Consider the following 60,948-nt stretch of genomic DNA (forward strand, 5'->3'; position numbering starts at 1 on the left):
AACCCAATTTCCATGTTTTGTGTAAGAACGGTAATGTTCTTACACTCCATGTGGTTGCTGGCACCAAATATCATCTTGTGTCATGTGGTGGGTGGCACGAAGTGTCGTTTGCTTTGTTAAGGTATGTCCAGCTAAGTACTGTAATTATCTTGCCTATTGTGCAGCATAGCCACTACATTGTTTTACAAAGGGTGGTAAAAGAATAGACCCTCGGCTCCCGTAGCTCAAACGAACAAAAAGAAGCAAATCACTCAATTATTTCCTATAATTTGTTACAATGCAAAGTTCAATAACTAAGAACTATCGTCATTTGTGGAATTTCCCATTCTAAAAGTATCTAATGAGCGACATTTTTAGAATCACAGATCCAATAATCGTGCAAACAATAGACAAGAGAGTCAGGCTTCAATGTCGCAACATCTTTTGGCACATATCAACGTCTCAAGCTGTGTCCAAAATAATGTGGGCATGACTACTTTTTAGATTAAAAAACTGAAACGAAACTAAAGCAATAAACAAAATTTTGCTCAAATTGCCGCTATTTCCGTGCCTTCATTCTTTAGTGAGGTCTAGTGATAGCAACTTCATTAAAACACGAATAGGCCTGCAGATTATTCTGTGTGTCTTTGGCAGGAAACTTAAAGGCCCACCTGAAAGTGGTCACGGAGGTTGGCATACTGTCTTCCCGTCCACTAAATCTAAACCTTCAACCACCGGGCGCAAGCCTGGACACGACAAACAAATTGGGTCCCTTCCGATCTAATCACGCGCTGATTGCATGCCAAAGAAATTCTGACCTGAGCTTAAGCAATGCTGGAGTGCCTGAATCTAAGAAATGCTGTTGTTTTTATGTCTAAGTAGTGCTAGCGTTTAATGACATCTTTTGCTTTGTTTGGCAGCATGTGTTTTGTAAAAAGTTAAAAAAAATTCCAAATTGGAAAACTGGTTATTTTCATGCTGTAGATAAAAATTCTTGCCCTTTACTGTGTTGTCCTTCAAAGTGGCCTGATGCAAGGAGCGTATAGTATAATGCATTTCAATTGCAACTCATTTCTATTGACTATTTCTGATAGGTCTGAGTTAAATTTCAAGTGAAGTCTTATCAAAAATTTCAAATGGGATAGCAAAGACACTCTGTGCTTATAGCAACAAAGCCAAAGAAATCTATGTCACATATGCCAAAAAAATTGTGCATTTGAGGCCGAAAACCATTACTGTTGTATAAAAATATTAAGTTACTACAGAAATAATTCACCACTAAAAATACATTGTTGCAATGTCTTATTGAATATTTAATTTTTCAGACAAAATCACAATCTACTTACCCGGCGTCGATTGTGATTTTGTGGCAAGAATTTGGAAATTCAGCAGCAGACAGATTGCTATTAGATTCCTTGAAGTAATCCAGCCTAGTGACGTTTTGATACAGTCCATACTGGAATGCAACAATACAACCTGCAATTCATGAACTGATGTAAATGTTTCATCTTTTTAGACCAAAAAAACTGTGTCAGCCGATGATGTCACAAAAGGTTTGTTCATAAACAGGGACACTGCATTATGACAATTAAGGCCGCTTCGTTAGCTCAGTGGTTACGCGCCCGGCTCAAGAGCACGCTGCGCTGGTTCGACTCTCGGAGTGTGCGCTTGAGCAACGTATTTCAGGACTGTTCTCCATTCAGCGGCACCTAGTGAATGGAATAATTCCCTGCAACAAGATTTCAACAATCGGAAACTTCACTTTGTCAATCTCGGTAACTGGCCCTACATCTAAAGCCTCTACAAGTATGCGAAACTACCAGGAATAACTTATCAAGGCTTTGTCAGTCCGAGGATACAGATTCAAAACCAACCAACCTACGTTAGGCTATATCAATGCACTTTGGCCTATCTACGATACACATGAGAAAGTGGATCTATTGTAATCGCGTAGGCTACTTGGAACCCCCTCTGTGCTGTTGCACCGAAACTAGTAACGTTGACAGAGGACAGGTCCAGGGCATACTTTAAGACCAGGGGCCGAAATGATTTTAGGGAGCGTAAACTTTCCAAAAAACCTGGGAACTTGAAGAAACCGCCACGTATTCTTTGAATATAGTGCATTTTTCTTAGAAGGGCCCAAAATATCTTCTCAACAGCCCTGATTGAAACTGTCTGCTGCATTGTTAGCATTTATATCTCAAATTTTTTAATGCAATATCGGGTTATTTTCACATCCCATTGCAAACTTGCTTCCAACCAAGCACTTTATAAAGGCTCTAAACTACTTTCACTCATTCAAAATAGCTTTAAAGGTACGTTTGGTGAAATAGCAATAATTTCTAGCGCAGTGTATAAGTCAGTGAGCAAACAAGCCAAATCCGACGTGGTCCCGTGTCTTATCTGAAATCCTTAAAGTAGTTTATGTGATTTTGCTCTTTCTAGCAAAATCGAGCATATTTACATAAATTCAACATTTGCAGACGCCTAATCAATATAATCTGGGTCTGGTCACATTTTTTTATGCAAATTAATAACTTTGAAGCAAAGTTTATGAAAGGTGGTGACCCAAATCTTGCATTTAGTCTGCTAGAGGAGTTGTGTGCCTCCTATACCTCGCACGCGCCAGTTGTGTCAAATTGCTTCAAATTGAAAAAAAAATTCTCAAAACACCTGAAAATGATCCAAGCTTTATGCTTGGAAACTTCTTGGCCATGCTGCTCTATCAGACATGAAACGTTATTTTCCTCATGGAAGTCAATGGGCGTTATTCAGAAGAAACAAGGCTGGCCTAGTGTCAGCTGTCAGGGGCTTATGTTCCATGAGTTTAAGGTAGACTATGCTCCTCATAATATGTTTGACAAACTTATATTAGTGTGCAATTTTCATATCACTCAATAACATCCATCACACACAAATAAAAAAATGTTCGCTATAAAGATTCTTTCAAAGTAGGGCTATACCTGATATGCCAATACAACACGAATTTTTGTAATCTTTTACTCTGCACTGATTACTGGGTGTTCAAACTGCACTCAATTATTCACTAGGGTATAAAGGTAGATTGCATATGGAATGTGATACCGGTAGAAAAACGTGAAGTTCCGCTTTTGTATTGCGCGTATGTCAGACAACAAATTTAAGAAAGCAGAAATCGGCGCAACGCTTGTCTTTTGAGTTCGATGACAATTAGATAAAATGAACCACATTTAAAAAAAAAGAATTTGTTTAGTATAAGGCAACAAGTTAGCATTTTCATTCGCGTAGAGTTGCATGAATGAAATGCCACTCGTCTGCAACCAAATGTCGTGAATTCGTATTTATATATCTGTTTATTGTGGTAAGGAAAACTGATAGACTGATTTTTTACTTTCACAATAAGTCAACTCGTATCGATCCTCACTATCCTCTAACTTTCAGCTATAATTGAACAAGTGTTTTGATGCCTCAAGCCAGTGACTGAAGCCGACGAGTCGATTCCATTGTTCACTGTTGGTAAAACTACGTTTCTGTTTGCAGTTTCAGTTTGTGCAAGTTGTAGCCTAATGAAGATGTTGGTTTAGCTGGTTTGAATTGTGTTGTAGTTCACTGTTTTAAAGTGTGGTTATTTATTTTGCAGATTTGCGTTTAAGTTCGAATCATGACTACAACAAACTTTTTCTGTAAAATATTGTTCAGATAAAATAAGAACTAAGCTACAATTTTTCTACCAATTCAAACAAAGTAAAAAAACCTTATTTTTGTTATTCAAAATGAGATTATTCTAGCATCTCAAATAAAATAGTCAAAAAAAAAACTAACACTTGAATAAATCTTTCTCTCAATTTTTATCCCAGTCAGACCGCTACCATCTCGACCTGGAATCGAACCCGCACCAACTGTATCAATGACGTATTCTGAACTGTGAAATTATGCTACTTTGCCTCATTCCAGGTATCAAGATATCGATATCACTGAATATGGGGTAAGCAAAGAGCTGAAGGGTTGTAATTTGATTCTTGCTGAACACATACATCAATGTTTCTGAACTAAGCTATAGCAAAACCATTCGTACTAGCATTTGGCGAAACTGCAAAAGTTGAATTAATGAATTTCAATCCTCTGATAAAATTCTTTCAATTAAAAAAACTTAGAGAAATTTATGAAATAGATATTTTTATAATCTTTTATTTCAACTTTTGTTTGCACTAATTTTGCAGTTTTCTTATATTCAGGTCTTTCAATTATAAAATGTAAAACTTTTTAAAGTCACTAATAAACTAAAAATCAACGCTATTTTAAAAACGCTTATTTATTTTATGACGTCTGATTATGAAATTAAAGAATAACTGACGATTCCATCAAAGCTACAAGCGCAAAATTAGTTTTTTTCTATAAAATTGAACACTCGCAACTAAAGATCGTTGTACTGTTTTGTCGAATATTTAATTTCAATTTCTTGTGATGTATTGCGGTTTTATGCAAGTGCAGCATGTAGGCTACTATGCTAACAATTCTACTCTTCACCAAAAGACGAAACATTCGTTTCTCTCAGATCACAGTTCGAACTCATGAGATGGCTTCAGAAATGAGCAAATAACGATGATTATTGCGTCACAGACAACCGGAAACGTATTAATTTCTTTTCACCAGAACTCGTGACAAGCAAATGCTTCTTCATTTCGGTCAGTAGATCTCGGCTTGAGCCTGTCATGCAACGTGCCACCGGATTGTGCAAAAATATCAAGAAAGACTTTCTGGCCCTACGTGTTCGGTTTTGCTTCTGTGGTGAATCAGACAAGAATGGAATTTCTTACCGTCATCCAAGATTTTCGTACCGTCTTTTGTCGGTCACAAACGTTTCTTCATGAATCAAGATGGCGTGATAAAGCAAAAGCGCTAAAACAAGAACGGTACAATAATAGAAACTATTGTGAGTTTCTGCAGGAATGCAACGTGAAATAGTGAAAAAATGTTCTAATTTTATCAGTTTTTGTCCCTATATGGTCATAAAAGCATTTAAATATATCAGTCACATGTCTCTTTAAAACCCTTGTAGTTATTTTAATGTCTTTTTCAATACATTCGTTAGAAAAATTAGTACTTTCTAAATATGAATTGTGTTGTTTGAGTATTTTATAATTCATCAAATAAGCAATATCTTGCTATGGTAGATAAATGCTACGTCACCAAATTTTAAGAGCTGTTAGAAGAAATATAAAAAAAATTGATAAATGTCAACGAGAAATTTAATTTCTAACTTCAAATCACATTCTGCGTTATCAAATCAGTTTTTTTCCTGGCGAAAAATATCAAAATCATTGAAAGTCTACTCTTTGCCAAGACAGTTGATTGTTGGCAATATCATAGGAGGCCACTCATTTTCTGGAACAAGTTTATGGAGATTTGATAAATTCGACAAAAATTGACAAAATGAAAAAAAAATTATTCTCAAAACCATAAAAAAATATAAACTGACCAAGAGAGAAATAAAACTTTACAAATTTAATAATTTCGATGACATCAATCTTTAGTGACACTTAATGGTCAAGTATTGTTTAGTTTTGGTTTGAAATCTAGAGCGTAAGGTAAGGTGATCCAAGCATCTGGGGATGAGAAGATAAGGTTCTTATTATACTAAGCCTTCGGCACTAACGAGAGTAGGGTGGATAATTTCTTTCTCTCGGCCACTTTTGTTTATTTGTTTGTTTGTTTATCTTTATCCTGCATTGCGGGAAAGCGGACTTGAGCGCTATGCATCGCTGTACGCCTTCCGACGTACACCTGACCCACGCTGCAGCCGACGGCAATGTCTGTTTCCGGTTGTCTACTCTATTTATGACTTAAATTTGGTACTACCCATTACTCGAAATCGATCACTGGGTAGAGGCAATTATCGTAAAGTTTCTTGCCCAGAGAAACAACAGCAAGTGCGGGTGGCTGGAGTCGAACATGCAGGCTCTCGACTGCGAGCCCAACGCGCTAACCACTCGGCTATTGCTGCCGACCAGCTATTGCTGCCGACCACTTTTCCTTCAGTAATTATGCTCACCCAATGTATTACACCCTGGGTAGAAGTGAGCGGTGTTTTTCGAGAACCAGCTTGAGCCGGGAGTCAACCTGGATTGCATGATTGAAAAGCAAGCGTCTCATCTGCCGCGCCATCCCACCGAAGTTTTTGATTGATTGAATCTTTATCCTCGGACTGGGAAAGCTTCTTGCAGAGCTTAATCCTGGCAGTTTTGCATGCTTGTAGAGGCTTTTGAATCACTGACGCAGGCCCGGTCACCGAGATTGACAGAGTGAAGTTTCCGATTGTTGAAGTCTTGTTGCCGGGAAATTATTCCATCCATTAGATGATTTTTTTGATTAAATCGCCTTAGCTAATTTCAGTGTTTTTAATTGACGTGAAATATTGTTATTTTATTGTTGTGTGTTTGAAAGTAAGCTACTTTGCGTCTCTTCAAGCAGTTAACCTAAAACCAAACATAAAACGCATAGTTCGTACAAAAACGTGATTCTGAGTCCAGCAGCGGAAACAGTCACGCGAGAGCACGGTATCAAAGAATGTCTTTATTTGTGTTGTAACAATCGGAAGGCGTCGGCTGCTGATTGATTGACCACATTCGATGAACAAGGGGGACGCGTAGTTTCAAAGCGAGGAGTCCCTAAATTGTGAATTCTACCAAATTAAAACTCGTGTCGTGTCTTGCATGATCGAGTATTGAATACGTCTGTTGAACGATCAAAAGGTTGTAGGTTTGAAACTCGTCGAGATTTAAAAACAAATTCATTAAATGAAATGGAGTTCAGGTATTGATAGGATGACCAGCGACAAGACAGAGCCGCAACGGTTTTGTAAAAGCAACATTTTATTCGTACAATTTTGGTAAAGAGGTGATTTCTTGAACCATAAACAAATAAAACCTAACAACCTCATGGCATTTAACATAATACAATAACATGAAAGTAAATTAAAAATTACAAGCGTTTTCGGCCATACTCATGTTAACTCTTATCAAGCAACATACTAACTGATGTTCTACACAAATTGAAATTGCAAAACTGATTTGCATAGGCCTGCCCTACACAAAATCAAAAAAAGAAAGAAACGCGAATGAAACGGCCAGGCAGAGGAGAGGCAAAATAACATGACGCTTAATTGCGCAAAGAAAAAACACACATCAATTACGCAAAACTAAGTGCAGACAATTAGCAGATAGAAAGCGCCAGCAAAGAACAACTACCTATTGAGGCGATGATTGCAGGATTTTATGAGCAAAGCCTCGTGGATTTTAGTATCAAATTCGGTGAAGCATTTACGCACAATTCTGAAAGACTCCAGGGATGGTTTGTTGTATAAACAAGTTTGGCAATCGAGCATATTATGATCTTTAACGGCACTTTTTCTGTTGAGAGCAGTTAAATCTAAATGTTCTCTCACTCTTGTGGCCAAATGTCACGTGGACATACCAATGTATGCACAGTTCAGAACAAGTGAGCTTGTACACGACATTTACACGTACACGACCTAATAAGTCCTAAGGTATGGAATAATTCCCCGGCAACAACATTTTAACAATCGGAAATCTTCACTCTGTCAATCTCAATAACTGGCCCTGCGTCAAAAGCCTCTACAAGTCAGCTATGAGAAACTACCAGGAATAACTTTGTCAGTCCCAGGATAAAGATTCAAAACCAACCAATCAGCAATCGAAGTTCTCTTCTTGGAAGCACACACCTTTCAAAATTTAATCGAACAGTATATCGTCGGTATCATCAGCTGTCGCAATTCAATATTCAAAGCGCATTTAACTTTGCTCTGCAAAGGTTTTATAAACCTAATATATTGTTCAAGTAATTGAGCAGAAACTTATTAGCCTAAACGCTTCCTTTAAAACTCCTGTGGTTGCCCCAATTCATCAAGGGTAAGTAACAGTGAGTCACTTCTACGATCGGGTTTGCTCCGGTATGACAAGCTTCGCTTCGCATATCTCTACCCCTTCACTAACAGATAAAATAGCTAAATAGAACTCCCGTTCTTTCCGACCCGTGACACGACCGTGACACTTTCAGACACGTGACAGTGAAGCATCTTCAATATTTTCTCACGCTTATTGGTGTTCACCAGAACAAGATATTTAAAAGAGTTGACTTTACAGCATGCCTCCCCATTCAGTCCGCCCCGATAGCTCAATTGGTTAGCGCGTCACTTCTGGAACGAAGAAGCTTCAAGATCAAGCGGCGCTGGTTCGACTCTCGGGATGTGCGCTTGAGCAACCCACGTTAAGGACTGCTCTCCATTCAGCGGCACCTACTGGGTGGAATTGTTCCCCGACAACAACACTTCAACAATCGGAAACTTCACTCTGTCAATCTCGGTGACCGGACCTGCGTCAGTTATTCAAAGCCTCTACAAGTATGCGAAACTGCCAGGATTAAGCTCTGCAAGAAGCTTTCCAAGTCCGAGGATAAAGATTCAATCAATCAATCAATCAATCAATCAAAAACCATTATGAGTTTAGCAAAAGCGTACTTAAATATTCGTAACAAAGAAATTGGGCTGGGTCCAGTTATGGCAAGACATGGTCAAATCTTACTCGACAAACCGCTGTAGACTAAATGCATATAGGCTAGCTACGCAGACGACCTCGACACAGAGAAAGCAGCGAGAAACCATTCTGTGTGGGCGAGTGTAGCCTAGTCTACTTATTCCGATAGTAAACTATTGATTTTTGGGGAGAAATCACTCACCCAAAAACTTATTTTGACCGTCCAAAAATATATTTTAGCAACATTGTATTACGTGTTCAATGACGTTTCATAGATGTTTGGTTGCATTCAGCAGCGATATCTTTAAACAAACTTTATTTCAAATGCTAAAATATTTCCTCAAGTCCCCAATAGTCGCTTTTGCCTCACTAAAATTTTCTTTCTAGTTACGTCACGGTGTATAATTGTTATTACATCGTTTTTATGCTTTTCGGCAATAAAAATAAAGTGAATGATTTAAATCCTGTGATTTGGAAGATGAAATTTTATTAAGAACAACGCTACGAACGGGATTCATAATGATAGTTCCGTATCCAGCAGGAAGTACAGTTTCTCAAGATCATCAATCTGCAAAATCTTTATGGAAATTTAGAAGGCATTGGCAGGCGCAGCTATGGTTAGTCTTTCCCAAAAAATTTATCTGGTCTTTCCGAAAAAATGGTTATTAATGCTATTAGGCTACGTTTTAATGACATTCTATTACATGTTGAATGACGTTTCGTAAATGCTTGGCTGCATTCAGTAGCTATATTTTCAAACAAACTTTTTAATATTTGAAATACTATTTTTTCTAGCTGCGTCACTAAGGCTACCAATTGGAAAAAGTCCAATAAAGTGACGTCGTCGTCTGAACGCTCTCGGATTGGCGCAAGCGTGATGAAGATGCGAGGATTTCGCAAGCAGCGAATTGTTTTAAAATCCCTGGTGGTAATAGCCCAAGGCTTCCAAAAGTATAGGTCACGGCCAGAAGGCGTAATTTTAGGGTTGCAAAACAAATTAAGATTGGGTCTGCTCTACACCATAGGAGTGACATAGAAAATTATTTCCTTAACTAAGGTCAAACAATAACAAAAGTTTGACAAGCTCTACGCAGCCTAGTCACCTCGAACAGCCTGCAAAAGAGAACAAATTTGGTTTGACCTCTTCGAGTAGCCTAATGGTTCTTGCAGAATTTTATAACGAACGAAAATAAAACAAAATCTGTCACCTCTCAAGAACATGTAGCTCTACACAAGATGAAAATTACATGACTAACATACTTGTTATTTTTTCAAATAAAATACCTAAAAAGACATTGGAGCTGCAGGCAGAGGCTAACTGTTTCGATGCTAGGGATCTCTTCAATATAATGACATGATAGAAAAGATTTGGTTTGCTTTAGCTCTTTGCATGAGATTGTAGTTTTCGAGGATGAAAACTAGTCTATGCTATTCTCCTTCCTAAGCTGCATCACAGTGTAGTTTTTCCTGTCCAACATTAGGGTTACAAATCAGAACCAATACAGTGCGCCGGCATTTTCGCGATTCGTCGATTGTGGTGCGTCTTGTTGATACAATACCGCTATATTGCGACATAAAAACATGGTGACATCACAAAAACAAGATTTTCGTTTTGATGGTCAAAAAAAACGGGGTCTATTGCTATTACAATGTGGCAAGAACGGGGACGGCCTTGCAAGGGCCAGGGATAAAACAACGGTTTTCACTGATAGCGCAGGTGTTATCTGGTTTTGTTGAGAATCACTTTTCTTTATCAACCACTCCTCCTGCATCAGACCTCTTAAACACAACTCCACACATCTCTACTGTTCTTCTTCAATTTATTCTTGTTAAAATGATTATTAACCTCTTCGACAGGAATCGCATCAAGATGAAGCGAAAAAAATAGATGATGTCATAGTTCTTTTCACAGTCACGTGGTGATACAGAAAATAAGTCTGTTCTTGATAAAACGAAAAGCTTGATAATAATAACAGCATCTATATATCGCCACATCCACAGTGCAAACTATATTCCAGGGCGATCATAGCGATGGTGATAGGTTTAGTTGATTTGGTTTTGAATCTTTATCCTCGGACTGACAAAGCCTTGATTGGTTATTACTGGTAGTTTCGCATACTTGTAGAGGATTTTGACGCAGTGCCGGTTACCGAGATTGACAGAGTGAAGTTTTCCGATACCGATAGTTGAAGTGTTGTTGCGGGGAATTATTCCATTCACTAGGTGCCGCTGAATGGAGAAGTTGCCCAAGCGCACACCCCGAGAGTCGAACCAGCGCCGCGTGATCTTGATCCGGGCGCGTAACCACTGAGCTAACGGGGAAAAATAAGACATTCAGTTATAATGTTCAGTGAAATAGTTAGGTTAATGTTTTCAAGAGAGTTTTATATTCATTTAAATTTTCAGCTTCTTTTACACAAATCGGTAAACGATTCCAGCAACGAGCGAGTTTTGAATTCATTTATTTATCTGATGATAGATAGAAACAAATATAACTCTTTCCAGATTATGCGTAATGAAGAAAATGTGCAATATGTACAAAGTTTGTAAACAATTATCTACTGCTATAACATTCGTAAATCCGACCCTAGCTTAAGTAGAGTAAGGAGGTGGGTCACTAGTACGGTGTTGAGGCGAGATCATTGCCTCTTCTTCCTTGGTTTGAACAGCTTCGGCGTTTTGAAGAGGTGGGGGATGATGTGACCCACCAGCTGGGTTAAAAGGGGACGATGACGGAGCAATTGGGGCTTGTTGCACAACTTGAGTGGTGGGTTGGTAGCTTTGAACGATGTAACCTTGATTTGTCCCGGGAACACCTGAAATGAAAATTTTTATTTGACAAATTTACCAACATAGGCCAGCATGCAGTGAGTCATTTCACAACATTTTTGATCGTGGTTGAAGATTTAAATTGTGGGCAGGTTGGTTGGTTTAGAATCTTTATCCTCGGACTGACAAAGCCTTTGATAGGTTATTCCTGCCAGTTTCGCATTCTGGGAATGGCTTTGAATCACTGACGCAGGGTCGGTTGCGAGATTGACAGAGTGAAGTCTCCGGTTGTTGTTGAAGTGTTCTATTCACTGAATGCTGTTGAATGGAGAGCAGTCCTTGAAATGCGTTGCTCAAGCGCACACCCGGAGAGTTGAACTAGCGCCGCTTGATCTTGAGGTATCTTCTTGTACAAAGTCGCGCGCTTAACTGCTGAGCTAATGGGGCGGACAGAACATGAAAGCAAGGAAGTCAATCTTAGTTTCCACCTATAGCATTATGTTTCATACTCCAAGTGATCTCTAAAGAAAGAAAAGTTAATTTCTGTATAATAGATCGAGTACCTCGCAGTTTGTCACTACTTCATCCGGCACTGCACCAACAACGTGCCTACCTAATTTTACAAATGATAAAGCGGACTGTAAGATTGAGGTCGTCGTCGTCGTCGTGTGAGCGTCTGGGGCAGAGGGTCTATCCTTATACCACCCCAGATTCACGATGTTTCCGGACTACACTGGAAGGTTACTAGAGAGCAGCCAGTCAGTCTTTGGTTTCATCATCCATGACACGCAGACCTTCCACTCCGTTAGGTGGCTTGAAGATGGAGCAGTCATTTATGATGTGGTCTGCGGTCTGTTCCTCGGCACCACATTCACAGGAGGAGGAAGAGGCCATTCCCCATTGGTGCATGGTTGAGCAGAAAAGCCCGACGCCCGTACGGAGACGGTTGAGGCGCACCCATGCCTGTCTTGGTAGTGTTAGACCGATGGGGGTGTGTCGGCGTCGGGGATGAACGAATAGAGTCTGGTGGCGGTTGACTTCCGTTCAGAACTCCATTTATGGTCCTCCCAAGCAGCTGCAGTGATGTCTTGTACATCAGCTTCGTTGATAAGCGGCTGGCACGGATGTGCGGCTGGTAAGTTGAGCGGCTGGCACGAATGGGTGTCTTGATTTCAGTCGACGGGGTGCTCGTTTGGGAAAGCAGAGATCTTGTGGTGGAGAAGGTGGTTAGGCTCCAGTGCCCGTCGACCGAGGGACAAGATTAAGGTAACATTCATATACTGATGTTATGATGGGCATGCCTATGCTCTCTTGGGTATGGGAGTTTTAAGAGATTAAAGGAAGGTGAACATGTATCCATATAATCTTTCCAAGCATCGCCAGGAGAAATACCGTTTAAAGTAAAATTACGTCTGGCAGCCCTGGCACTCACCTTGCATCGTCACAGCCTGGGAGGGGTTGTTTGTGATGTATACGACTTGAGTTTGAGGCATCTCGTTGCACTGAATGAAAATAATCTTTAGTGACTTTTAGTGACTGTTTAAAACTGTTAAAGCCACACGACGCAAACTAACCAGGTTTGGCAGCGAAAACGCAAAAACCTCAAGTTGCAATGATTCAAATAGCAACAGATTTTTTTTTTTATTATCTTTATCCTGCATTGCGGGAATATAGCAACAGAATTAACTGTCACTTCAGAACCATAGTTTACTCAGCACCACCTGGCGAATGGCATCGTTGATTTGGTTTTGAATCTTTATCCTCGGACTGACAAAACCTTTTGATTTCTGGCACCTTCACATACTTGTAGAGGCTTTTAACGCAGGGCCGGTTACTGACATTAGCAGAGTGAAGTTTCAATAGTTGTTTGAAGTTTTGTTGTTTGTGAGCTTTTCCATCCACTAACTGCCGCTGAATGGAGAGCCGTCCTGAAATGCGTTGCTCAAGCGCACATCCCGAGAGTCGAACCAGCGCTGTTTGATCTCGAGTTGCGTGCTTAACTACTGAGCTAACAGCAAAGGCTTTTTTCATAGCATCTTCATTTACCACAAGCTTGTCAACTTTGAGAACTAGTTCTGAGTCAACACGAAAACTTTGCAGTCCTTGTAACTTTTACAAGCACACGATGCATTAATTTTTTCAGCCATTTTTGTTGAGATATTCCAGACTTTAGGGTTGCATTGATAACAGCATAAATATAACAATTTAAAACTCTAAACTTTATCTTAAAAGGGTTATTTTTATTGCAAAGAATTGATTTCTCTTTTTTGAAGCTTGTTTTTGCTTGAAGCTTGTTACCATACAAATAATGGACATGACTTTGGCACTTGTGCTGGAAATCCCAAAAGCGTCTGGCAACACTAGTTATTGAGACTGTCATTTTTTAAATGGAAAATTAAAAGGTTTGCAGTGATTTGAGATTCAGTGATCACACTTAGCCCTTTGAGGTAATGTGGCACGCATGTGTGCCACAAAATTAACTGTGATTTTATGTATTTTATTTTATGTGATTTTATATATCTGAATTAATTTCTTGAGACAGGCCTAAAAATTGTTTTGCCTATTTTAGCAATTGCTTCACAGGCATGTTTGGAACTTATTTTTATTAGTGTATAATTCTTAATTCATCATAATATTTATTCAGAGTACACTTTAGAGTGTCTAGGACACCATTTTACCATTACTTAAGTTGGAAACTAAGGTTTATTGGTTGTGAGGCTAACTATTTGTGTGTGGCACACATATGTGCCATTGTACTTCAAGGGTAAAAATTGCTACACAAGTTTTTGTGAACCTTTGTGAGAAAGTCTGGTAATGTTTGCAATGTGTGAAGAAAATGTGTTTAGTATAGTAATTCAAAATGAAAACATATTGCAAAGTAACCTGATATTGAGCTTATTTTCATGTTTTATTAGTGCAAACTAAGTATTTTCAAAATAATAATATGGCTAAAAGGCAAAAAGTTTTCTATTTGAGTGAAGTCGCTGTCAATCGTGTGTTATTTGTGGACTGCAGGATGCCCTTTCCAAAAGAAATGTTTTCAGTACTGGCACAGTGAGATCCAATAAGAAGCATTTGCCAAAATCACAAGTCCCTGCTGACAAGAGCATGAAGAGAGGGGATATTGCTTGTTTTCAAGCAGAAAATCTTGTATACTTTGTGAAGTGGATGGACAACAAGCCATCAACTTTGTATCAAACTTTTTGACAGCTATTCCATTGGGTGAAGTGAAAAGAAGAAAAAAGGAATCAAGCTCGAAACAATCTGTTGCCTGTCCAGATGTTGTGTAGCATTACAATCAGCACATGGGTGGCGTAGGTATAATGGATAAAAAAAAAGTGACGAATCAATTTGATCACAAGTCCAGCATCAAATACTACCTGCGAACTGTGTTTGACCAAATGGACATTGCTGTAAATAATGCATTTGCTATTTACAACAAACTATGTGATGAAAATCCTGATATATGAGCTTGACTCTAAAACATTTCGACGACTTGTTGCTAGAAGTATGATTGGAACATTTGCAAACAGGAAACGAGCAGTCGCATGTATCATGACCTCCAAAAGAATTTGCTCCATGGCATCAGTTGATATGAACCATACAATGGAAAAGATGGAAGACAGGAGAAAGCGATGCAAGTTGTGCACTACCCGGAAAACATACAATCGAACCAACAACCATCGGACCAACAACCAATGTTTGGAATGTTGTAATCATCTATGCTAGTATGTGAAAGACAGAGACTGTTTCAATGCATACCACAAATCTTTGTAGTACAGTATGCATGTTGTATGATGTGATTTTAAAACCAATGAACAATTTTTATCAATATCTCAGGAATTGCATCCTAAATTTATCATCATTTTACATTGATTCAGGTGGCTATAGATCCTCTAATGATTTGTACACCTTTATTTCAATCTGCAGTGATTGTTTTTACCTGAGAATAATGTATTTGCTATGTCCATTCTCTTACTTTATGTTAGTGAACCAGATGGTTCAAGGTCTTGAAGTCAGTTTCCTAGGTCGCTACAATGCATGGTAATAATATTTGCATAGAACTTGAAAGTTGCTTAATTTTTAATCAGTCAAATGTTGTGTTGAGTGTTCTTGCTAGTTTCCAAAATTATACTTTGCAGACTTCATTTGGATTCCACACCTTTTATCTGTGTTTTCAGTGTCTTTGTGATGCGTTGTTTGTCTATTTCATTGTTTGTGATTAAATCAATGTGATCTGCAAAACCTTGCATTGGCTATCAGGCTGCTGTTGAAAACCATATAACAATTCTACCTTTTCTATTGCCATTTTGGCAACACAGGCTGGTGCTAAGAAAATACACAAAATCTTTACCCTTGAGGCACAATGGCACACATGCGTGCCATACATTATTTCTCTTACTACACATAATTTTTTTTTAATTTCTTCAAAAGTCCTCTTAAACAACACCACTAACCATAATAATACAATGGTTGACTGAAAATTTATATAAAGTAAACTAAAAATTCAAAATCGAAATTCCATTGTCCTACAGCTCGCTCGTTGGCAAGGCCAGTGTATATAATCGCAATCATCATCATCATAATCCATCGTCGGTTTGTTCCCCACTAGTGGGGGTGGCCAATGATTTTAATATAGCCCAGCTCGTTATCTATGACGAGGTCAGTGTGGCATTATCCATCGCAGATTTGTGTTGCTCTCAGAGTTTTATGAAGCAGACAGTGTGTGATTCATTATTCTATTATGTTCTATCATAGCCTATGCCCATGTTTTGTAAGCTGGTCTTAATTTAATTTCCTGCAAGACCTCGTATGATTCATTTCGATTTCGAAGCTGCTGTTCAATCATGCTGTTTATTGGTTCAGCTAATGTAAAATTTGTAATGTCTGATGCTGCAATGTACGATGCCTGACGTCAGGAAGCACCTTGACTGGTTAACCGCGGTAGCCACTTTAACAAGTCGAAATTCTGCCACTGCGAATGACTACAATGCAACCGCCAACCAATCAGAACATGTTATAAGAGGCTACTGTCCAATTGTGACCCTTCTAGCACTTATCCGGAGAGTTAATGCTTGTTTTGAACTTTATTTGGTAATTAGAGAAGAAAAAGAGCAATAGCAGTGGTGGGAATCGAACCCGCATTAATGAAATGACTACTTTCTAGCCCTAACCCCTAAGCCAACCAGCTGACAAAAAATCCATCACTTAATTTGCTTTTTATTATCGTCTTTTCGCCATTTTTTACGTCACTTAAACCGTAGCTTATGATTGGTTGGCGGTTTCATTCTAGTCATTTTTAGTGGCAGAATTTCGACTTGTTAAAGTGGCTACCGTTAACCGCAAGGTTGTTCGGTGCTGCCAGACCTTTCTATTGCTATGTTTCGATTCTTATGCAATTGTGTTTCTTTTTCTCGACTCGTATTAGGAAGGCAAATAAAACATCTTTCTCTCTCAGCGCAGCCATATAGAGGAACAGCCGAACAAAAAACAAACGTAAAACCTTCGACATAACAAAATGGTATGTTTGTTGATTTTTCCCTAAGTCATCAAAACCTACCCGACAACATCCGGGATTAGAGCAGCAGCAAAAAGATGCGCTCACAATCAACAAGATGAATGAAGCTATAGACGCCACGTCAACCAACACGAGAAAGGTGATATTGATCTCCTGCAAAGGAAAACAATTTGACATCTTGCCTTCAAGCCAAAGTCAGCTTTAAAACAAAACTTCGAAACTATGTGGTCGCAATAAATTGTTTACAAAAATAGGCAGAAGCGGGTCCAGCAAGCGGCCTTAGCAGAGACGATTTCAGCAAAACACAATGAGATGTCGGTTTGCATTCAACCTTGTAAATACATCGTGACTAAAGTTACTTTTCTGTGTTTTAAGGAAAGCGATCGCCCCAGTCAGTTTGGATTTCAACGCCCAGCTTAAATTTAGTTTTCGCTTGATTTTACTAGCAAGGTCACAATGCTATCGTTCCTCTTAAGCTTTTTTAGCTAAGGTACAGCACTTTAAGTCCAGCCTAGACCTACTCTAGTACTCTACAAAACATGACAAAGCTATACAGTGCGTACAAAATAGGATAAGCTTATAAAAATCAGAAGATATGACTGAATGCATTATGACGTAGAAGATTTTTGTGAGTCATATTGGAGTGGGTGTCTTGTTGGTAAATGTTGAATGACCAAGCGAAACAATGCGTAGGTTGGAAAGCCAGTCACAGCAACCAAACGATATGGCAAACAGCCGCAACCAGACTTGGACTAGATAATTCTCGTTGTCTAATTCGATAAATTAGAGCAAAATGTCGGTAATTCCAATCTAATTCGGTAAAAACTTGTTTGCTCTAATTGTAGTTATCCAATCTCCAGTTTTGCTACAAATTTTAGTTTGTCCAACAATATTTTGGGCAAATAGAAGGCTACTGCGCTCTTATCAACGTTATACAAAGAAAATGCAATAAACCGATGAAGATTAAAGTGTCATTCCATCCTTTGAGCAGCAAAGTCATGAAAAATTCGATTAATACATCAATTCACTACCTTTACAATGCATATTATGACTAAGTGGTTTTGGCGCTGTGATAGTGGAATGACACTTTGATCTCCGAGTTGCTACATTGGCGTTTTTATCCAACTAATAAAAGATATGTGACAACTGCGTCCAACTAATTCTAATCTAGTTTAAATTCTACTCTAATTTGTGAAAACTTGGATAGCTCTAATTCTAATCCTAGTCTAATTTTTGTAAAAGCTGAAATTACTCTAATTCTAATCTAATTTCAAAAGACTACAAAAATTATAGTTGTCCAAGTTTGGCCGCAACATACATGTCATATTTTGGAGTTTGGGCCATATACCCAGAGCGGTGGGATGGCGCAGCGGGTAAGACGCTTTTCCCAAGCATGCAAGCCTGGTTCGACTCCCGGCTGCCGAGAGAAAGAAATTGGCCACCCTACTCTAGTTAGTGCCGAAGGCTTAGTGTAATGAGAACTTTATCTTCTCATCCCCCGTAACTTAGATTCAAGTATAAGACTCTATGCTCAGAAACTAATAGCAGCAGTCCAGTCAACTCACCGAGAAATGGAGAAAAGATGTAGCAACAGCAAATGAAAACTGATGAGCTGAAACCACTGCTCCGAAGATAGAAAACCCCATGTGGGTGTTTATCTGAAATTTTAAGAGAAAACAATTCAACCTATGGATATACAGTCTCAGTAGATCAAGATATGATAAAAACATTTAAAAAGGGCTTGACTGTAAACATACCATGTTTTCAAAGTAACTTTTACTACAACAAAGTAATAAATGAACAAAAATTATGACAATACAGTATTTGCCCATTGGAAATCGTAACGAGGTTCACTAAATTCATCCTTTCTAGCCTATGAGATGGTAGCAGTCTTGTTATTTCAGACAGGCGCTGCACTCATTGGACTGTGTTGGTTGGTTTTAAATCTTTATCCTCGGACTGACAAAACCTTGATTGGTTATTCCTGGTAGTTTCGGATACTTGTAGAGACTCTTGAAGTAGGGCTAGTTACCAAGATTGGCAGAGTGAAGTTTCCGATTGTTGAAGTGTTGTTGCCGGGAAATTATTCCATTCACAGGTGCCGCTGAATGGAGAACAGTCCTGAAATGCGTTGCTCAAGCGCACACCCCGAGAGTCGAACCAGTGCCGCGTGATCTTGAGCCGGGCGCGTAACCACTGAGCTAACGAGGCGACTGTGTTGTTATCAAGCCCTGTGAGATTGGCATTTCATTTTCGAGGTAGTAAATGAGACAGTGATGGATGGCGCGTTGTGCGGTTTCAGAATGTGATCAGAGTCCCTCCCCCCAGGAGCAGACGCTCCTTGGGAAAAGTGGAAAACATTAAATCGACTCCGAACCGGTGTTGGACGCACTAAGTCTGCAATGGTGGAGTGGGGCTACGCCACGGGCCCAGTTGCATGTATCTGTGGCACCGAGCCCCAAACAGCGGACCACCTTCTTGTTTGCCCTCGGCTTGCCACCCGGTGCAGTAGGTGGGACCTGTCAGTATAACTCCGTTGCGGAAGAATGTGTCAATCTGTGGTGTATCAACGAACTTTAGAAGACTCGATAGAAGAAGAAGAATGTGATCGATTTACAAGTTTACAAATATTATTCGGTTTCCCATTGTCCAAAGGTTAGATCAGATTCAGATAACAAGCCAAGACACTCTTTCAAATTGAACCCAGGATGGCGGAAGGTAATATATCTTCTAAAGCTCTTTAAAACAAAATAAAAAAGTATTTTGCTTCATTTCGAAACTTAAAGCAATTTTATTTTGTTATTATTCGAAACTGACCGCCCCAAAAGCTCACTTGGTTAGTGCCCTTTACAAAGAAACTTCAAGATCAAGCGGCGCTGGATTGACTCTCGGAGTATACGCTTGAGCACGACAGCTCTCCATTAAGCGGTACCTGGGAGATAGAATAGTTGACAGACAACATTTCAACCATCAGAAACTTCTTTCTGTCAAACTCAGTTACCGGGCTTGCATTAATGGTTTGAATCCTATACAAGTATCACAGAAACTTTCTCAGTCTGAGAATGAATATTTCCACAATTAATCATTTGACAAACATACAACACAAACATATTTCGAAATAACCGTTTTGTTTCATTTTGATACAGAATTTGTTGACTTGATTCGTTTCACGTTTCAACATACAAAAAGATTTAGAACAGCCTTAATACAAGTTTCTTTTCGTCGTGTAATGCCTAACTTTTGAGACTTCACTACCACTCACCAAGCACATGTTGGATTTGGCTCCTCCTGCCGGAACGCCAATACCACCAGCGATGACCACCTGTGGCGAAAACAAGAAACTTCAAACGCGTTGAACGTGAGTGGTTAGTCGGCACTTTAACATGAAGATATCCAATTCAACCGCGAAGCTACTACGCAATCTTGATGACGTCATGAAGTGCTCTTTTTTTCTTCTGTAATTATTACCAAACAAAGTTCTGGCTGAATGCTGGAATGGTCACAATTGGACGGTAGCCACCTAAACGATGTTCTGATTCACACATCACGGATAACCTAACATCTGATTGGTTTGTGGTTGAATTGGATATCTTCATGTTAAAGTGCCTACCCAGCATCTGATTGTTTTTTTGGTACCGCAACCGGAACGATTAGTGTTGCCAGACGTAAAAAAATAAATTTTATCACCGCTTTAAAAATTCTTCAATACAACTCGCATTTTTCGAGCCATATTTTTACTGAGGTGTGTCTTTGAAAAGAAATCTTAACGTATTTCAGAATGCGATTTTTTTGTTGAGCTGATTATGATCTTCAACAAAAAAAGTTTTCGTCCTTTTGAAAGCCGGTTTCCCTGTTTTCCAGGCGAGACTTGGTCTTTCGTCTTTGCTTACCTGAAACTTCTAAATTACTTTAACCATAGGTTTCTTACACAGGTCTTGTACTTGTACACACTGATCTGACGAAACGTTGGCTCCAAGTCCTTCTTTTCGGCTGACCACAAACTTTCTGCTTCATACGAACGACGACTGGTCTTGTAACTTTCTCAAATTTGGGACAAAATTATTTATTTGGCAACACTTAAAACAACTACAACACTTGAAACTTTTTCACCACTTTTACTTTCGAAATGCAAACGTTAGAAGATTGTATTCCAAAAATAGAATGCAGCAGTTGCAAATGGTGATGTACATTGTACACTGTGCGGAATGCAGCAGAGCCAGTATGCTGATAGTAAAAATCAAGGAAGTGGAATACTTCACAGACATCGGCATTTCAACGATCGAAAGCCTCACTGTGTCAAACCCGGCGACTGAATCTGTGCCAGTGGCTTAAAGCCTCTACAAGTAAGAGAAATTGTCGGGATGAAGCTCTTAAAGAATTTTCTCAGTCCGAAGATAAAGATTCAAAACAATTAACCAAGAAACAAAAAAGGTAAGGACTACCTTAGGTGTCTCACGGAAACAATTATGAGGCGTAAACTTAGTATAATTTAGTAGAAAGAAATCAATATATCAAGGACGCCTACGTTTTCTGGCATTAGGTTTGATAGAACCTGCTACGTGCAGAAGGTATCCGGGAATCAGGATGCACATTTACAAAAGATTCACTATTTAGTGTTCTAACTCAAAAATTGGCGATTTAGAAGCTGTATTGTTTTATTACATCGTTTCACTTGTAAAATTGCTTTACGTCTTCGCGAGTAAAAAAAGAGTTTGCAGGTTCGCTCGCTGTCTCGCAAGCTGGTAGTGTTAGTTAGTCAATTAATCGAAGCTGACTGATATTGTGCTCGCGTAACTTAGGCTACCGTATGTCACAGATCATACACGTAGAATTGAAATATTGTAAATGAAAGCGCACATAAAATAACTATCAATAGAAAATAAGTTAGTTTAATTAGGTTAGCATTCAATAGTGTAGTCAATATAAAAGTTAGTGGTTAGCAGGTTAGTGCAAACGTGCACAAAATAAGTAGACCTAGCTAATTAATGACGATAATTTTTCTTTTCAAATAGGCTAGCCTGCTAGTTAGCCTGCAGAACGCAAAGCTGCAAAAGTGCGCTGTTTTGCAGTTTGTGTGCCTGTCTTCAAGCCATCTTAAAACGTCGCCCCTAACGTAAATCGATGCGGCTTCTGATTGGTCAGTTTTCGAGATAAGACACCAAATAGAGACTTTTTTTAAATGTGCACTCGGGGTCCATAGATTGGAAAAGTTTAAGTAACAGTGAGAAGATGTAAAAAAATGTGGGTTACTTACAAAAATACCGCCCCACATTCCTTCACCGAACAACGGGAAATACAAACGTCTACCATTGTTTGCAATAATCCCAGTCACTGTGGCACCCGCAAGAATACTGATCAATCCGAGGACGATTTCAGCAATCTGTGAACGCAAATATATTTAAAATCATAAATCTTTTTGACATCGTTTCAAGTTTAATTTTTAATGACATAAAATTTTTGCCTAAAAAATTGCAAATTCTAAAACAAAAATGTTTTGCAGTACTGTAGTAAAGAAAGTATTAACGCATTGGTTACTTTAGTTTTCGATATTAGAAACGATTTTTCTAGACAAAGGTTTTAACGCAATAAAAAATACGCTGAAAACAATAAAGCATATGTACTAATATATATAAGCTGTATTTCAGAAATAGATTGCAGATGAACCAAACAAAAATACCCGATACATCATAGCAATGTCATTCTACTGTAAAAAGGCTATGCAATATGTATTCTAAATCGTGTTAATTTGTTTGCGACAAATAATAAGGTGCATGACTAAATAGTAATTTTTGAAATCAAAAAAATTCACAGGAGGCAGAGCAAAACATATCAAAATAACAATGCGTGTTTTGTACAGCGCTGGATTTGCGTTGCTCTTATCGCTTTACGCAGACAATGTCAGCGAAAAGAATCACAAAAGGGTCATATTATTAATCTAGATACGATTGTAAACATCGCAAATGTTGCAAAAGTAAAATGCTTCTGTTGGTCCTAACAGAGTACTCACAGCAAGTCCACGGATGACTTTTTTGAAATTCTTATCTTTGGCTTGCAAGCGATTGGAGGTTGGCATGGCAACTGAAGCCTGTGGTGCCGTCGTCATGGCAACCATGCACTGAGGCTGCACGCTCGTCATTTTTATTGTTAATCCAATTACAATATTTGTTATGAGTCACAATGCTCTTCTTAACGCTGCATCAAATGTTTATATAATTAACTTGCAGCTTGGAACGCAATGAAAATTTTCTTGCAAGAAGTAATAACTTGATAATAATAATAATATGATTTATTTGTTATTATCATGTTATTAATGTTGATATTATTGTTGTTTAAATAGAACGGTGAAAGTCTTAATGAAAACACTAGTCTCTCCTCGTGAACCATACGAGTGCGGCACTGAGAAACAAACTTCTGATCACACGACTGCATCATCCTTCGTCCATCAAATAGAGAAGGATCGCGCGATTTAAACAATGGCGAAAAATTAATTGCTTTCTGGTTACGTCGCAGTGTTGACCTAGCAAAACTCGACAATCTGGGAAGGATGATAGATTCTTCGCCACAGTCAGTCAAAACAAAAAAGAAATCTACAGCCAGTGGCGTATGCAAGGGTCATTACGTGGGGTTATTGAGCCATGCTCCCTTTCTTTCAAAACACTCATAAAGGTTACCTTAAAAGTTGCGCAGGTTCTAAGATATTAAAGTGTTGCTCAGTGGCGCCGGAAGCGGGGGGGCAGGGGGGGCGAATGCCCCCTGCCCTCAAATTTTTTGCAGATGGAGGGGCAGGGGGGGGCAATGGTGCCCTTTTAAAGTCATGTAAGCTACTGCACATTTTGCAATATAACAATTTCTGCTATTCGCTTTTAGCCTAATTATAATCTTTCATTTTTGCCTCAAAATAATACTTACGGCACAAAATTTTGCAACACAGTACAGGCCTTAAAACTTGTTTTTTTTTTCGGCAGCCATCGTGGCCTACCGGGAGCTCCTTCTCGGCGGCCAAATCTGCGTGCTTGGAGGCCAAAATACAAAATAAAAATAACGATAGCACAAGTAAATGGAATTAAACTTGCAACAATGCTAAAATGATGACTTAGCGTTGTTGAAGTCTGAGCCTGGGCGACGTCCTACAATAGAATCGCTGCACCACGCAATAACTGCTTTATCGGGATTGTAATCCAGTACTATTCAAACGACACTCGCACGAGTGTCTCCAATGTAGCTGATTTTATAAAAGTTCGCTACTCCCCTAGAATTCTTTTTAGCAACGAAAAACAACGTTCGACATGTGTTGACGATGACGGCAAGGTAATAAAATAAGTATTTCAATGATTAAAACATTACTTGTAGGCTTTAACTGCCCTTTATCAGAACTGACGATGCACTAGCAAGTGCGAAATTATTTTTCTGTTACATCTACTGACATCTGATCCTGTTGCCTTAGCAATTGAGGTTTTAGCTATTTCAATGATGTACATTACTAAAAAACATTACTAAAAGAAGCATAATTTTTGCAAAATATGATCAAAAAATGTTTTCACCATTGATGTCAACTAACTTTGTTCTCCTTTTTAACAACGGTTCAATGTCCGACAACATCGAATCGACATAAAAACGACAATATTGCCAGCCGATGTAAATTAGCAATTCGGATTAAGACTTTATAAATAAACGTCGGGAATTACAAACAAGACTTACAGCGCTGGCGATCGCAGATGGATATTCCATCAATAACAAATATTCCCCACACAATGCAACAGTGGCGATTATGACGCGCTGACCTAACTTTGCGTCACTCTTTGATACTGCATGCTTTCGACAGTTAATCCACGATCATTGTATTGCGAAATTAAATAATTGGCTAGGAGAGACCGGCGGCCAAACTTGGCCGATTGAGGAGGTAGCACCGGCGGTTCATTCAAGCACTACTTAGCGGCCATGGCCGCAGGCTGCTTTAAGGCTTGACAGTAGGTTACATCATTATAAAATAGCATGATGCCCTTCTTTGTATACCGGACACTTGTAGGCTATCATTACTCAATACACAGTGAGCTGATAGATTAGCATTATCGCTATGTCTTATCTTAAAACTTGAAAAAAAATTGGCCTTTTAGTAAACAAAAGTGCCCTTTTTTCGTAATCTTGCCCCCCCAGTCAAAAATCGTTCCGGCGCCCCTGGTGTTGCTCCTTGTCAAAATCAAGTTAAATCGGCTGCTTCCACCGTTACAAATTGCGTCATAATGACCTACGTACGTCATAACTCTTCATTCTGCATAGAAGAATTTTCGGTTCGATATTTAAGCCTCGAAGCAAAATACACGAAATGTTGAAGATGAAATTTTCGCTGAAATTATATTTATATCTAAATGAAGTGTAATTTCGTTTCAACTAAATTCGGTTAAACAAAATTTATTTCTAATTGTGCTTTAATTTCTAGTTCTTAAATTGTGTCCAAAATGTGCGTTAAAGCTGTTTGAATAAAGTTCATAAAAGCTTTCCAGATGGTAAAATCCGTCATTTTTACATTGATTTAACGTCTGCAGATTGCGGAAAGTGAAAAAAATTGAGAACCACTTCACTAAGTTTCTTGACCACGAGACTGTGAGACTTAAACATTTTTACATTGATTTAACGTCCTGCAGACGTTACGTCTGCAGACTGCGGAAAGTGAAAAAATTGAGAACCACTTCACTAAGTGCTTCGATTGTCCTAAAATTCTCAACGTATATTTACGCTCCAAAATTTTGGAGCGTAAATATACGTTGAGAATTTTTTGTGCATTTACTTTTTTTTCAAGCTCAATAAGTACAATGGAAAACTTTTTTTCGCTGAAATGGAGAGAAATAAAAACAAATCTGGAGCTGACTAGCTGAGCGTATCTACTTGAAAACCGCGTGTTTTGGCAGTACTTCAATGCAGAAAGAACACAATCGTATTTAGTTGCTTTAGCGATAAAAAGATGACTGGTTGTTTCAACTTGTTCATTCCTTTGTTTAAATTGCTTGGTTCGCTTGCTTTGCTAAAATCACTGTTTCGCATGTTATAAAGTTCTGTTACGCCTGAAGGCTTTACGAACTGGGTTAATTGTAAGGATGTTGCTTTCTTGCAAGTTGCAAGACAGCGCTTTTTCCATTGTTCTTTTGCTCCTTAAGCCTAGAATAGTATACGTCATTTGTTTCGTATATTCATTCATTTTATTTTTCGTCATTAGCGCGTCAGGGACGAAACAGATATTACTAACTACAGAAGTCGATATAGACCTACCAGCACATCAATGAACTGGAAAAGGTGGCAAAATCTTGAAAGGTTTAAAATGTGCTTGAATAGTAAATCATGTAGTAGGCTATATGTCTGATAGCTAGCACGGCCACAAAACCCAAAAAATAAAACAAAAACAGAGAAGCACACTTTGGGCCTACTCTCTTCTAGTGGATTTGGCCTCTGCGGCTGGCATCGTTTCGTTTCGATTCCGACAATGTGCAATGAATTCAATACAAATTATCAAGACAAAATCTAAACTGAATTTCCTTTTCCCCGTTTTTTGTTTAATATCGACTGAAGGAAACGCACTCCCTCGCTCATTTTTCAACCCTCACCCTTCGAAAACACTTTTTTGTGTTTTGACAAAACACTGTCCTTGAGTTAATTTTCACTTCTTCTTCTTCGTCGTATGAGCTGTTCTTCCGTACTATATGTTTGGGCATGATGTCATCAGCCACTCGACAGTCTCGTCATCCAGGGCCTTCAGTCCAAGCGTTTCATGTGGTGGTTGATGGATTGGGCAGTCATGGACGACATGGTCTACTGTCTGGTCTGTGGCGCCACACTCGCATCCCGGTGAGGGAGCCAGGCCCCATCTGCACATGTCTGAACGAAAGCGACCGACGCCGGTTCGTAGGCGGTTAAGCCGGACCCACGCAAGTCTTGCGAGGGACATTCCCGTAGGGTGGGGATCGACGTCGGGTAGGAAATCACGGAGTCGGGAGGTGTTATTTAGCCACTCCATATTCCATGTGTTTCACTTCAACAGTATGTACAGTAACGTAGTCTACGAGTTGCTGTTTTTCTTCTCAAGAGCTATCCTACCAAACTAAAGTACCAAATACCATCAACTTATAACAACAATGCTCATATCACACCAACCAGCGTTTTAGCTGACTGCCCAGCTTGCGGTTGCGAGTGCACTGAAGGACTAAAGTAAGCAATAACAAGTGCCGACAGAAAAAAGACATGCTTTAGAAAAGGTGCCTACAAAATTCTTGAGAGGCAAAGGTTTTTGCAGTTAAAGACTTGTAAGTTATTTGCTGTCTGAAGATAATAATTTTTTTTCAATTTGTAGTTTGGATTTATCTTCTTAACATATTAATCATGTAGTTGAATGAATGAGTTTCGCTTTTAGCAGCATGATCGTTGCTTACTTCACAGTGTAGACTCAAACGATCTGTTATAGCCTGATGCTGCGGGTTCTTTTTGGCAATATCAAATTACACTAGCTTTCGGAACACAGTTCCCTAGTCATGTGCTATGACGAATGGTGTTGAAGTCAGTGAGTGGTTCTTTAAAGTGGCTTTTTGGTTTAGCTTGAGGCTGCCGGCTGTTGAGTTTCTGTGCTGTTAGGCGTTATTGCTGTGAGGTTTTGTTGGATCAGTTGATTAGTAGATTAGGTGACGTAGTTCTTCCCTTATTTGGTGGCCACTTGCACAAGAGGCCTTATTTTTACAAAAACTCAAAAAGCCAACAAAATGTTTAGACTAGCACTAAAAAATGCAACCAGCCATAATGCCATATCATTGACGTAGCCTGACAAAATTCATGACCAATTTAACAAGTTTAAAATATACTGCATTTTTAAACTGCTAACTGAAAAAGCATCTTTCAAATTCAACTCAACACCTTTTAAATTTTCTCACTGCGTATGATTTCAACTCGCGTTTAAAGCCCGGGAAGAACTACGTCACCTAATCTACTAATCAACTGATCCAACAAAACCTCACAGCAATAACGCCTAACAGCACAGAAACTCAACAGCCGGCAGCCTCAAGCTAAACCAAAGAGCCACTTTAAAGAACCACTCACTGACTTCAACACCATTCGTCATAGCACATGACTAGGGAACTGTGTTCCGAAAGCTACTGTAATTTGATATTGCCAAAAAGAACCCGCAGCATCAGGCTATAACAGATCGTTTGAATCTACACTGTGAAATATTAATCCTGTTTGATCAGCTGTGGCCTCTCATATGAACTCCCTCCATTTAGCTCTGTTTTTTGTTTTTGCAAGTAGCCTACTTCTGGCATAACCTACTTTTTATTTCAGTAACTTGCTTGATAATGTCAAAATATTTCACTTTTGTCATCCTTTTGTTCAATTATTGGATTGAATCTGCTTTTGGCTGTACCAAGCTGACAAATCTATAATTTAAGATTAATTTTATTTCGGTCAAATTTGCTGAAGTTTTCATTTTGTTTCAGTGTTCAATAAATCTGTCATTCACATTTTTCGCTTACACTGTTTTCAAGACTTCTATTCTACTTAGGCTACTTCTACTTCATTTAGCTATATTGGGTTTGCAGCTCGACCAGAATTTAACACAAGCAGCTGAACTAAGCTTATGTAACTGGCAACTTCGCAGTAAGAGCCTGAAGCGAAGGAAGTGAAGTGATCGATGCTCGATGGAAATCCCAGACATGACGTCATAAAGCTATTACAGTCGCGTGAACAAATGTTATTCCTTTGCACAGCAGGTTGCAGCAGTTATCAGCTGGATCTGCAACAGCACACGAAATTTGACCGAAATGAAATTAATGTAAATTATAGGTTTGTCAGCTAAGTACAGCCAAAAGCAGATTCAATCCACTCTTACACTGTCATGGACTATTACGACATAGCCTATTGTTTCGAATCATGGCTTACTTAATTTTTCATAGCCATGTTTCGAATCCAACCACAGATCTCTAAAGATTTATATTTAGTAGGATAGTGGAGTGACTAATTGTCACAATACGAAGACAGTGCAAAGGCGGTTGTTGACTATGATAATAATAGCCTACATAATTAGTTAAGTCAAGTGTCAGTTGTCCAATCGTGCTTCCTGTTTAACATCAGAATGAGGTGCTGACATACAAGCTTTAATGACGTACAAGCAATGAGTCGCATTTTATTACATTTTCATTCGTCTTAGGCTACGTTTTAGAGTTTTGCCCAGCTGACATGTCATAAAGGCACAGTATGACTATAGATCTGCTGGATAAAACTACCTTGACTTGAGATTTTCACCAATTGATCACATAAGCTTCAAGATCAAGCGGCGCTGGTTCGACTCTCGGGGTGTGCGCTTGAGCAACGCACGTTAAGGACTGCTCTCCATTCAGCTGCATCTAATGGATGGAATAGTTCCCCGGCAACAAGACTTCAACAATCGGAAACTTCACTCTGTCAATCTCGGTGACCGGGCCTGCGTCAGTGATTCAAAGCCTCTACAAGTATGCGAAACTGCCAGGATTAAGCTCTGCAAGAAGCTTTCCCAGTCCGAGGATAAAGATTCAATCAATCAATCAATCAATCAAAAAGAATAAAACCAAAATTAAAGAAGGAAAAGGCCAAAAATATTTTGAAGAATTATGCGGGAGTGTGGTCATGAGACAAGATAGTGAGCGGACAACATAACATAAAATAAACGTAAGCTAATACAAATTCAACAAAAAAGATGCCCCTCCAGCGAATAATTGTTTGTTGAGCCTGGGGTTGTGCTGCTTTATTTGGAGTGCCTCATGAATTTTAGTTTTAAACTCTGATTGACAGTTGCGAATTATCTTGAATGAATCTAATGTAAATTTGATGTTGGAACAAATACTGCAGTCATAAATGTGGTCTTTGATTGCACAGTGTTTATTGATGTCTGTTAAATTTAGGTGTTCCGTTGCTCTTGTTACCAAGTGTCTTGTGGACATACCTATGTAGTATGTAAATCAAATATAGTTATTACTATCTGAAGCCTTTACAAATTGTTTCACCTAACGGATCATCAGAAGGTCTCGATTTAATTCGCTCTGCTTTGCCTTTTTGCTTGGCATTGAGCACTTTTTGTAGTATTAATAGTTTTCATTGTTTTATGTAGTATGTATGTGTCATGTTCGTGTCGCACGAACAAGTGAATTTGTAGACAATGTTGGAACGAAGAGACTGCGAAACGGGAGATTTCAGGGAAAAATATCTACTGATTTTAAAGGTTTTGTACAGAGGAACAATGTCGATATCAAATTTACACTTAAAGAGTTTAGATAGTTTTTTAGCGTATACGAGAGATTCCTTTCCTAGGAAAGGTATGGATATAGAGTTCTGGAAATTTATGACGTCAGTATTCGGTGAAGATACTGAATTGAAACGTTGTAAAACCTTATCCAAAAACTGCCCGGGATATCCATTCGCACATAACATGGATTTAATTTTGGCGATTTCATTCATGTAGTGATATTTGTCTGAGCAGATAGAACGAGCACGATTAAGCAAACCTAACACCAACCCAAATTTCCATTTTATAGGACACACTGCGTTGAAATTTAATAATAATCCAGTGTTACTAGGTTTTCGCCAAACCCATGTGTCAAAAGTACCTTCGTTAATCTTTAGTTCAACATCCAAGAATGGTATAGTTTCTCTAGCTTTTTCCACTGTGAATTTTATGTTGGGAATTTAGCTGGAGGGGCATCTTTTTTGTTGAATTTGTATTAGCTTACGTTTATTTTATGTTATGTTGTCCGCTCACTATCTTGTCTCATGACCACACTCCCGCATAATTATGACAGATTGCTACCACCTTTTGTATTTTGAAGAATATTCTTCGATTTTATGTTATACGCTTTTCGATTTATACATTAAGGTATCTAGATCTAGAAAGTGCAAGTCAAATTAAAAGTGCGTGTTGATCGTTGTGTTCTGCTCTATGGTTAATTTTTTGTCGTATCCAAGCTCACGCCTGGTGATTGAAGACTTAGATTAAGTGGACGGGAAGGCAAGGAAGCCAATGTTCGTGTCCACCTTCAGGCATGCCTTTAAGTGCCCTGCCAAGTGCCAAACCAAAGACACAGCCGCAAGCTCTTGAGGTCAGTGCTGGATTTAACTGATGGTGGGCCCAGGGCACTTTTAAATTATGAGGCCCCCCGTGTAAAAAAATTTTTGCGCGATAAACCACATTTACGTCTATAGCCTAGTAGCATTAATCCAGCACTGCACAGCATTTTACAGAAAGTTCAAAGGCTGAAAGAAAAAAAAAAAATCACAAAATCACATTTTTTCCATGTAGGGGGCCCTTCATAAGTCGGGGGGCCCGGAGCACCTGCACCCTCTGCCCCCATCTAAATCCGGGCCTGCTTGAGGTGTCGTGCCAGTGATCTAACCATCCAGCTATGACTGAATCATACACAGAGCTGTTCAGAAGGTAATTTGAGCACGTAACAATGAAATACTGGGGACTCACTCCACACGAAACATCTTTCAAGAAAACTATAGAACTCCAAATATAGGCGATGCTTTTTCTAAGCTTCTAAATTCAACCTGCGTAGGTCCAAAATTACTCCCTGTCGCCCAGGGACGTAGGCAACAAATTTTCGGGGAGAACAAATGAGTATTTTGCACATGTGAGTGAGCCTGCAAAAGAATCATCAAAGACAAATCACCCGGGGGAGGGAGATTCTGGGAGGCCTCCACTATAAAATTCTGAAAAAATACTTTAGAATTGCGCATTTTGAGAGTAAGTTCAGCCTAAATCAAAGTAAAACTTTGTCAAATGATGTTGTAACAGAGTTTGAAATGTTGATTTAAAATATTTTGAGTTAAGGGTAATTACCCCCTTTGCCTCCCTGACTATAACCCTGCAGACGCCACCTCTTTTTTACGCTACTGCTTATACAGGGCTGTTAAAAACAAGACATATTCTAGAAATTGTCACAAACGATGTTTTACTTTGTCTTGATATCGTTAGACGAAGCTTCAAATTAGTTTTTTGATTTAGAATTTTCTTTTCTTTAAAAATCTTTCCAGACCATTTCCAGACAATTTCCTAAGATGGAACTGCCCGTGCGATTTTCTTATCAAAAATTCAAATCTAGTACAAATCTTCTTCTTCAACAGATTAACCATATTTGATCAGCTGCGGACTTCCTTATGAACTTCCTCCATTTTGTTCTGTCTTTTGTTTTTGTTAGTGCTTCTGGCATACTTTTCATTCTCGTAATTTGCTTGATATTGTCAAGATATTTCATTTTTTGTCGTCCTTTTGTTCGTTTGCCTTGCACCAGTCAATATTAAATTTTCCAACGAGTTGTTCTTACTATTTGTCAGAAATATCTTAATTTTCTGTGGCTAAAATCATCGTAGAAATAGCCGAACTTTGATTTGGGCAGAATAGTCAACTTTTTCCCATGAAACGAGATTCTGTAGCAGGACAGGTCATTCGAAACAACATAAAACTCAAATTGCAGTAAAGAAATTTGTCGTCGAAAGTAAATTTCATTTTGTTTCGGAAAGTTTATAAAGCGATATTTTGGCAATTGCCCTTCCCCAATGTTGTGTTGTCCGCCGATGAGATTGTTCTTGCACGTCACTTCCTCTGCCTGTTACATCACTGAGAGGAGTCAGGTCATGTGTTTGTGTGTCGTGTGCATGCTTCGTTACCGTTGTGACATCACAAAGTCAAAAGTCCGGAAAGGAAAAATAATAGAGCTGCCAGTTTGTTTGATTTATTTATTTATTTCAAGGATTCCAGTGTGAACGTCACAAATACGCAACAATGGCCGAAGATACGGAACAACAACAAAACTTGACTGTTTGGAAAGTTGAGCATTGGATGAAAAGTGCATAGCCTACAATTTTTTCTTTTGTGATTGACATACATATTGAAAAACGAAGCAGATTATGTTAATATCAAGACCAAGTGAAAAATTATAAATTAGCAAAGATCAATAACAAATTGAAAGGAACAAATTCACAATTTTCTATAATGAAATTTATGATCAAAAGTGGAAAAAACTAACTGGAAAAGGTGATCTGGTACTATGACACTTCCTCAAATGGGCGATCTACTTAACACAGAAAGCAATTACTAAGAAAACTAATCAATAGCTTTTTTTCTCAAGTCTAAACCTTAAACCATTTGACCAGGTTAACACTCACAATAGTATTTCAAAAAAAATTTTTAATATAATTTATGTTGTGGAACCGGTTTTCTTCCAATAGGATTCATCAGCACAACTGAATCGAAACGAAAAAGTTACAGAAGATTACTATCAACACAACTAGCCCGAAAAAACGCAAATTTACATATTGAATAAATAAAAGTCACTGAATGTTCAAAACCTTCATTTCTTTACTTTTTTCTTTTTCGTTTCTTTTTTTTTCTTCATAGTTTTGCTAAATTTAAATTTTAGTTAATTAAACGTTTGCTTTGATTTGTTTTCTTAATAATGAAATTTATTAATTAGCCTATGTTTCAGTGTAAGCTTAACCCACATTTTTTTTTTAGTACCACAGTATTTCATGGGCTGATCAAGATATTAGCATCATCGCGCAGTCTATTTGATTTTCAACAAAACTAGCAAAAGATTTCGCAGAAACAAGCCAATTGCGCTCGTAAAATATCAAGTTTTATCTGGCAACACTTCCAACAGGATATACGTGACTGGTGACTAATGAGCTGTTAATAACAATTCCAATCAAAAGGGAATTTTTTCAGGGCTTTGTATAAAACAAAATTTATCCAAAGCTTTATCGAAACAGTTATTTCAAATTCACAGGTTGCTCTTGTATTATGTGAAAATGTTTATCAATATCAGTTAATGAAAAAATGTTTACGAACTGTGGTAGAAAATCAGTTTGCAGTTTTAGCTTTCCCTGTTGAAATTCAAACTAAATAGAGATCAACACACAGATTTAAGAAGCAACATTTGTTATCGTTTCAACGTCTAGCAACGTTGAAACGATGTAAAAAAAAGGTAACTGTTGCTCGTGGAGAAAAAGAGGATAAGCCACTTGAAATTAAATTATGAAAGTTTTGGAAGGGCACTTAGAATTTCTATGCAGGATTGTATTGTATTTGTTGTAGTTTACTACTTATCGAAATGAATGGGGTTTTTGCGCCAGTTGCATGCTTTTGACTGTTATTGAAATTAGTTGTCAGAAGTAATACGTCATCAACCAGTGACGTGCACTGATTTTTAAACTTACAATTCTGTTGCATTCAGCATGTCTTGCAATTCGCGTTTTATGGCTTTTACATTTTCTATATGTCTGATATGTTGGCACGTATATTTACGCTGTGTGTTTCAATCAATCAATCAATCAATCAATCAATCAATCAATCAATCAATCAATTAATCAATCAATCAGTGGTTTATAATAAAAACAAGCTCTTTTAGCTTGATGGTGCATCTTCAAAAAAAATCTTTTGATTTGTCACAAGCGAAATCTTTGTATACCACAAAATAGAAATTTAGAAAACGATTTTCAACTAGGTTAGGTTGTTACACCTCAGTTGTCGATAAAAGCGTGTTCTTCTGAAAAAGTGTTGCCAGATATTTTTAAATTTCAAGCAGAAATGCTATTTTAAATTATTGGTCATAGTCACCCAAAGCCGATCTATTCAAAACCAGCCCCAAATTTGAAGTTATCAAATGTAATTTCAAAAGGCATTAGAAGTTATTGACCATTCAAATTGTAACTAAAACTATTTGTTTTTTGTTCAGGTAATATTTCTACTTTTTTAGAAAACTCTTCTTTATGTATTCGCAAATGTCCAGTATGGAACCACAAAGTGGTGTTCCCATGACGACCGTTCAGCTACCTTCTTCTGTGGTGCCACCAAGTGTTGAAAACCATCACACGAATGATATCAAAACAAAATCTGTCATACGGAAACTAGCGGTAAGTTTCATTTGATATAAACAGGGAGATTTTTGGGCAGAGTGTTCAAAATAAAATTCTTACTGAGAGACTTCATTTAGTTTGGAATTTTGCGCCGAAGCGAAATGTCATCACTAAAGAAAGGTTTTGGGATTTAAATAATATAATAGGGTTTAACTCTTTTATCGGCATGCAGCACTGCACGAAGGAACAAACTGGTGTCCATGTCATTCTTGTATGTTACATTGACAAAACATCAAATGCATGGTAGACTTAAAGCAGCATTGGAGAAAGTTATCTTGACCTGGTTTTCCATCATTTGCCCTAAAATTTGAACAATTTGTCTCATCCGAAAGAAGAAAATTTCTCTCAATGTCTTTTAAATTGTATCTGAAATAACAAATTAAACCGACCACTTATTGTTTATAGTTATCCCATAATAGGTCCTGTCCTGTAATTATCCGAGGTATAGCCAGCAAATTCTATTTCAAAACTTACATGCAGCCCATGATATCTATTCCAGATAAGTGAACTTGTACTTGGACTAGTGAGCATGATTTGTGGGGCGATACTGACCGGCCTGGTGTACTCCCTGCCACGTCGGGAAGGGATCTTTGGTTCTTTTGACTTTGGAGAGGGAATGTGGGGTGGGGTTTGGGTAAGTCTAACTCGAAACAATTTTTTCTTTTGATTAGAGGTCATGAGTTGTGTGCTAAATTGCTAAATGCTGGACTTAACTAATAAATTATTTTTATTTCAGGCCAAATTAGTCCATATAATTTTGGTTATTAATCTACTCGGCTGTGTCTTTGCACTGACACTATCTGCTGTGCGCAGCGCTAAGAGAAACGCATATCTGTGATGAATACAGCGATGCCATACAAAAACATATTATCATCATTATAATTAAACTATTATTAATCTAACGGCTACCTCATAATACTGAGAAGATGTTAAATGCAAATTTTAACTTCACCTTTTTCTTAGATAAAAATAGCTGGTCAAAATATTTTAACTGACACTCAGTTGTGACGTTGACACATAATTGTGACGTCGATTACTTTTAGGTCGTGGTGGCCGGCTCCATTGGTATTGCTGCAGGTGGAAGAAAATCTGGTTCTTGTTTGGTAAGTTTAGAAAATTTTTCTGCTTTTCATTGTCTTCGTTTTGCCCGAAGAAATTGATTCAGGTCTCGTTGGTTACGACGTAGTTACTACATTGGTATAGTCTTTCCGTTATTGCGATGTTTTGCTGAAATATTTAAGCTGATGTCTTTCGCTATGTTTTTACTCAGAGCCAGGCCCGGATTTAGGGGGGGGCAGAGGGGGCAGTTGCCCCGGGCCCCCCGACTTTTGAAGGGCCCCCTTATGTGGAAAAAAATGTGATTTTGTGTTATTTTATTCCTTTTGACCTTTAAAGTTTCTGCAAAATGCTGTGCAGTACTGGACTGATGCTACTGTAGACGTAGAGATGGTTTTACGCGCCGTAGGCGCAAAAAATTTTTTTGCACGGGGGCCCCCCGATCTAAAAGTGCCCCGGGCCCCCCATCAGCTAAATCCGGCCCTGCTCAGAGCTGTTTGATTATATTTTTCCTATGGTCATCGTCGCGGCCACGAGTGGTCAACTGGTCATCTGCTATTTTTTGCTTTTTGGAACTTAATTTTTAATAAGTTTTAACCGATTACTCTGTTATATTCTATTTGGTCGCTTGACATGTCACCTAGGTTTTGCTATTAGTCAAGTCTTCGTAGATATTTTCAAATTATTTATCCATGTAAACAATGAAAGACAAAAGTGTAAAATATGAATTTTATCTGATACATTGCTCAAGTTCTTTTGCAAAGTGGCAACGAAACAACTTGGTCTTTTCGTCAGTTGCCACTCTCCATTCAGTACAAACTAATGCGATGAAAAATCATCGAACTGTCGTTAACCTTTCAGAAAAATAACTTGAAAGTTTGTTTTTTGAATGCAGCAAAAATTTAGATTAATCTATTTGCATTCAGTTAAAGTAGTAGTCACAAATTTTATTGGATTGATATGTGAAAAGCTTCGCGGATTCCTCAATGCTGGTTGAAGGTGTTCGGAATGTCAAGCAAAGGTTTTCACTTAACTCGACATATTACTCCGTTTCAGATAAATAGCCACATGGGATTCGCCATTACCGCAGCTGTCTTTTCGTTTATTCAACTTGGAGTTGTCATTTTCACGGCGCTCTTTCAATTTACAGTAAGATTATTCTGCTGTTTAGTAAATTTGTAAACTTAGTAGTATTCGTCTTAGCCTGCTGATTTTAAATTACCTTCTTTGTCTTGATTTATACACAAACTCTTGATAAATAGTTTTAAAACTACTTAGTCCTATAGGCGTACTTTTAAAGCAACGTTTTTTACGAATTAACTCTCTTTGCAAAAGTACGCAAACGCATTTACTAGAGCAGTGGTTCTTAACCTTTTGCTTTGTCGGCACCACCTTGAAATTACTAATCAGTTCTCGCACCCCCTCCTAGGATTGACTGAAAGGTAATAGTCGCCGACAGTTCGAAATTTTTATTGAAACCTGGTAAAACAACTTTGCTTCTTAAGTCATATTATAACAAACCTTGATAATTCAGCATCCCCGCACCACCTAGGCACAGATCTCGCGCCCCTGCTGGTTAAGAACCCCGCAGCCTGCACCGCAGAGCAAAAGTAGGCTACACTAGAGTACGTATGCAAAATTTTCAAATGCGGTAACCCAATCATACATATGCAGTTGCACATGAAGACGTACATTGTAAGTCAGGTTTGAGTTTTCTAGGGTTGTGGAGGCCCCATGAAGTGAAATAATCGCAGAGCTCTGATCAAACCACGTGACCAGCTTGTTACATCGCACTGAGTTTTTACAATTCTCAAAATATTTATTCTTAAATCGGGAAAGCCTTTTCATCCTGTAAGCTTAATTCTGGCACTTCAATTGACAGAGTGATTCGAGTGAATGAATTTCCAGCCCAATTAACTGAGCTTATCAGAGCGGATTGTTGCTCAATCAAGTTTTCTTTTGTCTTTTCCAGAAAATTACAGGTTTCTTCTTCATTCTTCTCGCGCTGGTGTCGCTGGCGTCTTTCATCCTTCTCATTGTGAGTGCTGTCTTCTGCTGTCGCACGTCATCAACTTGCTGCCAGGTAAGAAAATTGTTACGGAAATCTTTTGCGTCAAACAAGATTTCGAGTAGCAGAAATGTACACAAGTTAATCCCATCTGTTTACAGACAAACTCGCTAGACTCCGGCACTCAGGTGGTCTACTACTCTACGTGACGGGAAATACCCAGCAACCCATCATCATGCAAGGTGAGATCGTTTGATCAACAAGATGCGAATTCTGTAATCAGGGTTGTTGAAAGTATAATTTAGGCCGGTACTAATCAAAGTCCTAGCCACCTAAGCAAGATACCTTCAATGAAACAAAAACGAAGAATCGAAAAAGTACCCGGTGTTTTGTCGTTTTTGGACCCGCTTGAAAGATCCTAGTTCAAAAGTACAGCCTGGACCTGGCAATACTTCTGTCCAGTGTTCAACTTCCCATCCTTGGGGTTGCAACATAGCATGGAAGACAAGAAAGCCAATGTTCTTGTCCAGGTAGTTGTCATTCAGGTCCTTATCACGACACAGATGAGTGTTCTCGATAAGCATTCAAACAATTCCTTGCGTTTGTTTGCAAATAGTGCTCCAATAGGCCTAGTACACGTCGTCGCAAAACTTTGAATGTTTGCTTGCTGTTGCAGCGGAGACCAAGCTTCATAAGCCAGGGCTAATTATTGTGAACCTCATGTTTTTCAGATCCACTTAAGAGCGGCCCAACGAGTTTAGACCCGGGCTGCCAGGCAGGGGCGACCAATACTCGTCAGCAAGAAGATCAAGCGTTCCAGACAAAAGCGCAGTTCGCCTCTTCACAACCCAATTCAGCGATGCATGCCCCTACTGCGTACGCACAATGATGTCAAGAGTTGCTACGGTGACGTTTCTTCAGTGCCATGCCTTTCAATCTTCGCATGCTTTATAGTTTATACAATTGCCAACACATTGTTCTGTAATAAACATCATGACGTCATGCAATCTCACTTAAACGTTTTCGTAGAATATTGTTTTTAACTCAAATGTATAAAGAACTGGGTAATGACGTGTGGGGCAGGGATGGGGAAAATAAAACCTGGTCGTATGAACGGTGCCTCCCCAGTAACTCACAAACTCATTTGTCGCAGCTCATAGATGATTCTTTAAAAGCATAGAGACATAGACGACTGATGATTGGCTGTCATTCATTACTACATGTGCGCTTTTCTCTGTTTTTGTTTTATATTTTGCTATTTGTTTTTTAGGTTTTGTGGCCGTGCTAACTACTGACATAGAGCCTACTACACGATTTTCCATTCAGGCACGTTCCATTCAGGCACGTTTTAAACCTTTCAAGGTTTTGCCACCTTTTCCCGTTCATTAGGCTAACGTGCTGGTAGGTCTATACCGATTTTTGTAGTTAGTATCTTTTTCGTCCCGGACGCGTTAATGACGAAAAATAAAATAATTGATTGATGATGGAAAAGGCTGATTTTTATCCCAGTAGGTGAACGCCTAATGCAGTAAAGACAACCAGTGGTGGTTGTTCAACTCTAGCGTTTCAACGACACCTAGTGAACTTCATTCTGTTAACCTGATTGACCGATTCTGCTTCTGTGGTTCAAAGCCTCTACACTTCTAGAAGAATGCGATTTTTAGATAGGCGTTCTCAGTCCAAAGATTTTTACAATATTATAAATCTATTATAGCAAGTAGAAATTGGGAAAAATGTAACATGTTAACATTTCTACAGCCTTGCTTAATTACATGATCTATTTCAGTCGTTCACTGTTCATATTTTTATCATTCATAAATTTTTATATTTTGTAAAATGTCATTTGACGTTTGACTGCTTCTCATGTACATTGTAATAAAACACATCGCAAGCACAAAACTACAAGTTTCGCAAAACCCATGAAAATCCACTTGTTTCTTGCGTGGGACTTCAAATTTTTTTCAAAGAAAAGAAGAAGATTGAATTGATGTGTCTGATGTTTTAACAAAAGTCTCTTCAACCCTACGCGGAGAATCAGAGCAAACACGTTCAAGACATGCAATGGTTCCGCAGAAAACGCCAAGAAAAGCAAAACTGGGATTTTATCGAAAATGACTCAGAACCTCTTCGGTTTCGCATCGCTTCTGAATTTTTTTTTATAAAATTAAAAATAACGTCACGGAGGCAGTGGCGCCGGCAGGGGGGGGGGGGGGGCAGGCGGGGCAGCTGCCTCCTCAATGTTTTTAATTTTTTCTTTTTAATTCTTCATCTTTTTAATTTTTTTTTTTATTAATACATAAGCTTATTAATATTATTTTTTTAATATTTGGATCTCAACCTCAAGTAAGTCAACTCAAGTTGCAAGTAAGTCAACTCAAAGCAGTTTTGAGTTGTTCGATTCTTAAGTTGTAAAGGAGACTCAATTTCTCCAATATTTATCATTTATGTTTCTTCTTTAATCTCAGCAGAGTATAAAACTTGTAAAAGTTTTTCATCCACACGACGTCATGAATGAAATTATATCTCAAATCGGCGTAATGACGTGACATCATCTGAACATTTTACCGAATAATAGATTAACAAATTCGATCGTCAAAAGTGGTTTGGTGGTGGTAAATATAACGTAATGAAAAAAATGTGATAAAGTTGGAAGACATGACGTCATGTATTTTCAATACAAATTGAAGTTGAAAATTTATTCTTTTGTTCATAGTCGTAATCCACCTTCAAAGCGGTACTACAAAGAACAATTTTCGATAAGGGGGGCATCAAGAATAAGTCGACATGACTTTTAACCCTTAGAAGGTTGGGCTCCTGGAGTCTTGCTCAGTTTGGGGGGGGGGGGCTGTCGATTCTTCTTATGCTTTAGGAGTGATATCTCTTTTATTTTGGCACGGTTTCAAAATTTGGGATTCACTTTGTAAAATTATTCACGCTGAGCATATTCGAAAATTAAAACTATGTGAATTTTAGAACTGCTCATATATGTTGAAATGTTGAGGTCACTTATGAGTGTAATTTGTAGCGTGAGTTTACACATTATTTTTTGGTAGAGTAATGAAGAACATGCATTGTAATGTTGTGATTAATTTTTTTTACATTATTTTACATACAGCCAATGCCCTTTACGCTGTGAAACAGTTAGGATTAACGAGACATGGGCCAAATTAATTACTTTCATCCAGCTGGTGGGAAAATGTTTCACAATAGAATATGAAATATTTCAGAGGATGTGCTGAGAAATGCCTTATATCTTTCAATCTATAACCTTTAGGGTTGAATGTAGAAACTAAACTTAAGCTGTCCTTAGCCATAAGAACTACTTAAGTACTAATCATGTCTTAACACTTTGCTCCTCAAAGGGAGGCCAGATTTGGCCCCCCCCTCATATTTCCTTTAATTATTTGAAGCACAGTAACGCCATGCACTTGGTTTTTCTTGACTTTTCCTAAAATTGCCAGGCGGATCTGATGATATTAAATTTGATGCTAAAAGTTGTGTAGTTTTCTTGTAAATTCAAGATTTTGGTGAATTTTTGCTATTTCTAGCTAACTTCCAGCAAAGCGTGAAATGGATTACATTGCGATGACAAGCCATAAGCTCATAATTGCTTCGTGCATCGATATGCGCGAGCAGAGAGAAGCATCCTCTTGCTTTCTTTTGTTTGGTTTGACCTCAATAATACAAAGCGCGTTATTTCTTATGCTACAAAGAAAAGCCAGTGATCGCAAAGCTGTTAATTAGAAACAATAATAGCAAGCTTTTTTGCGTTATCAGCTCTACAAAGAAGAATAGCAATCCACGATCAAAATAGTAGGCTATGGAGGCCACAAACTATTCAAAACAGTTGTTTCAAGCAGATAATATTCATTGACGAATAAAAAACGTTACAATAAGAAATCTTTTCTTGGATAAAGACACGAAAACCTGGTTTCGAAATAAACGTTCTATGGAAATGCTCTCATTGACAAAACTTGCAATTGAGGAAATGTATCACTGCAAATGCTTTTGGGAGAAGCCGGAGAAATAGCGTTTTTGCAAACAGTAATTGTGAGATACACTCAAAATTATGAGATAGGCTCCATTTGCACGTAGCAGCTAACTCGATGGCGTCCCTTCACTGCTTTATGTCGCCTACTTGTTGTTATGTCCTGTATTTTTGTTTCACAGTGCACTGTGTTTTGTTCCAAAAAGCGCAAAATAAAGATGATAATGCCTCATCTACATTACAAAATATTTTGTAATGTAGGCCTACAAACAAAATGTACAATGTACACAATGTACATTACAAAATATTTTGTACTGTAGACGAGGCATAAATTTAGGCGTCACATAAGACAAACAACAAATCAGCTTTCTTCATCATTGATTCAACATCTGAATACGTTGCGCCAATGTATAAGAGGCCGGCTATTGTGAAGACCCGCCATTTATAAACGATCCGATTATACCAAAAGTGGGACAAACTAGTGGATCAAAGAATGAATAAATAATGCTGAGAAAACTAAATCTAAGTGACGAACAATACCGATGTCTTCATTTATCTTGGAAAAATGCTGCCTAAACTTATCAACAAAAAATACAGTAAATAACGGCAAGGATCCCGAAAGCAGAATTTGCTCGACTTTGGCATGAATTTAGTCAGACATCTAATAATTCCACACATACAATAACGGGCTCTCAACTGCTGTAAGATACATAATAATCAACCTGGTTCTGGGCGATTTGTGTAACAGTTTAGGGAAAGACACTATTTGAAATGATGCACCACACAAAAGATTTTCAATGAAGACTGAGTCTAAAAACCGATGTGGATAGTGCTGCACAATAACTTCAAGTTTAGGACAGAAGAGGCACAAAATATCACGATAAAAATAAAGACCTTGTGGGAAATTTTCGAGAATCATAACACGATGCAAATACCATAAACGCTTAGTTTGCATGCTGCTCTAAGCTGGCCGGCAACCACAAAGGTAGACAATAGCCTACAGGCAGTTTATAATTCGATAACAGCGCAATAAACATTATAAATACGTAAACCGACAAATTTCTTTTACAAACGTTTTACGTCTAATAGTAAATTTTCCCCCAACAATTTTTTGTGAAGCACTTGCAAACCACGGTTTTGTAAAATAATTCATCATTATTATTTTTTACTTCTCGGATATTGTAAAACGTCATCAGCAAAATCACAAAAAAAATTTCATTACTTCAATGTAGTAGGCCTAAGAATTTTTTATAGAATTGTAGCCACGTTGTTTCAACAAAGAAGCCATTTTTTAGCAATGTAAAGTTATAGAAAATAATTTGCAATCATGCAAATGGTTGGAAAGAATCTAGGAAGTCTTCTCACAATCTGGCACAAAATGATTATGTTTATTGTATCTCAGTAAAATGTTTTACGACAAACTTTGAAGCTTCGTTATAATCATTTTTATCTTTGAAGTCAAACGTTATTTTTTTTTTGGCCAGAAACATAATCACTGCCTTGCTGACGTTGTCGCTTTTACGCGTATTTTTAGTGCTTCAAACAATAAGGACCCAGTCAGCAATCCAGTCCTTTTACATTGATTCAACATTTGTAAACGTTAAATTTATGTAGATTTGCTGACTGTGGGTTATTTCACATTTCCTTTGTTTACGCATGTTCCTCAATTCGCTGTTGCATTATTTCGACGCTGGCGGACTAAAAATGTATTTTCAAATTGATTGACACAATCTTCAATAAAAAGTGAGCTTCGAACTTAGCTTTGTTGATGTAAATGCTGTATTTTTTGTGGATGTAATTTATGAGTCATGTTTATAAACACTCGTAAGCGAAATGACTTATGATGTGGCCTGCATGATATTTGTGATGCGACTTGACACAAATCCACAATTTCAAAAGCACCTAATTTGAACTTAGAAATTTCAGATTATTTCAACAACTTGTTCAATTGTCTTCTCTCTACTAAAAATATTCATACTACAAACTCAATTGTAGACCTAAAATACACAAACGAAGATGTAAACAGCTATTCAAGCAGGCTAAGGTGTTACTTATGAGAAATTTGGTTCCATAAAACTAGAAGCTAGCCATGAGTTTCGGAATGCATTAGTTTAGGACAAAAATGTAAGACAACAAACGCAGTTTTGTTTTTTTCAAATTCGTGTAACAATATTACTCTGATTGTATCTATTTTAGAATCAGTGAGTACTGAGTAGCTTACAATAAGATTTGCTCGCAAGTCGTAAATTCTAATCAATGCAATGATTCGGCACACCGCACACACACTTCGTGCGTTCGATCGAGCTCTTTGTTATTTAGAAGTTTGCATGAAATCGGATTAGCACGGTTAATTAAAGGCGGCAAGTTAAATCAAAATTGTCGTTTTTAGGTACCTTTGCAAAAATTGAAATATCAAGTTTAACATATAAAATTTTAAAATAATGAGTTTTCAAACTTATGGACAAATGATTTGCTTTCACACCAGTGCAACTTCTGTTGAAATAGCATCAGCGGATAACTCGTAACAGCTGATTGAATTTGATCCAAAAATGGCCCCCCCTTGAGCAGTTAACTTCCAAAAAAACGTTGAAAAGCAAAGGGTTAAAACTGTATGCAGAAACTAAACTTTTGACTAAACAATACTTAAGTTCTTATCAAAATGTTCAAAAGTTAAGACTGCTACTGACCAGTCTTAAGTTGTAATTATTTCTGGCAATGCCTAAAGTTATGGTACACGTTAGGCTGATACGAGGTGATGGGGGGGTTGCTTTTATACTGGTAGAGTTGCTCCGTTCGCTTTTGGTTGATTTTCTTTGGAATTTTTATGGTTTTGAGAAAACGAGGGAATCCTTTCCTTTTATGTCAAATTGACACTGATTAGCTGGTGTGAAATAATCACTCATGGTGCTACTGAGTACTGTTTGGTGAGTGCTTGTAAAGTTTTCAACAAAAATAAACAACAATAAAAAACTGGTATCAGGGAATTGAAGTGGTTTATTATCATCGTTACCTTTAGAGGTTACAATGATGGTTCAGCAAAGTTGACCACATTTAATAATGAGGCATGTAAATTCACTGCAGGGGGTAACTACAATTTGCAAAAATGCACAAGTATTGTAGACTTCAGTTATGTAAATAAAAGAAGAAAATACTTCACCGCAGTAAATTTTAGCGCGCTAATCAAATTGGGGGGGGCCTCGAAAGCGCGTAAATCAAAGTGTGGGGGGCCCTGAGCAACTGCCCAATTTGCCCATTCTTATATCCACCACTGCAAACGGCTGTCGCTCCCAGTGACCAGTATGTAATTTGCAGTACTATGTCAAAACTGGATCGTTTTATACATTATTTTTAATTCTTGTTATTAGAAAGGGTTATTACAGCATACAAATGACCAGAATTAGAAGTTTCGTATGCGCAGGTGCTGCTTTGCAAGTCTAGTGTCGGTGATGTATCAGCGACGACGTAAGAAATTCTTGCGCAATGCGTCACGTACGTAGACTTAAGTCACTGACTGAAAACTTAAACAGAACTTAACTAAGAAGAGATTAAGAATACTTTCTGCAACAGGAAATCGACCAGGACTTAAACAATGCTTAGCTAAGTTCTTCTTAGCGTTAAGCAGTTCTTTAGTTAAGTTTAGTTTCTACATTCAACCCTTATTCGCTCAAAATTTCAGCTCAATAGAGATGAATAAAAGTTAGGAAAAGTCAAGAAATCTCGTAGTCGCAGCCTCAGTGGTTTTAGAGATACAACTGTTGATACAAAAATTGAACTGACAGCCCCCCCCCCCCCCCCCAACCTTCAAAGGGTTTGCATTGAATCAACAGATCTATGCCTTAAGGTTTACGTCAGCTCCGGAGATCAGTAAAATATAAGGTTGTCATCTTCGGTGCAACAAGACCATTGATTGATTGGTTTAGTGAGGATTCTTAGTCCCATTGCTTTCATTTTGAGTGATCATATTGATTTTCAATTTATTGCTACAAGACGTTACGTAATGAAAAAAATATATAACTAAGGTTGGAAGACATTACGTCATGTATTTTCAATTCAAAATGAAGTTTAAAATTTATTCTTTTGTTCATAGCCGTAATCCTCCTTCAAAGCGGTATTACAAAGAACAATTTTCGATAAGGGGGGCATCAAGAATATGTCGACATGACTTTTAAGGTTTACGTCAGCTCCTGAGATCAGTGAAATATAAGGTTCGCATTGTCGTGATTGTAAGCCGCGGGAAATTTTTTCTCTAAAAAACAGATTCCCGGGAAGCTAAACATTTTTTCCAGCCCTGGTAGAAAACAAGAGAAATTAAATAATATACCACTGTCTTGCACCAGTGGCGTAGCCAAGGGAGGGGGATCGGGGGTTTCAACCTTTCAAATTGAATTTACGGATGTTAATACATTGTTTACAAGAAAAGCTTTAGCCTATGATGTAATTTCTCGTCAAACTGTGCAAGGATGCAAGCCATCTGCAACTGCTGAGATCGCTTGTTCGATCTAGATTAACATCTAAACAGCTATTCGTTAAACAAAACTTGAATATATCAGAAATAGCCTAAAGTAACTTCATTGTCTCAAAGCTTTTTGTTTGACACTCATCAAGATGTATGACCTCTATGACGTTACGTTTTCTAAACTTTGGGTTGACTTCAGAGCATAAAAGTTAGTGACTTACCGGAATAAGATCGTTTTTTGAATCAACCAAGGAGAAAATTGATAAATAATAAAACTGTAATAATCGCGCAAAAAAAAGCAATCAACCTATGTCTCTAAAACAAAGTTTGCCTAATTTTAAACGAAACTACATTAAAAGAGCGAGTTTTGCCAATACCAAACATTCAAATATCTCAGTCTGGAATTAGCAACAAGAAAACATAGAGACTTAGCTTTATTTCCGAAAAATGCCGAAGAAAACATGATCTTATCCTTTTGCTATGCCACCGGACAGCACCATTTTACAGAAATATTCATACCCACAATTTTGTTGAAAATGCTCTCAGAATGCACCAAACTGAAAGTAATTTTTCAAAATTTTCTGGGGGAGGCCCCCCAGACCCCCCGCCGCTAAGTGTCGCCTTCGGCGAACACGCCATCGGGCTTCGCCCGCCGGCTGTCAACACCCCCCTTTTCAAAATTTTTGACTACGCTACTGTCTTGCACTGTCAATATTTTGCCTCCCCATTGTTGAAGGTCTGGCGGCGCCACTGCACGGAAGATGTTATGGCTTGTTTATTAGAAGTAGTTGATCAAGCAGCACGACTTGTGACGAAACAAAACCACCGTGTTGCGCAACAAACATTACAAATTGGCAATTTCTGTATAACCTCTCCGGAATATCAACACGATTTTACCACTTACATGAAGTCAGAGCACGGACTTCAACGTGTTGCAAACGATACAATGCTATAGATTAAGTATCGTTTTTAGCAGCTTGATCGTTACTTATTTCACAAGTGTACATAGATTCAACTGTTTCAAAAGCTTGTGATAAATCACCGGTTCGCTATTACCACAGCGAACCTGCAGCGTTAGGCTAGAACATCGTTCTATCCACATTTGTGAAACAAGAAGCCATGCAACCTTGGACGTGATTGTGACGTCATGCAACCAAGCCGAGGACACCAGTTTGACATCGAAGGAGGGCAGGTGGCTGTGTCTCGGCAAGACATCGATTAAACTTACTTCCTCAACCCATTTTATCTAAGTTCTCAACCACCAGGGCTTAATTCGATAGCAGTCTATCGCAAAATGACGTTTTAAGCTGCAAGCCCATCAAACACAAAAAGCACAGAATTAAAAAAATAAATAGTGTACAAATGAATATGGTGCAACGTTTGACAACTCATTGACATCTCACAAACACACAATTGTACTCAAATTGTCCTGAGCAAGAATGAAGGTTATTACATGGCTATGAAGTCATAATAAAATCGAAATGTCCTCATCTTTTCACCGCTTGCGCCCAGACGCGAGTGAAGATCTTAAGTTATTGGTAAGGAGGTTTGGGTCATCATGAATAGAACCCAGTACGTGGTTGCAAGTTATTACCCCAGGGCCACATGTGAAATCAGACAGAACTGAAAATAAAACATTTGGCAAAATTGTAACAAATGTAAACTAGAAAATCGAGATAAAATTATTGAATCTCTACAATAGTCTGCTACTTTTGGAAGGCGCCAGTCAGTACACGTCAGTTGTCGATATATTTTTGTTTGTCTGCTGAGCTACGTATTTAATTTATGCTGGTGTCCGGTTGCACTACATTACGCCACATTGGCACTACACATTATGATAAAATACACAGATTATGGTAATTAGGCTACAATTTGCAAACCAAAAACATAATATTCAATCAGCTAAAATAAATTGACTTTGGACACTCACATCGTAGATTAGCCAAGTAGGTAGACGTAAAAGGAATAGCGGCAGTGACTGTGTAGAGATCCGCATTGATGAGGTTTCGAACAACAACCATCTGTTCAGCTAAACCTAACAAGAACAAAGCTTGAGGGCTCGGCGCATCGGGATTTACAAATCAGAGCGTACGGGAAGATATTGACAGGACTGCTATGAAAAATGAAGACCACACTAAAACCAGGTGGGAAATTTAACGGGTGTCCACCAACTATTGGTCCCAAAATAAAGTCCCTATCTCTAGCACCCACTGAACCACTTAAAAAAAGCACTGGCCGAGCAGTGAAATCTGCACCCATGGTTCTTATAAATTTGTGCAACAAAGAATATTTCTAAAAGTTGTAGCACGGCCTACTAAACCACGGCCAAATATGTTGCTATTTGGGAAAATTTCTAAGAGTCTGAATTGTTACAATCATAGCCATGATAAACCTGTCATTTTTCCACTTACAGAAGTATGTAAAACAAGCAAAATTTGCATCTAGACATATTTTTGGCTTGTTTTGCCAGAGATTAAATATGTATGTTAAGCACAATTTATGCAATAATAATGTAAATATGTAAGACTTTCCAACTGCATCCTGGATGTAGACTCATCATACAGTCGTTAGGTTTTTTTGTAAAGCAGGAACTTTCGCCAATAGCGATATTTTTTACTTGCAAAACTAAACTTGGCGAAAAACAAACGAATTAAAATTTAAATTGACACATCAAATGAACAGTTTACAGCATAGAATCCACAAAATATCCTTGATATTTTAAATGAAACATGCAATTACACCAAACGATACTACCACCAGGGTGCAGTTGAAAAGTCTTAAATATTAAATTATTATTGTGTAAACTGTGCTTAACTGCTCAACGTCCATACTTAATCTCCGGTTAAAAAAGCCAAACATATGTGTTGGTGCAAATATTGCTTATTTTACTTACTTCTGGTAATGGGAAGATGACAGGTTTATCATAGCTATGATTGTAACAATTCAGACTCTTAGAAATTTTCTCAAATAGCAACATATTTGGCCGTGTTCTAGTAGGTCGTGGTTGTAGCCTACTGGTTACGTTGCTGACTACGTCTCACACGAGATGCCAATGTTGAGATTGCATGGAAATGGCGCGACGCTGCTAAATAACCAAAAAACGCGAATATAAAATAGGTGTAGAAAGATATTAGCACCACCTGTTGTGTTAAATCCTGAAACTTCTGGCACGACTAAGACAATGACGTTGGGTGAGGTTGGGCGTTCCCCCATGGCAGCAGTGAAGTGATAATTATTCGCACAGGTCACCACGCTCGGAAAGTCAAAGGGGTTACAAGCATAAGGAATAAAATTTAACTGGAAAAATAAAAACAAGGAAACATGATGTGACAAACAAAGAGAGGTTCAATTGTGATAGTCGCTGCCGTTTACATGACCAAACAAAAGGAAAAATGTAAACTTCATTTCCGTTGTTCAGAATCAAAAGTGTAATTAAGGTCTGTAAAATATATTTAAAAAAGCATGCGCGTCGTCAAATATTTGCAGGATGACTCAGTGATTTAAGAAAATAATTCGGTATTAAATACAGCCGATTACATGGAGCTTACATAAGTTGCCGAACAAGTTAAAAAACACAAAGATTAGTATTCGTCAAATTTCAAGACAAGCAGCTCAACAGAAAGTAACAATAAGAATAGGCACAGTAGGCTTATTTTGACCAAAAAGTTGATAAAACGTCCAAGTCCCATCAAAAACTGAAGACAATAGTGAATAACGCCACAAAATTCCAACTCATCACTGTAATGTTATTTCGGTTTGAGGTTGCTGACATTTTTGTAACTCACTAATTGGCGAAGATCCAGTAGAGCTGTGTCCTCAAACCTCTGGACAGGGAACAGATTAAGCAAGTCAGATTCGCGGCAGGTACCAACGTGAAGCTGCAAGGCCAGACGGGTATGGGCGATTGTAACCCTATCCCATTCACTGTTGAATCTAATGTGAACAAAAGATGACATCAAATTCGAAAAACATCGAAATAATCTATGTCGCTGCATAGCCGAGTGGCGAGACCCCTTTGCATCGTTTGTTCGAAAGCGCTCGGGTTCGACACCGCTCAAGAGCATGCGGCTGTGTCTTTGGCAGTTTGGCACAATACTTAATGACATTCTGGTGGACACGAAAATTGGCTTCCTTGCCTTCTCGTCCATTTTATTAATTTATAGTTATCAAATTTGCAATTGTATCCACTTATCTATTGAATTATTTTTTTGTACGTTTTTGTTTTATATACGTTTTGTTTTTTGCATCCAAACAAAATAAATGACAATCCATCCTTTCCTTGTTCAAATCTAAGGCAACCTGAAACATTTCAATTGAGTAGCATATGATATGCATAGGTGTGGTCTGTTCACGTTTTTTCAAGAAAAGAAAATTTCAAACAAAATCTTTGCTAAGACGCTGAGTTTACCCAATGACGAAGTCCTGTTGACGAAAGAAGTTGGGGAAGTTTTCTCGTGACCTCACGGGGCCGGGTAAAAACGGGGGAAACTGCCCCTCAATCGGCAATCGAGCCAGACAATCATCCAAGAGATAAGTACTGTCAAGGATTATAAGGATGTCCAAGTCGGGATCCTGCGCTGCAAAACAATGACGAATGAACATTGCTTTGTGTGAAAAACAATTTCTCTGTTCTATGAGTCACTAACATTCTGGGGGCGGTCATTCGCATTCGAGGAGGGAGGGGGGGTAATGCAAATATAGATAAGACTAATTTATTTTATTCATCAGTAGCATCATGGCAAGGTTGGCTGTTTTATGTTGATTTAAATCGCTATGAAAGAATTGAACAGGTGACCTATGAGATACAGCGCAAGCAGTTGATTGGAATTGGGGTCGTTCAATCTAATAAGAGTGCAGCGCCCATGTGTGAATGGCTTTTTGGTACAACAATCGAGTGCAAAGTCACGCTATAGGCTATAGCCTACGGTAAGTCAGTGACCATCCAACGGAGTCATGCAACAATGAACCTCGTAAAAGCCGGGTGAGAGCGGACTGACGTTTCGTGGGACATAGAAATGCGTATCTTCAGACTGAATCATGTGCAACACAAATTTTTGTAGATTTAATTGGAATGCAACAGCAAAAAAAAAAACGATTTAGAAAAATGATAGCCAGCACAATTTAGAAATTAGAAAAGAAAATTAGAAAAAAAACATTACTTAGAATCTAAAATTTAAATTTAGAAAAATGGTACCAAAAAAATTGCCAAACTGTAAGCTTTCCAATATTAAAACTTTTATACCTTGTCCGCAGGTTGGAAGAGTGGTCCCGGAGAACAACCATGTTCCGCCTAGCAAGCAGATATTGTAGGAATTGCCTTCCAATGTATATCCTGGGTTGCAGAGATACTCAACAAATGCGTTGGCTTCAAAGTCGGTGGTCTGATTGTCGGTGAAGTAGCCGTTCTCAATATGTTCAGGTGGGCTGCAACCTAAAGGATGAAAGACTAATCATTATAAAACAACTTGGAGTCATTTGAAGCAAATCATTTAACGAAAAGGCTCACAGTTTATTTTAATGATGAAGCATTTGTTTTAGTCATCACGTGCAAACCAGCATTGTGTGAGATGGTTAGCTTTTCTAACTTTGGATTAGGCAAGCCTTGTAGGTTCTGCTTCAGATAGATCTGGGTTCGATTCCAGGCCTGGCCATACCAAAAACTTTAAAAAAAGCAGTGATAGTTTTTTGTGTGTTGTTCTTTTTGCTTAGGCCTATGAAGCAGCAATTCAGGCAGCATCCCCAACTATTGCAACTGGTGCGCTTGTGTGCGGACCAATGAGAATAAATAGGCGTAATAACGTGGAGATGTGTTAAAATTCAAAAGGGTATGAAAAGTAGCGTTGACAGCTGGGTGTTCTAGGGAACACTTTTAGACCCGGGTCTTGGATGATTTTAGAAGCCGGTAACTATCCCACGGGGTTTGGAACTTGAAGAAATGAGCTCGTATTTGCTGGATAGGCCTATCTTGCGTTTTTCTTAAGTGTGTCTTCTTCTTCTTCTTCTTCGTTTGAACCTTCTTCGCCACTCCAAGGGTCGAGGGGCTCTGCCTTTTACCACCCTTGGGCAGTGGCAGCGACGCGGTCTAGATGTTTGGGCAGGTGTCGAGCAGCCATTCAATTGATTTGTCATCCAGTTCACGCAGACCACGCACACCATTTGGCGCATGGTAGATGGCGCAATTACAAATGGTGTGGTATACGGTTTGTTCCTCCTTGCCACTTTCACAAATCGCGGATGGAGCCATCCCCCATGTCTTGATTTGGGGTCTTAGGAGTTTACTGGTAGTTGGTACCGGGCCTAAATTATCCTCTCAACGGCCCTGGGCGTGAATAAAGCAACTAATCATCATTAACCTTCTAGCACGGACCTATTGAACAAACTGGCAAAGTAGTTCCAGCCAAACTCCAAAACCCTCCCGGAAGGCAAACATTGAAAGGAAATCCAAGCAGGGTGAAACCATCAAAACATTGGTACTCTGCGGCGGTGTAGATGTCGAAGCGTGAACTTTGGTTGTTGCTATAGTAACCATTGTCAATGGCGTGGGGCGGCGGACAACCTAAACACAATTGTTTTGCATAAACCTTACCAAAATTTCACTTGCACAAAATTTTGTAAGTTTTTTGCTGTGTAAGTAAAGTCGAAAAACATACACAAAACACGAGATCGACACCAGACAGGCCTCAGTGAAGGTTTCAATAACACTATGCAACAAAATTTAACAAAATTTAAGTTTATTTATTTATTTTTATTGTTTCTGGATGATTTCGAGAAGTAGATTCCAAATCTGTAATTAGTTTTTTCTATCATCGATCGTTGTCAGCAGGCTACGCCTAATGTCAAAAAGTGACTTGAACAAAAATAGTGTTACATAGTGTAATCTTTAGAAGAATAAATGCAGCTGACCAGTTTAAAAAGATACACAGTTAATTTCCTGGTATGTTCTTGAATGAATTCCAGGTATTTCCAAGATTTTTTTTAAGTACGGTACTAAAGAAATAGCTGTACCCAATGTCCAATATGTTTTCTATGCTTTAGTTTAGCTCTTGTTTGTTTGAAAATGAGCTGGTGACCTCAACACACTTGTTAAATTGAGTAAACTTGAAAACTAAAAAGTATTATATCGTCCACAAACCTGGTTCACACAGTTGTCCTGCTGTGCCAAATGGACAGTTGCATCGAAACCCATCCTTCAGATCAGTACATTCCGCACCATTATAACACGGGTTGGGATAGCATTCGTCTATTTCTAAGCAAACGTAAAAATATTTAGGCCTGAAATGTTTGCACAAATACAATTTAATTGTAAAATCATCAAAGCACGCACAATCGAAAGTCAAGCACGGTGAAACACCGATCTCTTCCAATCTATTGTTTATTTTGTCATATTTGGAGATTTTAATCACAGCTATAGGCTATATATGAAAGAGAAGAAAAGTAGGAAGATTAGAATCAAATTAGCTCCAAATGCTAAGTAGCCTACTTGGCGACACTCTATCATTGCATAATAATTAAATCCCGATCGACTTACCATTGCAACTAGGTGGATTTGCAATGCCAGGGGGGCACTTGTCTCGTAACTTAATAACTACAAAAAAAAAAAAATTGATAAATTGAATAAAAGCAAAGAAATCACCCAGTAAAACATTGAAATTCTACCTATAGGCTAGAACATGGTTAATTCCATTAGCTGGACTTCATTAAACCAGTCGGTTGCATTGCCGAGTGGTGAAAGCCTTGAAACGGTAATCGAAAGAACACCGGTTCGACACCGCTTAAGAGTGTGCGGCTGTGTCTTTGCCAGGACACTTAAAGGCATGCCTGAAGGTGGACACGAAGATTGGCTTCCTTGCCTTCCTGTCCATTTAATTTAAATCTTTAACCACCGGGCGTAAGCCTGGATACGACAAACAAAATCAGTGAGCCATGTTTTTTAGCAGATGTATATACTTCATAGGTAACAAACACAATGACTGATAAATCGTTGCAGACAATACTTGTGCTGCAAAACAAGAACAAATCGTTTGCCGAGGCAATGCCTTACCATTATACACAGCTTGAAAGCAACGATTTCCGTTCCAACAACACCCAAATCGTGTGCAAGAATTTCTGAACAAGAAAGAACAGGTATGACTAGGGCTATTTTTATTTTGACCTAAAAAAAATTGTTTTGACTTTATTTTTAGCAAATTTTGACTTTATTTTGACCTAACGAAATTGCTTATTTGTAGAGGGCACAGTTCTTCCTTGAATTGACACCAGTTACCCAAATATAATATTTAGTCGATTTCAGGCCCAAACGTAATATTTTGTCGAAAAGTCAAGGTGTTTTATGGATTATAAAAAGTGCGTCGTGCTTTTCGGCGATAGGGAAATCTCGACAAATCTGTCTAACTTTTGCTGAAAACGATTGTTTGCTTAGGAATTTTTGTATTACAGAATGTCAGTAGGTAAATCCAAACTGTTAATCTTCGAAAAGACCACGTATGTGAAGAGGAAGTGTTTTATAAAAATTATTTAAATACGTAACAATGGATAAACAAGGGACAATTTGCGATAAAAGTTAATGCTGATCTAAGTGGGCATTGTGACATACAGTATTTCCAGCTTTTATGGGTTGATATGGTTTAATTGTTTTGCAGTTCCTGATTTACAATGCTTCCACGAGGATTATGACAAAAATTACTGAAGAAACATAAAAAATTTGTTAAAAGCCGTAATTCGACAAATTTTGACTTTATTGAAAATTTTAACTTTATTGTCAATTTTGACTTTATTTTGACATAAACTTCTTAGAAACAGTCTCCTAGGTGCAGAAAACAACTTTATTCTTAGATTCGTGGATAAACGAGGTCCTTAAACTTTTTTGACTTTATTGACTTTTGCGGGCCCTAGTTATGACTCAAGGATCAAGGATAAATAAATGCAAACATAGTGGTAGAGATTATCTTGCAAGTGACAACGAAGGAAATTTGGACAAAAAAAGTTTTCATGATTTAAGAACCAAAATATTCTGCTTTTGTTGTCTAAACATGCCCTACACTTATTGCCATAGCTCAACAGCTTTCCGGTGAAATGTCAGATCTTCGATTTTTAGCTTTCTTATCAAGGTTTCAATGTCCATGCAGTTGCTATTGGCAATCTTCCCAGCAAGGTAAGCACATTTCACACTTTCAAAATAAGAACTGTTACTGGTCACATTCAAAGAAAATTTATAAAAATAGTAAAGAAGTTGTTCGACAACTAAAGAAACATCTGAACTATAAAGATGGCTATAAACCGGAGTGGAAGTGGGGTTCAAAATAAACTTCGAGTTTTTAAGAGAACAAGAGACGGGCTGAGTCCAGAGTTTAGTTCAAAGATAACAAAATATGCATAAAAAAAAAGATGAAAAATACTAGATACGCTGTTGATACTTTTCTTTGGTCACATGTCTAAAAGAAAAAAAATACCGTAACAGTGTAATTATTGAAAAGTGCAGTTCTTGATAGGCCTACATTTCTTCGCTTTACATTTCTGTGATTATACAGGGTGGCCCCGCAAAGTGTGGACTAAACTTTATATAAAGTTTAAATGTATTTTCCGGCTACTAAGTTATTTTTATTTATTACAGATTTATAGTGTTATAGCCCAGTGGACTGATGAGAAATTATTTACGGTTCGAGTCACATGGATCAGCTAAAATGATTGGATTTGGATTAAATCTAAAAATTCAGTGCCTGTTGAACCTCGAACTTCATTAAAGAGGCAAAAACCAGCTTCGGTAGTAGTGTAGGCAGGGGATACGTCCACAGGTCTCAAAACCACTTGGATTTTCATCGAGGCTGGTGTCAAATTCAACCACCATGTTTATCTGACGATGGTAAAGGATGGAGTTGTTTCTTGGCTGGGAAAAGTCAGTAGAAATGAAGAAATTTCACCTCAAGAGGATGGAGCAATCTCTCAGTCTCACACAGCCAGATTGGTCCAGGACTGGTGTAAAAACAATTTCAAGTCGTTTTGGCTTAAGTAGGTATATCAGGCCCGGATTTAGGGGGGGCAGAGGGGCAGTTTCCCCAGGCCCCCCGACTTTTGAAGGGCCCCCTATGTGGAAAAAAATGTGATTTTGTATTATTTTTTTCCTTTTGGCCTTTAAAGTTTTTGCAAAATGCTGTGCAGTACTTGTCTGATGCTACTGTAGACGTAGAGATGGTTTTTCGCGCCGTAGGCTTGAAAATTTTTTTTGCACGGGGCCCCCCCCGATCTAAAAGTGCCCCGGGCCCCCCATCAGCTAAATCCGGCCCTGAGGTATATGGACTCCATCTTTCGGTAGCCACTTTAACGTGAAGAAATTCTGCCACAGTCACTGAAACCTCTAACCAATCAGCCAATCATAAGCTACGTTTTCCGTGACGTAAAAAGTGCAAAAAGCAGATGATACAAAGCAAATCAAGTGAAGGATTCTCGGTCAGCTGCTTAGCTTTAGAGTTAGGGCTAGAAAGTAGTCATTTCCACGACGTGGGTTCAATTCCCACACCTACCAATGCTGTTTTTTCTTCTGTAATTACCAAATAAAGTTCAAAACAAGCATTAACTCTCTGGATGAGTGCTAGAAGGGTCACAATTGGACGGTAGCCTCTTATAACATGTTCTGATTGGTTGGCGGTGTCATTGCAGTCAAGGGGGTCTGGCAGATTTTTGTGTGTTAAATTCCTCCATGTTCTCCTGATTTAAATTCAATGGACTTTTGAATATGGTTTATCTTGGAGCAGAAGTCCTTCGCTGTATCCCACTCAAGTGTTGAGGTTCTGAAGCAAAAAGTGACCAAATCTTGGGCAGCATTGACGCTGAAACTGTGCGTGCCACGTGTGATCAGGTGATTCATCGTCTCCGCCAGTTTAGCAAGGAGAAAGGTGGACACGTCGATTAATTCGTGGATGTTATAAAAGACAATATATTTCTCTTTTATTTTAAATCAAATATAGTTATTACTATCTGAAGCCTTTACAAATTGTTTCATATACGAGTTGTTTTTATTGGCCTTCATATAACTGAAAAAACCTAACCTTTTATTTGTCAATACTTTGCTGTGCCACCATGTCCGTTTTTTTGATACCGTTCTTGATACAAGCCCAAAAGTTATTGCTCTCGCGTAAGTGAAAACTTGCTGTAATATGCTGAAGCCTACACACCTATTTAATCCAAGAATAGATCCACAGCTCCTTGTACTTCTGGATGCAGAACATCTTCTTACAATTGAAGACCCCGGGTACTTTGGCTCACCGCCAACAGTTAGGTAATCTAAACATATGCAACGTTTATGATGTCACAAATATAAACTGACTGCCAATAAGCTACCACCATTACATGTTTTTGCAAGCCAAGATTTTTCAATTCTGCTTTGGATAAAAGGACTAAGAAGGCAATAAAAGCAACAAAAGATAATCTATGCAAAGGAAACGATAAAACCGCTAAAAATGTGAAATATATTATTAAGTAGCCTATTAGCTTCGTGAAAAAGATGCACATCAAACTTCATGCGTATGCCACTCACTTTAATTAATATATCACAATCAAGGAATTCACACAAGAAGACTCAGAAAACGGTAGAAGAGACAAACCGTTGTTGTTGGTAACCTAAACGTTTAATTATAGGTTATTCTGATAACTCGCATATCTGCTCACAACTTTGCAATAAAACAAATTGACTTGGGTTTACTGTACACTTAAACAACTAACTTTTTGTGTCATGTTTGATTCCAGGAAATAAGTTGAAAGCTGACATGTTTCCTGGACTTGCTGATGGACGAAAGGTAATCTGAAGAACTCTTCCTAAATGCAGTAGATTGAATTTCGTTTTTAGCAGCATGATCGTTGCTTACTTCACTATGCAGATCTGTTTTAACCTGATGCTGCGAGTTCGCTGCGGTAACAGCGAATTGCACTAGGTTTCGGAACACAGTTCCCTAGTCATGTGCCATGACAAATGGTGTTGAAGTCAGTGAGTTGTAGTTTTATGCGGCTCTTTTGTTTGGCTTGAGGCTGCTGTCTTGAATGCTGTCTGTTGAGTTTCTGTGTTGTTAGAGGTTACTGCTGCAAAATTTTGTTGAATCAGTTGAGTGATAGATTAGGTGACGTAGTTCTTTCCTTTCGGTACGATTGTTGATCTTTGGACTCTGTCTACTCATGAAAATGGTCTCTTACAGAAACTCAACAGACAGCATTCAAGACAGCAGCTTCAAGCCAAACAAAAGAGCCGCATAAAACAATGACTCACTGACTTCAACAACATTTGTCATAGCACATGACTAAGGAACTGTGTTTCGAAACCTGCTGCAATTTGCTGTTATTACCACAGCGAACTCGCAGCATCAGGCTAAAACAGGTCGTTAATGTCTACATTGTGAAGTCTTCCTAAATGATTTAAATTGTTTTATCTTATAAGCAGCAATACTCTATGTTTTAGCGAAACCTGACACTGCTAAACTGATTAAGTTACACCAAAAGTTGATGTGTTAGGTCTTTTTAAATGTAGCCTAGTGATTCCCTAGTATCTACAGTGATTCCCAATCGGGAAGAGTTCCTCCCCAGTGAGGAATTTTATCGTTTTTGGGAAGGAATTTTTGCTGTGGAAGCGTTTTTTTTTTTTTCAAGCTAACATTGGCTTTATCAATTATTACCACTTTATTTAATTGGGGAAGTTTTGAAACTTATTTTGTCCTACATATATCGATTTACATATTATGACAGTCGAGAATTTTTAGTCATATGAATGAGAAGGGAATGTTTGTATCTTGACTTAAACAAAAGCATCAATATCTTGCTTCATGCAGTATGCCCACGGTGAGAGTTACATTTGTGTTTTAAGGGTCGTAGCCTACAAACACTCTCTACTTTCAGTTAGTCTACATGGCTGAACTAGGGGAAGCATTAATTCTAATTTCAACTTTAGCTCTGATTTTAGGATAGGGTACGTTAGTATATTTTTAAACCCCTAGTGAAACAAAATTGAAGTTTCCATAGGCTATATAAAGCCCTCTTTACCTCAAGAATAACTTTTTAACTAAGACAAAAAAGGTAAGTTGATATGTTTTTCACATTTACAGTAGAATGATAATTCAGGTAAAGAAAGTTACTAATTTGTTAGCTTTACTTTGATATTGTTCTCAACTAACACACACCCATAGCAGCCTAGGTTTTGGCGATACGCGGGCAATTGATGTAGAAAAAGTTATAAAAGAAAGTAATATTTTGCTAAAACAGATAAATAATAAAATTGAAGTTACTTTTTTGGTAGCATTGACTAGTTTCACCCCTTCCTCTTGCAGATCCATCCCAGCAGCATCCCCTAAATGTACATGACGGTAAACGAATGCTTACAAATCAAGTATCAACAAACCGACTAGCCTACAATTAAATCTAGCCGTTTTAATTACAATGAGTATTGAAAGAGAACTGTATTTAGATAAGGTTAATTTCTTAGTGCAGGCATAGCCAACTTGTTAGGCCTATTGTTTAAAATGCTAATCAAGTGTCTCATAAATTAAAAAGATTTTCCACCTTATTCAGTATCTATAATAATTTCTACTCCAAGTCAAAACGTCTTGCTTAAATCATTCTTTATTACAAAATACATGGAAAATCAGCAGAGCCCTATTGGCATATGCATTTCGCTCTAACTTTAGAGCATCTTTAGTGCCTAAAAAGCAAACATAAGAAAGCAAAACCTAAAAACTGTCACTAAATAAATAAATAAATGAATCTGCAGTAGCCTAAGATACTGACCAAGACTAACTGCCAAAACTAACTGGTAGAATACTGCGTAAATATTAACTGGCTGCGTAAAATATTTATAGGCAAATTTAAACTATATTTAAACTAAACTACACGAACCTAACTACTATGACAAAATAATGATGACAATGCGCAAAAACAAACCAAGGTTGATGAGAGTCGAATGGCTAAAGCAATACGTACAAAATGTAACTGTGTGAAGATAGCATGTCAAAATAAAACTAAGTGACAGAACATAGCAAAATCAATGGGTCCATGACCTAAGTGTTAAGTGCAAATCAATAAGATAGCGCAGCGATAAATTCACAATAAAATGAAGCTGGAAAAGCAGGACCAGCGATCAGAAACCTCTACTTAACAAGAGGCAAAATCATTCTCTTAATGTTAATCGAAGATTTGATTAGTGATGCCCATTTATCTTCGCACATGTCCAAATCTGCAACGGGTGGCTTTTCAACAAATGTTACTGTGAAACAGTCTGCAATAGATGGTTTTGTGTTTATGTACAAAGAGTGGCAGGAGGCGTAATGTTTGAGTAATGCCGCCTTATCACCTCCCGGACTGGTGTCAAAAGTGTTCCATGCAGACCTATGGCCGGACCACCTGGTAGAAAAGCGATTGGAGGTTTGGCCAACATATTGTTCCGAGCAGAGTTTGCAGGAGGCAACATATATCCCGTAGTCGCTACAATTAAGGTCTTGCCGAAGTTTGATTACACTATCCCTAGATTGTATTACTCGGGTCCAAGGAACCATATTTTTATTATGGTTCCGGAAATTACCGCACAAAGCACAATGTCCACATGGTTTAGAACAGCCGAGTGTCTTTTCAAGATTGTCTGGAAGTGCAATGGAACGGTAGTTGGTCAGGGTGTTGCCAAGAGTGAGAGGTCTTTTATAAACAATGCATGCTGTCGGTTGTAGGGCTTTTTCTTTGGCAGTAAGTTTCATGGTA

At 38.2% G+C, this 60,948-nt stretch overlaps 3 protein-coding genes across 5 annotated transcripts; 1 reads left to right on the forward strand and 2 right to left on the reverse strand.

Moving 5' to 3' along the window:
- Positions 1-10,955: 10,955 nt before the first annotated feature.
- LOC145782478 (uncharacterized) lies at positions 10,956-22,985 on the reverse strand. The gene is made up of 7 exons (XM_082594275.1): positions 22,805-22,985; positions 22,052-22,177; positions 20,060-20,119; positions 18,363-18,455; positions 16,840-16,950; positions 12,712-12,781; positions 10,956-11,326 (listed from the first exon to the last, which is right to left on the reverse strand). Exons 1-7 carry the CDS (start codon positions 22,931-22,933, stop codon positions 11,103-11,105), a joined length of 813 nt encoding a protein of 270 aa, XP_082450401.1. The 5' UTR covers positions 22,934-22,985; the 3' UTR covers positions 10,956-11,102.
- Positions 22,986-33,945: 10,960 nt separating this feature from the next.
- On the forward strand, positions 33,946-39,818 carry LOC145782107 (uncharacterized). Of its 2 annotated transcripts, XR_014290814.1 has the most exons (8): positions 33,946-34,713; positions 35,216-35,350; positions 35,760-35,819; positions 36,829-36,921; positions 37,745-37,855; positions 37,942-38,022; positions 38,512-38,686; positions 39,051-39,818. XR_014290814.1 is itself a non-coding variant. In XM_082593854.1 (7 exons), the coding sequence occupies exons 1-6, from the start codon at positions 34,570-34,572 to the stop codon at positions 37,987-37,989; spliced, it is 591 nt and encodes a 196-aa protein (XP_082449980.1). In that variant the 5' UTR covers positions 33,946-34,569; the 3' UTR covers positions 37,990-38,022; positions 38,512-39,739. The 2 variants fall into 2 exon arrangements, 1 of the variants encoding a protein (XP_082449980.1); XM_082593854.1 differs by having other exon boundaries at positions 38,512-39,739.
- Positions 39,819-46,983: 7,165 nt separating this feature from the next.
- On the reverse strand, positions 46,984-60,065 carry LOC145782251 (uncharacterized). Of its 2 annotated transcripts, none has more exons than XM_082594035.1 (14): positions 59,986-60,065; positions 59,487-59,548; positions 57,940-58,032; positions 57,393-57,501; positions 54,266-54,330; positions 53,753-53,809; positions 53,357-53,470; positions 52,592-52,780; positions 51,467-51,655; positions 50,633-50,801; positions 50,010-50,157; positions 49,365-49,521; positions 48,155-48,259; positions 46,984-47,847 (listed from the first exon to the last, which is right to left on the reverse strand). In XM_082594035.1, exons 3-14 carry the CDS (start codon positions 57,983-57,985, stop codon positions 47,720-47,722), a joined length of 1,476 nt encoding a protein of 491 aa, XP_082450161.1. In that variant the 5' UTR covers positions 57,986-58,032; positions 59,487-59,548; positions 59,986-60,065; the 3' UTR covers positions 46,984-47,719. The 2 variants fall into 2 exon arrangements, with proteins under 2 accessions (XP_082450161.1, XP_082450162.1); XM_082594036.1 differs by lacking the exon at positions 59,986-60,065 and adding an exon at positions 59,761-59,816.
- Between the last annotated feature and the right edge of the window lie 883 nt (positions 60,066-60,948).

The sequence above is a fragment of the Aplidium turbinatum genome, chromosome 13 (assembly GCF_918807975.1).
Source record: "Aplidium turbinatum chromosome 13, kaAplTurb1.1, whole genome shotgun sequence".
NCBI lineage: Eukaryota > Metazoa > Chordata > Ascidiacea > Aplousobranchia > Polyclinidae > Aplidium > Aplidium turbinatum.

Excerpts from the sequence above, each read along its gene's own strand:
- LOC145782478 (XM_082594275.1), bottom strand. The coding sequence starts at position 22,933 with ATGACGAGCGTGCAGCCTCAGTGCATGGTTGCCATGACGACGGCACCA. Across the intron at positions 20,120-22,051 it reads GAATGTGGGGCGGTATTTTT|GTGGTCATCGCTGGTGGTAT; the intron begins GTAAGTAACCCA and ends TTTTCGCCACAG. Across the intron at positions 16,951-18,362 it reads CATCTTTTCTCCATTTCTCG|GAGATCAATATCACCTTTCT; the intron begins GTGAGTTGACTG and ends TTTCCTTTGCAG.
- LOC145782107 (XM_082593854.1), top strand. The coding sequence starts at position 34,570 with ATGTATTCGCAAATGTCCAGTATGGAACCACAAAGTGGTGTTCCCATG. Across the intron at positions 34,714-35,215 it reads CTGTCATACGGAAACTAGCG|ATAAGTGAACTTGTACTTGG; the intron begins GTAAGTTTCATT and ends TATCTATTCCAG. Across the intron at positions 37,856-37,941 it reads CGTCATCAACTTGCTGCCAG|ACAAACTCGCTAGACTCCGG; the intron begins GTAAGAAAATTG and ends ATCTGTTTACAG.
- LOC145782251 (XM_082594035.1), bottom strand. The coding sequence starts at position 57,985 with ATGTCAGCTTTCAACTTATTTCCTGGAATCAAACATGACACAAAAA. Across the intron at positions 50,158-50,632 it reads CAACAGGACTTCGTCATTGG|ATTCAACAGTGAATGGGATA; the intron begins GTAAACTCAGCG and ends TGTTCACATTAG. Across the intron at positions 47,848-48,154 it reads CTACTTGGCTAATCTACGAT|TTCTGTCTGATTTCACATGT; the intron begins GTGAGTGTCCAA and ends TTTTATTTTCAG.